General features: G+C 61.1%; 4 protein-coding genes across 8 annotated transcripts in view; all 4 read right to left on the bottom strand.

The window, feature by feature from the left end:
- The window catches only part of PAK1IP1 (PAK1 interacting protein 1), an 8749-nt gene extending 268 nt beyond the window's left edge, over positions 1-8481 (bottom strand). The window contains exons 1-10 of one of the 2 annotated variants that reach the window (XM_037518855.2): positions 8364-8481; positions 6379-6544; positions 4235-4355; positions 4092-4166; positions 3608-3660; positions 3166-3311; positions 2994-3091; positions 1513-1612; positions 521-644; positions 1-385 (exon numbers count right to left, since the gene is read on the bottom strand). The exon at positions 1-385 is cut by the window's left edge and continues 268 nt beyond it. In XM_037518855.2, the coding sequence (XP_037374752.1) occupies positions 174-385; positions 521-644; positions 1513-1612; positions 2994-3091; positions 3166-3311; positions 3608-3660; positions 4092-4166; positions 4235-4355; positions 6379-6544; positions 8364-8447 (1179 nt within the window). In that variant the 5' untranslated portion in view covers positions 8448-8481 and the 3' untranslated portion in view covers positions 1-173. The remainder of the gene's footprint in view (positions 386-520; positions 645-1512; positions 1613-2993; positions 3092-3165; positions 3312-3607; positions 3661-4091; positions 4167-4234; positions 4356-6378; positions 6545-8363) is intronic. The other variant, XM_037518856.2, reaches the window with a different exon arrangement.
- A 5936-nt stretch (positions 8482-14417) lies between these two features.
- On the bottom strand, positions 14418-38098 carry LOC119251601 (N-acetyllactosaminide beta-1,6-N-acetylglucosaminyl-transferase-like). The gene is made up of 3 exons (XM_037518854.2): positions 35494-38098; positions 19011-19103; positions 14418-15780 (listed from the first exon to the last, which is right to left on the bottom strand). Exons 1-3 carry the CDS (start codon positions 36416-36418, stop codon positions 15590-15592), a joined length of 1209 nt encoding a protein of 402 aa, XP_037374751.1. The 5' UTR covers positions 36419-38098; the 3' UTR covers positions 14418-15589.
- Positions 38099-42562: 4464 nt separating this feature from the next.
- Positions 42563-48819, bottom strand: LOC119251600 (N-acetyllactosaminide beta-1,6-N-acetylglucosaminyl-transferase-like). Its single transcript, XM_037518853.2, has one exon. The coding sequence runs from the start codon at positions 45244-45246 to the stop codon at positions 43786-43788; it is 1461 nt and encodes a 486-aa protein (XP_037374750.2). The 5' UTR covers positions 45247-48819; the 3' UTR covers positions 42563-43785.
- A 7255-nt stretch (positions 48820-56074) lies between these two features.
- On the bottom strand, positions 56075-62395 carry LOC119253232 (N-acetyllactosaminide beta-1,6-N-acetylglucosaminyl-transferase-like). Of its 4 annotated transcripts, none has more exons than XM_037520830.2 (2): positions 61773-62395; positions 56075-57960 (listed from the first exon to the last, which is right to left on the bottom strand). In XM_037520830.2, the coding sequence occupies exon 2, from the start codon at positions 57798-57800 to the stop codon at positions 56850-56852; it is 951 nt and encodes a 316-aa protein (XP_037376727.2). In that variant the 5' UTR covers positions 57801-57960; positions 61773-62395; the 3' UTR covers positions 56075-56849. The 4 variants fall into 4 exon arrangements, with proteins under 4 accessions (XP_037376727.2, XP_054554218.1, XP_054554220.1 ...); XM_054698243.1 differs by lacking the exon at positions 61773-62395 and adding an exon at positions 60384-61751; XM_054698245.1 differs by lacking the exon at positions 61773-62395 and adding an exon at positions 60545-61751.
- Positions 62396-66945: the final 4550 nt, after the last annotated feature.

The raw sequence follows: 66945 nt of genomic DNA, 5'->3' as shown, positions 1-66945 counted from the left end.
TTACCACTTTTTTAAAAAAAAAAAAACCACCTAAAAGTGATTTCGCCATTTTTTCTAAGTGGCACCTCGTCTCCAGAAGAAGCAATTCCGAGCTTCTACTCCGAAAGAAAAACCTGAAGCCATCTGCAAACACGCTTCCGGCGCTCAGGAGGAGCCCGGGAGCCGCCGCACGATCACACCACCACCTTCTTCTTCTTCTTCTTCTTCTTCTGTAAACCCGCCGCCTTCCTCTTCCCAGCCGGCGCCAGGCTGTCCCTGCGAGAGGCCTCAGCCCGGGCCCCTCGGGGGGCAGGTCTCCGCCTCTCCGGCTCCGGCGGCCTTTCTTCTTCCTGCACTGCATTCCCAGCCACCTTTTTGCTGATTCCGGATTGTTTTTCCTTATTTACTAAAACACAAGGGACAGGAACTCAAAGTCCACTCCTCCCCTTGGGGTGCGCAGCCTGGCAAGGAAGGGCGGGCTCCCGGTGCTGTCCGCCCGACCACGGAGGTGGTTCCCTCCCTCACCGCCCGCCGCACTTACCAGGGGGAAGCTCGGCCTCAGGAGGAAGGGCCTCCCTGGGGCCATCAGAGCTCTCCAGCCACACCCCGAGACACGTCAGCCTGGCGCTGGTGCTCACTTCACACAGTAACACCGGGGGGACTTTCTACAACAGAAGAAAGACAAATTGATGGTGAGAACCAAGTTACCTTAATTAAATTTAATTATCTGTGCACACAAGAACTGGGGTGCAGGCCGCTGCATCCTCCTGAGTATGAATATGCCACTCAGAAGAAAACCAGGGTCTTGATTTGGGACGGCTCTGAGGATGCCCTGGACTTGGGGCGGGGGAGGCGGTCTATTCTGCCAGGCCACAGGAGCCAGCCCCACTGGGCGCGCTCAGCTGCGTGAGTGAGCCTGGGTAAAGAATCACGGGCCTACGCGACTGTGCCAGGAATTCAATTTCCCAAGACTTTAGTTCAAAGGTAGATTCTTTTTTTTTTTTTAAAAAGATTTATTTATTTATGCACACAAGAACTGGGGTGCAGGCCAGGGGTGTGGCAGGTGAGAGGATCCACCAGAGACAGAGTGGGGAGCAGAACAGGCAGGTCTACTGAAATGCACTGCTGAGAGGAGCACCGGGGAGACAGGAGGGGTCTGCTGCGCCCTGTGGGTAGCTCCCTGGCCGGGGATGGAACTCGTGCTGCCGAGGCTGCGGACAGCTTCACAGTGCCGTGCGTAACCCACTGCGCCACCAGGGAGGCCCTAGAGCTATGTTATTTTCATAATCAATCGGGAATTTTTTCCATTTTAGCAACTGCGCTATTGTTACTAAGAAAATCTTGCCGAGAACAGCAGAGAGGAATTCAGTGCTTCGTGCGGGACTCTGGGCCCCACCAGCTCTGGCCCCAGCGCCCCCGGCAGCTCTGTGGAGCCCAACTCTAAAACCACCACTACGGACCTGCCTGGAGGGGAGCTGGGCCTTATGCCCACAGCCAGGCCTGCCTCAGCGTGACCGTGTGTGCAGAACCCACCTCGTCCTGATTAAGCGTCCACATTTTGATGAAGCCGTCGCTGGAGGCTGTGACAATAACTCGGTGCTCTGGAGTCTCAAAACTGCACATGTCTTTCACCCTAGGCAGAGACAGCAACGCGCTGAGGGGCCCTCCCCCGGCGCCCGGCACCGCCGCAAAGCTGCTCGCGGGGGCCCTTCGAGGCTCACACATGCGGGGGCTGCCTGACGGGGACCCTCGCGCCCCGCGTGACCCCGCCCCAGCGGCGCCCACTCCAGCAGCCGGCACGCCGGCGTTGGGGCCTGCGGTCCAAGACAAGGCGCACTGCAGTGTGGCTCAGAGCCGGGAAGGTGACGGAGCTCCCGCTCAGCAAAGCGCGATGGGCAGTGGTGGGCAGGGCGGCACCGTGCTCGGCTCCGGGTCCAGGCCCGTCCTCCGGGCACGGAGGAGCCCGCTGGCCTCTCTGCCCCGTGTCTGTCTGCACTGGTTTCCCAGCTGTGCACCCAAGCATGGCACTACCGGCGGGAGCCTGAAGACGCGGGACCACCCCAGGGAGGCGGCGGCTGCGGGTGCAGGCACAGCGACACGGCCCTGGACGGGGCTGCAGAAGCTGGTGCCGGGGCCAGGGGGCTGGTCCCGCACCCGGTCTGTCCGCCTTTGCCTTTTCCCATAAGAAACAAACACCAGGCCGTCCACCCGCCTCTCAGCACTCTCTGGACGCGTCCCTGTGACCTAGGCGGCCCCTCTGACACTGCCACACGGGCCTACGTCCTCCCAAACACGCTCAGCTCTCTCCTCCCTCCGGCCGCGGGCCTCTCCTCTCTTCACACCCTTCCCTGTCGCCCTGCATACACATCCTGCTACATGGGAGTCCCTGGGGCCGCCCCCCACCAGGGCGTGGGACCAGGAACCAGAGGGCCGCCTGAGGGCTGAGCATGGGCGTGGTCGTCCCGACTGCCCAACAGGGGCTCTTGGCGGGGTTGGACGCTGCCGCGGCCCTCGGGTATGGGAAGAGCCATGCAGTGCTGGAGAAGCAGGACGAGCAGGTGACCGCACATGGTGCCCTAGTGCACGCACGCTTCAGACGGCGGGGCTGGGCCCCAGCTCGCCTCCCGCCTGGGCCTTGCCGCCTCCCGGGGCTGCTGGCGCGCCCGAGCCTGGCACTAGCAGGCTAAGGGGCAGGACGAGGCGGCAGACGCGTCGCACATGTCTCCTCTCCTGTAGGACAGCGGGGGGAGGGGCGGGGCCGGAGCTCCCGACCGTGGCTGTGCGGCTGTCCACGCAGGGCTGACCTCACGCCCGCCGAGACCACCAGAGAAAGGACCCCGGGCAAGCGGCCAGCCCCATGACACCACCGTGTCACCTCTCATCCCCAAAACCAGGTGTTTCCCTGCCTCCGGCGCCAGACGTGCGGAGGCGTGTCTCTGCCTCCTGAACCAAGGGCGCGTTTGACGTTTACTGACCCGCCACACACACGTACACACGGAGACCGGTGAGAATACCTGTTTTCGTGGGCCTTAAACTCACAGAGGCACGTGTGCGAATCGCAGTCAAAAAGCCTAACCACCTCCTCGTCGCCGGCCACCGCGAGGACAGACTCCTGGGAGAGAGACGAGCACCCAAAGGTCACCCCAGTCCCCCCCAGCCCCCCCCACCCCCGCTCCCGGCACTCACGGAGAGAAAGCAGACGGCGGACACCCTCCGCTTACTCGTGATGGTGCCACTGATGGACGCCGTGCCCAGCTGGTAGACGTCTATCTGGTTCAGTGTGACCACCACGTACTTCTCCCCTCTGGGGGACCACTCCACAATGTGAGCATCTGAGAGCCGAACACACGCGTGTCACATTTCACACATACGACAAACACCGAGGAAGAGCAAACAGCAGACGTTTACACAGCGCGCGTCTAGCCCATTCCTCCAGTGGACCTTCTCAGCAAACTTCCCACACGGGTTTTCCAAGCTGACCTAACCACAAACCAGCTTCCAATGACCAGAGGGCCACATGCTGGCTGTGGGGAGCCACGACAGGACTCCGACCCTGTGGGCCAAGAACACGGTCTGGACACCCGAGCCCACTGGGTCTCCGTGGAGAGCCCCACGCACCGGTACTCACTTTGCCTTATGTTTTTTATGAAGGCCGATCTTCCCTCCACAAGATTCCAAGTCCTACAAGACAGGAGGCTCCCTCAGGGCGGAGGGCAGGACGGGGCTGTGCTCACGGGACCCGACGAAGGCCGGCCACCCAGCCCGAAGCACTCCCCCTCGGCAAGAGCTGCGCCGCTCGGCCCCGGCTCCCGCCTCTCCCGGGCATCTGTTTACATTTCCGAGCACGCTCCCCTCCTAAAGCCGGTCACGTCAGCCCCCAGTGACACAACGGCTGGCATGGAAGGCGCACCGCTCAAGAGTCTGCCTGTCCCCAGGGTCACCAAGAGGACCACCCTCGCCTGCCCCTCACAGGGAAATGCTCCGACGGCTGCCAGCCTGCAGCAGCACAGAAACAGCGCCTGGTCACAGGGCAGCACCGCCCGCTGGCCGGCTCTTGTCTTCGCAGAGCAAACACCAGGACTGGTGAGACGCCCCAGGCGTTGACGACTTACCTCAGTGTCTTATCTGTACCCACGGACAGCGCCAACTTGCCAGACGGGTGAACAGAAAGGTGGGTCACGTGGCCCCTGAAAGGAAACCTGGAGTGAGCACCCCAGCCTGGAGCTGGAGCCCCCCGGGCAGGGGCTGCACCCACCTGTGCGCGCGGATGGACTTCAGGCACTCCCACTTCTTGGCGTCCCACACGCAGATGAGCCCGTCTTCCGCCCCGCTGATCAGGTGCCTGTTGCCGTGGAACTTCAGGCAAGTTATTGTGCCTGGGGAGAAACCAAGACAGGCAAGATTTACATGGAGAGCGAACTCGACTTCCGAGCCGGGGCCTGCTCCACAGTCACTACCGCTGTCTCTGCGGAACCGAGGGGCCCAATCTCGAGCTGCACGCACCTCCGGAGAAGCGCGCCCGGTGTTGGGTCTGACCTAGTCCCTTCACCTTTGTGCTGCGCCCGTGACATCACAGTGCCGGGAGGTGTTGGCTGCTCTGCCCAAGCAGAAACCTGAGCATTGGCCATCCTGCTTTTCCGGGTCAGAGTGAGCCCCCTTCATCTGGCCCTGCACACCCCCACCCTGGGGACCCCGACTCTGCACATTACTGAAGAGCCAGGGACCTCTGATGATAACTGCAGCCAAAACAGCTCGAGTGACACGTGGTTCGCCCCCTCCCTGGAAGCGAGGACCCCTGCCCAAGCCTCCCCTCTCGCCCCTCCCCCAGCCCAGCTCTCAGGGTGGAGCCGCTCCCCCTGCCTCCTGCCCCTGTGAGGGCTTCACCACCAAACGCTAGCGCCTGTCCAGGGGAGGAATTTGGGGCCCCCACATTCCGCCCCCCACACACCCCTCTAGGCAGCCCGTCCCTCACCGAGTGCAACAGCCAACACGGGGGCGGCCCAGCCCTGAGGTGGGGGGCTGAGGGGTGTCTTGCTGGGATGAACAGGGATCAGGAGAAAGAGAGGAGAGGATGCAAGTTGAAATCAGGGATAGCTTTGCTTCTGGGGACAGAACACCCCGCTCGAGGTGGCTCAGGCCATGTGCTGAAAGAGCCGCCACTCCAGGGCCCTGGCGGAAGCCAGAGGGCAGCGCAGGGCCCCTGGAGCACCGGGGGCCCCTGTCCTTTGCGGCTGCCGCTGCAGGACACAGACTGCACAGCTGCGCTGCCCTGAGCTCCTCCTCGCCTGCTCCCCAGACACGCCAAGCTCCGCATTCTTGGTCCCCCAAGAAAACGGAGACACAGCACCTGACAGTCAACACCGAGGAAATAAACGACCACTTTCTCCCTTGGCCCTGCCGCGATCCGACAGCAGCAGGGCTGCAGACCCACTCTGGGGACCCTGTCTCTCTGGACTCGAGGGCCTCACTGTAACCCCGGAGCTGCTCCCCTGAACTGAGGCTGCCCCCCAACCCCAGCAGCGAGTCTCCCAGCGCACACTCCTGCTTCCATGCTTACGGGGATCTGGGCCCCCCCCCACCCTGTTTCTAGCAGGCCCACCACTGACTCTCCCATTACCATCCTCAACCCCGTGAGCCCTCCCTCTACAGCACACACCACGCCCACTCCCTCCTCTCTAGAAAGGTCCGCAGCTCGCTGCAAACTGCTGTCCCTTAATCCCCAGTCTCCCCTTCCATCCGGCAGGCTCTCCATGGCCCGTGTGTGTCTATACTCGGCCCCTCTCGATTGGCAAGCCAGCACTTGCTCAAGCCGCACCAGCCCCTGCCTCCTGATGAGGCCCCGCCCCCGCCTCTCCCGCACCAGCAGGATGTGCCCCCATCTGTTTCTCAGCTGCCCCCCCCCTTACTTTAACCTCTCCTAAGACCGGCACAGTGGACCAACGCAGGCTGCAACCAGGGTTGAGTGCCAGTACCAGGGGTTGTGCCCCTGGGTAACAGCTCCAACCCAATGCTTTCTTGCCTATGTACTGAGGGCACAACTGCACCTTCCTGGCATACTGTTGCTCCCTGGTGCCCCTGAAAAGTTCATTCTTGACGGGCACTGTTCCCTGTGCACCTCACACTGCTGTGCCGGGATGTCTGTCCCCTGCTCGCCTGGCCACCTGGCGGACAACTGACGCTTCTCTTCCAAGACAGGAAGCTGCCCGTGAGAAAGGGCCTCCCCCAACTCCCTCCAGGCCGAGTTTGTGCCTCCTGCCTGAGGCCCATACAGAGCACAAAGCGCCACCAGGACAAGACCCCTGTCCTGCATGTGTGTGTGTGCCAGTGCCAGCCTGCTCTGTCACCCTGACCTGTGGTCAGGCAGCACAGTTGGGCCTCCACTTAAGAGAAGCTTCTTACCATTGTGATGCACAAGCGCCCCATGGTCCACCTTCTTCCGCATGTCATAAATGTGAATCGTCTCATCTTTGCTTCCGGTGACGACGAAACGACTGTTGACAGCCACCGCCGACAGGGAGGCAGTATGGGCGTGGTGAGTGAAGTCAGCCGCCGCCGTCCACTTCTGCTAAAGCGTGAGAGTAAGACAGTCACTGCCACAGCAGACAGGAGGGTCCCACCCACGAAAACTACCCGTGGCTCCTACAAGTGAGGCCTGCACCAGAAGGCAAAGAAGGAGACGACAGGATGGCAATGCCAACCCCGTGGGCCTTCGGGACTGCCCAGTCCCGCCCTGACCTTCATCCCAAACACCGTCGCCATGCGCGACTCCCACACGTTCGTATCTGAACCCATTCACTCAAACACTGAGTCCTGTGGTGAGCTTGCTGAACACGGGAGTAAACACAGGCGACAACAGTCAGCAGTGCCCACTCTGAGGAGCTGCCATTCCTGCGGGAGAGCCGGACAGCAAACTAACAGGTGCCTCTGCGAGACACGTCTGACCACAGGTGTGGAAAGGAAACATAAACAGGCAAAGAGTATGTTCCTACTAGTTCCACTGCGACTGACCAACAAGAGGGCTCTGGAAAGCTCGCTTACCGACGTGGGGCTTCTGGACTCGATAAATGCAGAGAATGTCAGCTAAATACAAACACAGAGCAAAACTGAACGAGAGACGGCAAGTAGTATTAGCAGAAACAAGGACCTCCACCACCACCATCAGGGAAGAAAAAGCCCACCAAACTTCTGTGAACACAAAGACGTGTTATTGCAAGTTAACTCCTAAATAAGGACAGCAGTAGTCCTTCTACCGCTAGGCACCAAGGGGCTCTCCTCTGAGTGAGCCAACCCTGTGGGGCTGCTGTGACCAGAAATCAAAGAATAACCGCTGCTGTGCACAGGAGAAGCAGGTTAATCTGGGCTGAGAAGCGGTACTGGGCAGCAGGAAGTGCCATCACCAGCACGGGTAAGAGCTTCAAGCGTCAGACACGGTGGCCTGAGGACCCAGGTCTGCCAACATTAGGTCACTTTCTTATTTCAACTTCTGGTTTCTCCTTTGTAAAATGTGACTAAAGGTACCTGCCACAGCGGGTTGCTGTGGGAACTACCGCGTGTCTGGAACAGCTCTAGCAGCGTCATTACAAACAGACACGATGGGTAATGTCACCTTTGTATATTCACAACCTCCATCACCTTTCAGCCAATGACAGATGAGGAAACAAAAGCGTTTAGGCACATCAGTCCATCAATTTCAAGGCTGGCGGCTTGACTTCTTCCTACAGAAGTGCTCGATGACACTGCTGCCTAGAAGGTACCTACCACTGCTCAGAAGAAACAGTCCCCAGTGAAGAGCTAGCTCTGATTCCTAGTCGTGTGACTACTGGCAATTTCTAACCCAGGCATCTCATGCAGCACGTGGAACTGTCTGCTGTTTTTTGTTTGTTTGTTTGTTTTTTGTGGGACCCTCGCAAGAGGCCGGGGAACGAACCGGCGCTGCAGAGGCTGCGGGCAGCCTCGCAGCCCAGCGCTCAACCGCTGCGCCACCAGGGGAGGCCCTGTCTGCTCTAAGTTCTCTGCACGCACGTGTGACTCAGTCACCCCCATTTCTCCGGCCCGGGATCCAGACCCGTCCTCTCTTGCACCCCCACTGCTAGTGGCCCACGTGAGGACCCCGTCACCCCGAATGGAGCCATTTCCTTTACCAGCGAGCAACTAGCCTGACCCAGCTCTGCCTGTTTGCAAATTCCCGGAGAGAAATCAAGAGAGAGCTGTTTCCGCGCTAAATGCTGAACCCCGAAACTGACTCCGACTCCCGGAGCGAGCCCGGGCCGCCTCGCGGGCGCGTAGGCCGAAGGCGCCGGGCCCACCGGGGTCTCCGGGCCTGGTCACCGAGGGGCCAAGGGAGCGCCACACCGCCGTCCCCCGGCCCTACGCGCGGCTCTCACCGCAGGGCCGCCGTCCGCCGCCGGCTCCGCGCGCACAGAGAAGCCGAAAAGGACCTGCTCGTAGCACCCGGCCAGCAGCTCCATCCCGCCGGGGCGCCGCACTCCGCGGCGGTGCGGGACGTTCGGGCGCGCGACTCTGCGGCGGCGCGCGGGGTGACGCTCGGGCGGCGCGCTAGTGACACGGGGCGGCGGGTCCTGCCGCGGGCGCGCGACTTCTGCGTCACGGAGCAGGGCGGCTGCCCAGGCGCCTGCAGCCGCGGACGAGATGCAGCGCGCGAGAGCCACGCGGGATTCCCGAGAGAGAGACGGACGCCACACCGGACGCCATGCCGGACGGAGAAAAAGTGGGGGGCGCGCCGGCGCGTCCTAGGAAGCCGCGAGCCAGGCGGGTCCGCGGGCTAGGCCGGGACGGGCCCTCCCTGAGGGCCTCGTTGCTGTGACGTCAGGCAGGGGCCCGGCTTCCGGCCGGGGCGGGGACGAATGACGACTTCCGGTGTGGGCGTGCGCGGGCCCGGGGCGCGGGCCCGGGGCGCGGGCCCGGGGCGCGGGCCCGGGGCGCGGGCCCGGGGCGCGGGCCGGGGCGCGGGCCCGGGGCGCGGGCCCGGGGCGCGGGCCCGGGGCGCGGGCCCGGGGCGCGGGCCCGGGGCGCGGGCCCGGGGGAGCTCCCGGAGGTCCTCCGGGAGGGCGCAGTGGGGATCTACCCTCACTGTCACCCCCGCCTTGCAAGTGCAGGCTCAATAACCTGTAGGGCCACTGCGCGCGCTGCGGGGACGTGCAGGTGGCACAGTCCCCCTCCCGCCCCCCTCCCCGTCGCACGTGGTGCTGACCCGTAGGGCCCAGGGGTTCCTTGGGGAACCGCGCAGCCCGCCCCAGTGGACGCGGGGTGCGGTGGGGCCGGTGGAAACGGGCGTCCTGGGACTTGGGGGCCCCTGAGACCCAGAGGGGCCTGCTGCCTGTACACCGGGGTGAGCAGCCGGAGACCCTGCACTGACAAGGCCTGTGGCCACGATCCTCCTGCTGTCACTGCTCTGTAGTAATTCCTTCTCTTCTGCCCACTTTTCATTAATATGTTGACAAGAGTCACACGTGGTGTTGCTTTTTATCTTCTATTTATTGCTTAGCTGCTTGCACTTTGGTGGCAGGAGTGTCCTGGGGTGAGATGAAGGGTGCATTAGCAGGACACTTCTGTCAAGTCTCCTATTTTATCTTTAAAAATATGGCTTAGGGGCCTCCCCGGTGGCACAAGGGGTTAAATCTCAGCACTATGAAGCTGTCCGCAGCTTCTGCAGCACGAGTTCGATCCCCGGCCAGGGAGCTACCCACATGGCGCTGCAGACCTCTCCTGTCTTGCCCTCTGCTCCCCTCAGCAGTGTGTTTCAATGGATCCACCTGTTCTGCTCCCCACTCTGTCTCTGGTGAGTCCTCTCACATGCGCGCGCACACACACACACACACACACACACCCCGCACCTCTGGCCTGCATGCCAGTTCTTGTATGCAACAATAAGTAAATCTTTAAAAAAAACAAAAATATGACTTAGGACAGCGTGCATTTTGCTCTATGACACATGTTTGGTGTCAGGAATATTTTGTCATCTCCCCCCAAAAATTTTGAATAAAACTGTCAAGGCCCAGGGTCAGGGATTCTGTTGCTTCTGCAATGCCCTGTGCTCTGCCTCATTTGGAAAAATGAGCAATAGTTTCATTTGTTTGCGGAAATTAATTTCGACTTGTCACTCTAACGGGGTAATCACACCAGCATCTATTAATGGTCACTGAAGCAGCTGGGACTTGGGGAAGTGCTCCAACTGCACTATCTTACACTAGAACAGGCTCAAGGATGAAAACCACAGTGCGAGCAACAGAAACTTCCCTGAGAAGTGGCTTGAGAAATGACGGCAACTGGTCCAAGCTCCAGACCTGAGAGCAGATCTGGTTCCTAAGGGAGGGGGGCAGTTCTGGAATAAACTGCGGGCTTGAGTGCTTTGAAGTTACAGGCAGAGCTGTGGAAGTTCACTTCTGGACGAGAGCACTGATAAAATTTCATAACCTTTTCAAATGGGTTAGTGTCTGCCTGGGGTTATAAAAGCTGAACTAGGCGAGAGAGGGACTCCTCCCAAACACAGGCTGGGTGGCCTCAACATCTTCTAACAGGAGAAAGAAGTGGTTTTCTTTTGTCTGGATCTAGAGAAAAGCGCAGGATAAGATGATCTATACCTGTTCAACTGGATCCAAACTGAGTCTACTTCCTGCAAAACCTCTTTTCTCTGTCCCCACACAGGATGTGACAAGGCATTTAATCCCACTCTTAAGGAAGCTGCAGCTGCCGGGACAGCTGCTCCGAGCCTGCAGACGCTGAGGCCCAATGCAGCCTTTTTTTTTGCTTTTAAATTATCGATTGAAAGGCTTTTTCACTTGAGCCAGGCATTGATTTATTCCCTCACTCAGCACACATTTATTGAATGCCTGGCTTTGTTTGGCTTGCTAAAGAAAAACCAGCCAGTTTTTCTTGGGGTGCCATGAAAAGAAGGATACACTCAGCTTAACACAGGACGTGCTGGGGAGGCCCAGCACCCTAGGAATCTCCCCAGTCTCCAGCTCCAGACCTGCCTGTCCCTGGCCGGTCCCTGGCCTGCTCCGTGTGGCTTAGGGGCCCTTGCTGGGCTGTCGTCTGGAGAGCTGTGGTCTCCTTTGCATGCAGGGAGAGGGGGGCTGCTTCCCAAAACCTCACTTTGATTTTCTAATAAATTCTTTAACGATCACTGAGATTTGTATTTCAGTTTATACCAGACTTTTGCTCTTTTTGCAAAACCAAGTCAGTCCTAAATAAAAGAGGGGAAAGGAAATGCTAGTAAGGCTTTCACGAAATGAAAACCTTGAACAGGTACGTCTTCTCCACGTCAGTGCTGCCGTGGGCCACGGGACTGTGTGGAACACCACAGCGGGCTCCGAGAAGGCAGCTGTGTCCTGAGCAGGGCCAGTGAGTGCCCACCCGGCACGTCTCCTCCGCCTGCAGGCACAGTGGCCCAAAGCCCTCCCTCCAGCCAAGCCAGCTCCCTGTGCCGCTCCCGGCCTGTCCCTGCAGTCCCCGGCCAGCTGCACCCTTCAGCCAGACCCCGCCGCACCCACCTGCAGGGGCTGGGACGCCAAGGCAGGCCTGTCTCCGCCCTGGTAAACCCTGGTTGGTTATTAAGGCAGAAAGGGTGCCTGGGTGCTGGGGGCACTAGAATGTGGGCTCAAACACCCACAAAACTCATTGCTTCAAAACAACACAAAGGCAAGCGTGACCCCCAGCCCCCAGGGGACCCCCATCTGGGTGGGTTCCCCAACATACCCACGTGATTCAGTGCGCTCCTTTCTCCTGCTCGTCTGTCAGGTCACCTCGACTACCCGGGCAGGAGAACCAGGGGTTCCTTTCCACCCAGAGGGGCAAAGTGCCACAGGCGCGCTGCTTGTTTCCACGTGCTCCGTGAGCTGGATGTAATGTCCCGTCTGCTCACTGCTCCGCCCGCGCTTCGGCTCTCCCCCTTCCCGTCTTTCAGGCGTGCCTCGTAGGTAATCGTCCTGGGAGGGTTCTTGCCTTTCCTCTTTTTTTTTTTTTTAAGATTCATTTATTTATGCACACAAGAACTGGGGTGCAGGCCAGAGATGTGGGGGGTGAGAGGACTCCCCAGAGACAGAGTGGGGAGCAGAACAGGCAGCCTGACTGAAATCCACTGCTGAGGGGAGCAGCAGGGAGACAGGAGAGGTCTGCTGTGCCATGGGGTATCTCCCTGGCTGGGGATCGAACTTGTGCTACAGAGGATTGCAGATAGCTTCATAGTGCTGAGACTTAACCCCTTGGGCCACCAGGAAGGCCCCACCATTTCTTCTTTAGCCTCAACCCATCCTCCCAAAGAACCTCGGGACCATCCTCCCGCAGAGCCATCAACAGGAAGGGGTTCATCAAACGCTAGAAAGGTTAGCATCAAACGCTCCACCTCAGGCGGTGGGGCAAGAGAGCAAAGCTGTATCATCACGAGACTTCTTTTGCCCCATTGCCTGAGATTTAGCGTTTGATGCAGATGAGCCCCTTCCTGTGGAGTGCTCTTGGGGGGGATGGTCCAGCTGTCTGCTCGTGGTGACCTTTGTGTCTTTAAAAGGGGAAGTGTGGGCCTCAGCGTGTATTTTCAGTACATCTGCCTGTTCTGCTTCCCACTCTGTCTCTGGGGAATCCTCTCACCCCCACATCTCTGCCTGCACCCCAGTTCTTGTATGCATAAGTAAATAAATCTGAAAAAAAAAAAAAGAAAAGAAAATCCCAAGTACTAGTTGTTGAGATAAATACTCAGGTATTTTGGATGTCTTATGCTGCCGGAAAATTGGCAAAAAGAGAGGTCCTGGCTGGGTCGAGGAGCTGATGACCAGGGTGGGGAGGCATCTGCTGCCATCGGTGGTGGAGCTGGTCCGGACACAACCGAGTCAGGTGCAAGTTCACAGGCACCGTCAGGAAGGGCGAGGCTCCCAGGACAGCAGAGACCTGAGCCAGCAGGTCAACCTTGCAGAGGTGTGTGTGTGTGTGTGTGTGTGTGTGTGTGTGTGTGTTGGTTGGGTGGACGGTTTGGGGGTAACTTTTCTTTTCTTTTTTTTTTTTTTTTTGTGGGACTCTTGACTGGGGCCGGGGAACGAACTGGTGCTGCAGAGGATGCCGGCAGCCTTGCAGCCCAGCGCTCAAGCGCTGCGCCACCAGGGGAGGCCCTGGGGGTAACTTTTCATGATGTTTCCGGAAAACGGAAACAGCCATAGGAGGAGCAACTCCTGGCACTCTCGCTCCCTCCCGGTGTGGGCGCCTGCTCTGGCCCCTGGGGCGCGTGGCTCCTGCAGGCTCAGCTCTATGCCCCTCACTTCTCAGGGCACAGACCGCTTGGGCAGGTTCAGGCCTCCCCCCACCCCGACTCGGCGCAGGCTAGGACTCACCGCCCGGCTGCCCTCTGACCCTTGCAGACTCCGTCCGGCACGATGCTCCTTTAATCTGGAATCCTCTTCCAGTCATTCCTGATTTTCAGAACTTTGAAGAGTACAGACTAGTTATTTTGCGAGATGTTGATCGATTTGGGGTTGTTGCTTTCCCACCACCACCATCCAGGGTGTGCCTTTGGGTGGGCGTGCACGGAAGGGAGTCTGGCCCCTCTTCTCCCCGGGGCTGCCCTTCAGGACGTGGAAGCTGCTTCGCCCCATGTCAGTTTGCAACTGTCAAGCTCACCCCTAAGGTGGAGCGGCCGCGGCGTTCCCGAGGGCCCCGCTCGCCTCAGTTCAGGGTTGGAGCTTTCCTGTCCGAGTGTGCCTGTGTCTACGCGCCCGTGTGTCTAGCAGCTAGGCCTGCGCGTGCCTCCGCACGTGGGTCTACGCAGGTATTTGTGACTGTGTGTACCCACGCGCTTACCTGTGTTTGTGTTGGTGCATGTGCACACGCGTGTCCCCGCTCTCGCTACAGTGGGTGGCAGCGAGGGCCACACCTCCCGTTTCCGGCCTCATCTCAGTCTGGCAGCTCAGATTGGGAAGGAAGGGGTGAGTCACCCCGTAGGCAAAGCTCTCCCCTAAGCCGTGTGCCCGAGCAAAGGCGAGGGTGGGTGGCTGCAGGCGGGACACGGACGTATGGAAACATCTCCATGAAACAGGTCTGCGCGCAGGCACTGGCTCCTGGGCTCTTAGTTAACAAACTGCCACCTGTCGTGTTTGTTTCGATGCTGAGGGGCCCTGGATTCGCCTTGGAGCCCCTCCTTTCTCTCACTCAGGCAGCTCCTAGTATTTTTTATTTTATTTTATTTTTTAAAGATGTATTTATTTATGCATGCAAGAGCTGGGGTGCAGGCCAGAGGTGTGGGGGGTCAGAGGATTCAACAGAGACGAGTGGGGAGCAGAACAGGCAGATGGACTGTAATCCACTGCCGAGGGGAGCAGCGGGGAGACAGGAGAGGTCTGCTGCTGTGGGTCACCTCCCTGGCCGGGGATCGAACGCAATGTGCAGTGGCTGGCGATAGCTTCACAGTGCTGTGTCTTAGCCCCTTGCGCCACCAGGGAGGCCCCGGAGCATTTTTCAAATGCTAGGAGAGTCACCTCGCGCCACGTGCCCTGCAGCGGGTGCTGATCAACCATCAACTGAAAACACACAATCGCTCCAAGGTGGAAAACAATATATTAATTTATTTCCGAGAAAAAACAAACCCACTGCGGAACAGCAGAGCGCACAGAGCACAGAGTCAGTAGTTTCAGTGCCTCCCGCTCCCCCGACCCCGCAGGGCGCCTCCGAGTTAGAGCGTTGCAGACGAGGCGGGCAGGCAGCGGCGTGTAAACATCCCTGGCCCGGAGGAGTCTTCATCCCACCCGAGGAAGAGCAGGCCTGAAACACCCCTCTGCGGGGAGGGGCCTCTGGAAAAACAGTTGTCAGACCTGCCGAAGCTCAGGGGGTGTGTCTCACCCCTCCAGCCTCTGCCCTTTGCAACATCAGGGAAACGGGTTTGACATCAATTCCCTTGGAATAGGATGAACGGCACAATTACACAAAAATAAAATAGAATTGTGCTATTGAAAGGTGTCACGAGTTGGAGCAGCGGTCCTCACCTGAATAAATAAATACTAAGGGAGTCAGCGGATTAGAGGGTCACTAGGGGCTTCATGTTGGGTCACACGGAGGGTCCCCGGCTGCCCCCCCGGGCCGCCCTCCCCGAGGCATCAGATGCGGCTGCAGCTTTCACGCTAAGATCCCGCCTCCGCAAGTGAACTGAGACCAGCAGGACCCCAGTTCCAGAGGGAGAACTGGCCCCTGATACACACGACCCTCCAGCCTCCTGCCTTGTCTGTAAATGGGGGTGCCTGCGTGAGCCCCGGGGGGTGTGAGGCTGGGATCAGCCCGGGAGGAGCGGCGGGATGTGCTGGCGCTCCCGCCACGGCCCTGGCCTCGGGGAATGCTGCACGTGGCCCGGGGTGCCGTCCTCAGTGTTGCCATCTGCACCCGCTCTGGAGTGTGTCCCCCCAGGGACAACCTAGGGTGCCCTCCAGCTTCCACACGGTTCCCAAGGTGCTCAGTGCAGGAGGGGAGAGCTGGGCTGGGGTCCCGGACACGGCCCCCACAGCCACAGCCCCGAAGACCCCGCACGAGACACCGCCAGCGGGTGCGGCCATTCCACGACGCCTCCTCACTCTGCAGAGGGCGCCGGGGGCCGCTGGACGCGGGGCCGTCGCGGAGCTCAGAAGCGCCAGCTGGGCTGCACGGCCACCTCGCTCTGGTTGAGGGCGCGCTCGCGCAGCCGCAGCTCCAGGCACTCCACCGTCAGCGGGTAGGTGGACAGCTCGAACTTGTTAGCAAAGAGGCTCTCGGAGTCCATCAGCCACTTCAAGTCTCCGTTCCCGTAGATGCAGATGCCGTGGACGTAGTGGCCTGCAGCGGGGGACGGCACGGTCAGACCGGCTCCCTGGCCCGCCGGGCTCGCGGCCCGCAGCTGTGCTCCCCGCTGACCGCGGAGCAGCCGAGGAGGAGCGAGCCCTGGCGCGGACAGGCCGGGCGCAAGCGGGGCTCGGGGAATGAGTGTCCGGTCGTCGGAGGCCCCGGGACGGCAGCCTGCACGGGCCAGCCCCGCCGTCCGTGCGAAGCCCTCCCAGAGCACCCTGGCGGCGCGAGCCCAGCCTCGTCTGACACCCCCAGAGGAGGAGAGCTCCCCGGGGGGGCACCTTCGGGGAGGTCCTCTTTGGGGTGAGTCTGCGCCCCCATAGTACACGACCCTGTCCCCGCAGCCGCACCCCTGTCCCCACAGCGCAGCCTCTGCATGGAAGGATTTGGCCTCTTCTTAACCTCCCGCGCAGCCAGCCTGGCCAAGCCGCCCTGTCTGCACCCTGGACGAGGGCGTCCGGTCCGAAGGCCCCAGCCCTGCCACAGCCAGGGGTCCCCTGTGCCCTCGGCCGCGCCCTCTAAAGGATTCTCTGGAGGGGAGCCAGGCTGTGGCCACGCACCCCGGGCTCCCCAGAACGCAGCCTGGACACGCGCTCGACTCACGAAGCCACCCCAAAACCCGCTGGCTCTCTCCTGACCACCCTCCGCCTCACCCTGAAGCCCTGCTTTCCCCGCTGGCACACTGGTCACCCCCCCTGGAATATCTCTGGGTTCCCTCCAGCCCCACATCCTGCTCCCAGATCACCCCGACTTAGCTGCTTTGGCACATCTCACAGGTGACAGGACGCCGCTGGGGAGGGAGGGCAGGGTCTGCACCTTCCCCACTGGGCTGACCAGAGGGCCGGGCAGGCGACACCTCTGGCCCAGGTGCCCCCGTGGGGGTCAGCCGCGTGGGGGATGGGAAAGGGGTGGAGGGGGAGGGCGGGTGGAGCAGCAAGGGGGTGGGCGGTGGAGCAGCGTCGCGGGCACAGGCTGAGGTGGGCCGGATCCCATGGCCATGGAGTCCTGGTCGGCCTTGAGGGCAAGACTCGCGCTGACGTTGAAGCCGGCCAGGTGAGCATGGAGGGCTCAGCCGGGCACTGGAACCAGGTGGCAGCCGCGCGGTCCTGGAGCCTTGTCTGCGGGAGGGCACGGAGGCCCTGCCCAAGAGGGGGCCACGCATCGCAAACCCCAAGGGAGGGAGTGGCTGGGGGGACAGGGCGTGGATGGGGTGTTTCAGCTTCCGACACCGGGGTGGCGGGAGGGGAGACCCCCGGACGGGCACCAGGAGAAGAACGAGAGTGAGAGCATGCAGGCAAGTTCTGGAACATTCCCCAGTGGCGTTTGGCCAAGGGGAATACAGACGGGGGAAGTCGGGGGTGGTGGTGATTGAGCACAGGCACCAGGGTGCCCCCTCCTCTGGGCTAGTGTCCAGGTCTTCTCCTTTGCACTTTTGGGGGGCAAACCCTCATTTTGTATGGCCAGATGACCCAAAATGGTAGTGAGAACAGCAGACCCCAGGGTCCTCTCTTGAGGGTCCTAGAAGGAGTGAGCAGGAGTGAGCAGGAGCAGGGGGAGCAGGGGGAGGGAGCGCGGAGGAGGGAGGCGCGAGAGAAAGCCAGAAAGCCGGACTTCAGGAAACGCCCACTTGCAAGAGGAAACACAGAAAATAGCAGCAGCACGTCGGGTGCAGGGACACAGCACTGACACCCGGTCACACCCGTCCTCTGGGGCTCCTCTGAGGGGGACAGGGAAGACGCCGCCCGCAGGGGGAGCAGAGGTGAGCGGCCGCTGTGACCAGCGGCAGGAGCTCCTGGCTCTAAGTGTCCTCCTGACCTGCTGGCCCAGCCCGCACGCCCGCCTCCTCCGGGCCACCTCACGCCTTCTCTTTATTTTACGGGACAAACGCTTTTGAAGCTCGGACGGACGTTTATCGGCGCCCAAGAAGAAAATGAGAGACTGGGGTGCGGGTTCCTGGCTGGCACGCAGCCCCGACGCCATGGCCTGAACCACCTCTGCCAGGTGGGCCTGGCCACAGATGACGGGAGGGGACTGCAGGCCAGGACTCGGGAGCTGCGGTTGGTGGGACAGGGCTGGGGATGCAGGCCAGGATGCCACAAGGCCCAAGCGCCATGTTGGCAAGGCGGCCGAGCAGCAGATTAGTGACCGGGGCCCCCAGGGGGAGGCGACAGGGCTGTGCAGGGCCCAGAGAATGCGACAGAGCCACAGCCCGGTGGGCACGTCTTCCCGGGAGACCCCAGAGGTGGGTGGTAAGAGCAAGTTCCATCTGAGGGCCGAGCCCAGGACCTCAGAAAGGGGCTTTCCAGGCTGAGCAAGTGCAACCCACTCACATGCCAGCTCTGTCCTCACGTGGAGAGATGGCACAGGCGCAGAGGGGCTGCCGGCCCCAGGAGGAGCCCGTTCTGCACGCCCAGGAGGGTGGCCTCGGGGACCCCCACCACACCTTGATCTGGGACTCGGGCTCCAGAACAGCAGGACGTGGCCTCTGTTGGCTGCGCCCCATCCTGACTCCAGTCGCACCCACGCCCACCTCACCAGGCCCACCCCAGGGCACATCCGGGAGCTAAAGGACAGCCCCTCACGGGCTCTGCAGGAGCAGGAACCATGTGGCATCCCCAGTCCTCGCACGTGGGGGACGGCTACGTTAGGGTCCGTCAGGTGACTTGGGGTGTTGTTTGGGAAACAGCCCGAGCCTGGAGGGAGCCAGGCTGACTGGGCGGTCCAGCTTGCCCAAGGGGAGAAAACCACGTACAGGCTGACCCCCAGGCCAGCCCCCAGGACCAGAGAGAGGAGTCAGCAGCGGGAGAGCAGAGGCAGCAGGAAGGCACACAGGTAGGCGTGTCTGCATGCCCCTCACACGCGTGTCGACCACACCTTGCGCCCGCTTCAGGGGAAGGTTTGAACGAGCGTCTCCCTGTGCGTGGCCGGAGAGTGAGGCGCTCACCTTTACTTCCCAAGGACCTTGTCTGGAAGGCCCTGCCTTCGGGGGTTTAACAGCCCAGCAGTTGCATCCACGAGAGCCCCCGAGCCCCCTCCCCAGCATCCCTTGCAACGGGCCACCCGTGAACCCCCCCGCACCCCTCCCAGCACCCCAGAGCCCCCTGTTGCAGGCCACCGGTGAGCCCCCCTGCAGCCTCCACGGCAGCTGGAGCCTCACTGTGGCAGCCCCCCGCACCCCTGCCGGCACCCCACAGCCCCCCCAACCGCGGCCGGAGCCTCACCGTGGCAGCCCCCGTGCTGGTCCTCCATGTCATTCCACTTGACGGCTCTGAGGTTGCCGGCCCAGGACGCGTTGGGCATGGCTCCGGGGACACCTGCGGGCGGGGAGCAGCAGAGGTCAGAAGGGCAGAGCGGGGCTTCCGGCGTGTGCCTGCCAGCACTGGGTCTGCGGAGACCGGGGGGGGGGGGGGGGGGGGGGCTGCGGGGGGCCGGGCGCTGCTGGGGGGCCCGCTGCGAAGTCGGGCGCAGGGACGACCCCGCGCGAGTCCACGATGCGCCAGGAAGGGGGCTGCGGTCGCCAGAGCGCGGGTCTGGCCGCTCGTGAGCCAAAGCCCAGAGACCAGCGCCGGTGGGAGGGACCCGGGGGCCCAGGAGCCGCGTCCCAGGACCAGGGACTCTGTGGGGGCCTCTGCCCGGCCGGGGGGCGCCAGGGCGCACACGGGGCACAGAGTGGGTGCAGGGCTGCTTCAGCAGGACGGCAGAGCAACGGGCAGGGCTCCCCGGGAACCGCCGGCACCCCCTTCCCTTCCCAGTGTGGTCTCCAGCCAACCTGTCCCGGGCTGGGGGTGGGAGGCCCCGGGGCCCGAGCTTACAGCTCCCCCCCTCTCACATCTCCCCCATCTGGGCTTGTGCCAGGGCTGGCTGCAGGGCAAGGACGAGGCCCCGGCGCCTCTGCGCACACTTGCTTTCGGCCTCAGGGCTGAGCATGGCCGCTCTCCAGGGCGGTTCACGCGCAGTGAGAGCTGCCGGGCCAGCGACTCCGTGTCCGGGGGGAGGGCGCCGAGAGGACCCAGCCAGAGTGGATCCCCCCCCCAGGCTGTCCTGTCACCACGCACCACAAGGCCACGGGGACAGAGGGGAGCAGGCCCTCCCCCTGCGGGGACCAGCGCCGTTTCTAGCGGGAAGAGCGTGCTGCATGCTGGCCCCGGGGTTTCGTGCCGTCCAGCTCGCCCTGGAAGCTCAAAGACCGATGGACAGAAGCCCGCTGCTCCACCCTGGCGCTGTGGACGCTTCGGGCCCACGGCGCTCTTTGAGGAGTGTCCTGGGTGGTCACCACGGGCTGGATACCAGTGCCCCCGGGGGCAACACAGTCTGCAGACGGCCCCCAAACGGCCCCCCACCGACAGCGAGCACAGACCCCCTCCGCTGGATGGGCTGGACGGGTCAGAGATGGGGCCCCCACCTCACACCGGGAGAGCCCCAGATGCCATTACAGGAGCGGGAGCTTGTGGGAGTCGACAGGACGCGGGCGACACTTGCTCCGGAGCTTCCACGATGGAGGCGCCATGCCGACGGGCCTCTCTTAGACCTTCAACATGGGGTCTCTGCACCCCGACCCCTGTGGCCTGCAGCCAACCGCCCACAGCAGAGGACGCCCCTGAATCCCCGGGTCAGGGCCTCACAGCAGAGGGAGCAGGAGGCAGGTCACAGGTGAGACCCGAGGCCTCACCTGACTGCAGCCAGGGAGATGGACGTGACTGTGGGCGGCCTGTGCAGGCGGGACGGGGTCGGGACCCACCAGACCCTGTAGAGGGACGCGGCCACGCCCGGACTCTGCCGAGACCCTGACGTCAGGCCTGGCGTGACACTGGGGCTGTCGACTTGGGCAAAGAGGAAACTGAGTCACAGATGTGAAAGGAGGCAGTGACCGGACAAGGTCCACAAGTGAAGGCTTTCCTCTTTGCAAACATTCCTAAAAGCCGGCATTTTGGGAGAAAAGACTCTGCTCTTTACTCCACGTCTCGTGACAATCACGTGGTGACCAGCAGCACTGTGGCAAGAGCTCCCGGCCCCCCGAAACAGCTCTCCAGACTCTGCCTCGCCTCCTGGCCCCCAACCTCAGAATGTGGCTGATGAATGTGGCGTTTGCCCGTGGCGTGGGTGTGCGTTTCAGGACTTTAGCAATTATTTCAGGGCTGCCTCGCCAGAAAGAGGCTCCTTTGTCTGTTCTCGGCACGTGTTTTAAAGAATTTAGACTCAGTCTTGCCGGGTGAGCAGGGGTGGGCGGGGAGACGCCTGTCTGGAAAGGAGGGTGAGGTGGGGTGTTTATTCTCCTAACAAGAGTAGCTGACATACCGTGCCTTTTATGAGTCCATGTTGATGAAGCAACATCAGTGTGAATAAAACTTCACCATGACGCAAAGCCACCCCACTCCGCCAATGACTGCATTTCCAGGGCCTCCCCGGTGGTGCAGGGGTTAAGTCTCAGCACTATGAAGCTGTCTGCAGCCTCTGCAGCTCGAGTTCCATCCCCGGGCAGTCAGAGAGCTACCCACATGGCGCAGCAGACCTCTCCTGTCTCCCCGCTGCTCCCCTCAGCAGTGGATTTTGGTCAGTCTGCCTATTCTGGTCCCCACTCTGTCTCTGGTGAATCCTCTCACCCCCTGCACCTCTGGGCTGTACCCCAGCTCTTGTGTGCATAAATAAATAAATCTTCAAAAAATTTATGTATGCATACAAGAGCTGGGGTGCAGGCCACAGGTGTGAGGGTGAGAGGACTCACCAGAGACAGAGTGGGGAGCAGAACAGGTAGATCTACTGAAACACACTGCTGAGGGGAGCAGTGGGGAGTCAGGAGAGGTCTGCTGCGCCATGTGGGTTGCTCCCTAGCTGGGGATCTAACTCGTGCTGCAGCGGCTGCCCATAGTAGTGCTGAGACTTAACCCCTGCGCCCCCAGGGAGGCACTGAATTCTACTGTCTTTTTTTGCCCAGGGTCCTGACCACCACGCATCAGGATCTTGGCTTTTCTGGGGGTGCTCTCACTTCCCCCAGGGGCCCAAGGGGACGCAGACCCGGGCGGAGGGTCCTATGTGCCCTGAGTCCAGGGGCTGTGGGATGCTGGGGAGGAAGCTTTCCTTGCGCCCCACCAGGCCAGCGCCCTCCAGTTCCCTGCTCCTCCAGGGCCTCCCCTTGGGCCCCTCACTCTGCTCTCTGAAGGAACCAGGACTGGGCACCAGTGGACAGGGGCTGAGTCTCTGGACTTGTCCTTGCAGCTAGGAGCGAGCCCTTCACTGGCCTGGCACAGCGTGGGGACAGTGTGGGGTCAGCTCCCCACCCCATGTCACTCCTCGCAGGCCCACAGGTGACAACCTGGGGTGACAGAAGGCAGGTGGGGGCCCATTGTCACGGTGATGTCAGGGTGACCTGTTCTTCCGGTCACCACAGGAAGCAGCCCCTCCACCCTGCTGCAGCACGGCCCGGCCGCCCTGGAGTACCGCCTGGGTGCCCACGGCCCCACCCCTCCCTGTTTCTATGCCCAGGCAATCTCCCCCCACCCCAGAGAAGCCCCCACTGAGCCCTTCTCCTCCAGAGTGGGCCCGGGACCCTCGACGGAGCAGACTGGACCTCGTGGGGCTCCGTAGCACCAGCTGGGAGGTCACAACCACTCACAAACCCTAGCTGTCCATCTGTCTGTCATCTTATCTTTGGATTTGGGTTTTATTTACTTTTTCATTTAGGTTTTAAATGTGAACAGTCAATGCTGACGTCAGTGTATTCAGAGGGGCTTCACGGCGAGGTGTGCTGGGCACCCTGGAAAGTCTGTTTGGAATCATGCAGGAAAGGTGCCCCGAGGCCGCCTCCCCATGGTCCTGGAAACCAGGAGCTCGAACAAGCAAAGGTGGGGACGGGAGAGGTCTCGGGAGGCCCATCTGCCTGTTCTGCCCTGTGAACTTCCACAGCGGGACACCCACTTGGGGTCCAGCATCTTCAAAGCCACGAGATAACGTCACACCTCACCTGGCACACGCACCCCACAATGGTGGCCGCAGCCTGATGTCCCCAACCTGATCACCCTAGGAGGGTACGGGCCCGGGCTGAGATGCTGCCTGTTCCCAGGCCCAAACAAGTTCCTCGGGGAGCTCTGACTCCTGACGGGTCCATCTGGGGGCTGCCTGCAGAGGGGGCTAAGCCACACCCCTCCCTGTCCCTGCCACAGACAATAAAAATGTTTCCAGATAATGCCGAATCGCCCCGAGTTGAGAACACAAAGCGGTATGTTGTTAATAAATCCTTGCACAGATATTTACACATATAAGGAGATTCTTTCAGCTTAGAAAATTTTACTGTTGGGCCCCCCTGGTGGCACAAGGGGTTAAGTCTCAGCACTATGAAGCTGTCCACAGCTTCTGCAGCACGAGTTCGATCCCCGGCCAGGGAGCTACCCACATGGCGCAGCAGACCTCTTCTGAGTCTACCGCTGCTCCCCTCAGCAGTGGATTTCAGTGGATCCACCTGTTCTGCTCCCCACTCTGTCTCTGGTGAGTCCTCTCACCCCCAACACCTCTGGCCTGCACCCCAGCTCTTATATCTTGTATGCATAAATAAATAATCTTGTATGCATAAATAAATAAATCTTTAAAAAAAAAGAAGAAAATTTTACTGTTTTCATATAGTGTTAGTAGAGTATTTGCACATGTCTGAGTCTTGCTCCCCAAGTTACTAACGGTGCTTGAAGATGCTCTAAGGATCAACAAGAAAGAAAAAAGTGTCCACTGCTGACCGGCTTCAACAGACCAAAGTGAGGCTTCTCACGCCTCGCCAGCCTTAGTTAAGGGCCACCCACCTGCACCTTCTCTCGACAGCGGGACATCGGGGGCAATCCTGACACCACCTCGCCCCGGGAGACCGGCCATCACTAGGGCCACAGCTGGGGTGTCGGCGAGGGTCCAGGAGACAAGCCAGCCAACAGTTCCTTCCTGGGTTTTATCCGAGGAAAGGAAAGCAGGGCCCAGGTCCCTCCAGGCACAGTCCACAGCAGCCCCGGTGCCCAGAGGAAACACAGAGGAGCCCTGGGCCACACATGGACACCGTCAGGCGTGACCACAGGCCCGGAGCACGCTCTGCAGAGACGCAGAGGGGTCTGGGCGAAATCACGCCCAGGAGGGAGAAAGGCCGCCAGGGCCCGAGAGCAGAGGCCGCTGCCAGGGCTGTGAGGGGACAGAAGAAGGGTAGTGGACGCCCCGGAGGGCCAAGGCAAGGGCGGCGGACACCTGCTGGGCCTGGCCGGGACAGCAGTCACGTCCCCGGGCCCACCCCGGGAAGGCATCTTCCCCCAAGTGCTCAGCGCTCTGTCGGTCACTGTGGCTGTCCTTTTGCTCAGCAACTGGTCCTTCCTAGGTACTGTCCAGCGAGAAGGGGCAGGCTGGCCACGTGGCCGCGCTGCATCCCCAGCTCTCACTCCTGGCTGGGATCTCTGACCCATGGGGGCCTCGGTTGCCTTGGATAGTGGCAGCTTCCTGGGACACTGGACATGTTCTCCCACCGCCCCTGACTCTCGACTGCCCTCCTGCCCCCAGCCCCAGTCACCCTTCCTATTGGGGTGGGGTTGTGTGCCCTGTGGGCTCCCGAGTCGGCCGGTGTCCTGCCCCTCAGCTGCAGCCTCCCCGGCTCCTGCTTTCAAGGTGACCCCGTGGGCACCAGTGGGCCCTTCTAGAATAGTCAGCCCCGCTGCCTCCTGGGGGAGGGGCATCACCTGTCACCTGTGGCTGCTTCTGCCTCCACAGACCAACTCCCCCGCATCCCGCAGACCCCGTGCCCACCCTCGGCCCAGAGTCCCACCCCTCCCGCCCCCGTTTACACGCCTCTAGCTCTCCATCTCCCCCCACAGCTCACTCTGGACTGCCCTGGGAGCTGTTGTTTGTCCCTGCTTGTCCTGACTCAAGCAGGGTGCATGCCGGCCAGCACCGCAGAGCCACAGCCAGGCTGGGCCCCTGCCGCAGTCCGCGCTGGACGCTGCCCAGGCACAGGAGTTTTGTGATCTTGGACGAAGGATCTCCCGAGGAGATGGACAGCGGGTCCTTGACACACTCCCGGGGGCTCCTGCCCCAGGGCCCCTCGCCTGGTGGGGCTGGGGCTCGCCCCCTCCACCCCTGCCCCGCCCCCCAGCTGCCCTGCAGCCTCAGGGCAGCCCGCCCATGTCTTCCTTGTTCTCGTGTCTTCCTTGTTCTCCTGTTCTCGGAATCCGGCCTTCTGCAGGTGTCTGATAAAAGAGGACACGTTCAAAGGAAGCGCAGGAACATACTTGGCCGCCCAGGCGCCGTGGTTAAGTTGCTAAGGGCGGACCGGAAAGGCCCTCACCACAAACAGTGCGGTGAGCGGGCGTGTGGCCACTTCACAATCGCGCTGACTCACCCCGCGCACCTGGCGGGCACCGGCTCCTCGGGCCGGCGTGCCGCGGTCAGCGGAGAGAGAAGCAGCGCCCCCTGGACAGGAGCGAACGTTTCCATCCCGGCGCTGCCTCTCGTCGCACAAAAAAGTCATGCTTCTAACAGACTGGATTTCTCGGAGTAGTTCTAAGTTTCCAGCAGAACTGGGAGGGGGGCTCGGAGGCCCCCCACGCACCCGCCCGCCCTCCGTCTCTCTGAGGGAGGACAAGAACAGAAAAACTGGAAAGGAGGTGCCACGAGACCAGAAACCTGGCTCCGCAATGCCAAGAGCTGGAGGTGGGGTAGAGGGATCAGCACAGCCATTGCCGCAGCTGTGGAAACCAAGGTCCCCAGGCGCCAACGCCCAGATTACAAAGCCTAAGACCCCAGCAGGGGTCAGCGGCTGTAGGGCGAGTCTAGCGCACAGGCCAAGGCTAAAGATATGGGGATTGAGCCCACCAGACCCCACAGGTAAAGATATGGAGACGGAGACGGAGCCCATTGTGGACTCTCCGGTCCCTTTCAGATTCTGCAGTTACCCAAATCAGCAGCAAACAGAAGGCTCACCAGGAGTGACCCTCCCGAGCAGAAGCCGACTGCATCAGGGCAGTCTGCACAGGCTGGGGGCCGCACTCCCGCTGCCCACCTGAGACTCTGCAGGTGCCTCTATTCACCGACTCTCTCCTCTGCGGGGCAGCAGCCTCTTGCCTGCCGTGACCGCTACCTGCCAGGCTTCTCCTCACTGACCTCCCTCAGCGGAGGCCGCTCTCCTCAAGGCCCCCACCTGCAGCCATGCAGGCCTCTCTCAGCAAACCTGCCCCTTTGGGGCAGCTCTTCCTGCCCGCTGGTGTCTCCACAAGTGTCCTTTATTTTTCTCTCCCTTTCCCTAATAAACCTGTTCCTTAACTATAACGACCGTCTCTGTCTCGGGGAGAAACTCGCCTGGGGAACTCGCCACGTGTCGCTGAAAGAGGAGCTCTGGGGACACCTTTCCCAGAGTGACCCCACAGACCCCAACAAACACATCATCTCCACACCTGTAGGTTGCCAAGGGGTAGAAACGACAACACCCAGGGGTGCGAGGACACGGGAGCTCGGCAGGGGAGGCTGGCCCGGGTCAAGCAACTTTGTTCAAGACCCTGAAAAGCGTGCGGGCGGGCGCGCTGCGGAGCGGAACGCGGGCCTGAGCCGGGAGCTGGTGTCGGGTTACGTGGCAGGTGAGACTCCGCTGAGAAACTCTGGCGTGTCCAGGACACCTGCCTGGTCTTACCAGTTGTGTGCGAATTCTCCCTGACGGGGGAGAAGCCAGTGAGAGCTGACAATGCAACCAGCCGAGGCCCGTGGAAATACACGCTTTCATGTCTGGGGACTTCCAAACACTGGAAGAAAAATGCCAGAGTATCTCTACTGACTTTATCGATGAGTTTCAGTTTAGTAATAATTTTCTGTAATTTCTCCATCTCCTAACAGTCACTTTTACGGGTCCTCCCTGGTGGTGCAAGGGGTTAAGTCTCAGCACTATGAAGCTACCCACAGCCACTGTGGCCTGAGTTTGATCCCCGGCCAGGGAGCTACACATGGTGCCGCAGACCTCTCCTGTCTCCCCGCTGCTCCCCTCAGCAGTGGATTTCAGTGGATCCGCCTGTTCTGCTCCCCACTCTGTCTCAGGTGAGTTCTCTCACCCCCTGCACCTCTGGCCTGCACCCCAGGTCTTGTAGGTATACATACATAAATCTTAAAAAAAAAAAGTTACTTTTACGACCTGGGGGCAGGTAGTAGCTATTCAAAAAATTCCTTAGCGACTGTTCCATGTCTTCTGTAATGACAGTGAAACATACACTCGCCCTGTGAGTGTTAGCTGGCTGCATGCAGTGAAAACGACGATTTTGATGTGCTGTGGGAGAATGCAAAAGACGGTCCCTTCTTGCGTGTGGCCTGGCCATCCAGAGGCTGGGAATTCTCTCTAGTCCAACACAGGCCATGGTCAATGGACTCTGGCTCCAGACATCAGCCCCTGAGACCAACGGTGCCTCAAAGGCCTCTGCCCTGGAGGTGGCCCGGGGAGCAGCCCCAGAGAACTCCCCAGGGGAGCTGGTCGGGACTGGGAAGGATCCAGGCAGGAGCAGCCCAGCCCAGCCCTGGGGGAGAGTTCCCAGCTTGGGGAAAACCTTTCTTCAGCAGTTAAGTCTTGGAAGTTGTTTTCCTCTGGGCTCAATCTTAGCTCCCTTTTTTTTGTTTGTTTGTTTTAAAGAAGAAAGTGGGTATAAATGACAGGGGTGAATGAGGCCAAGTCAAGGAGATAATTCTACTCCTAGTTTTTATCTCTGCCAGGACCTTCTCCTTGACCAGTCCCTTTTGGCTGCCCGCACAACCTCTGTGGGCCCTGGCTGCCGTGTCCCAGTGTTGCTCTGAGCAACGGCCAGGGATGACGACCCCCTTTGGGGTTCTTGTCTAAACACCCCAAGACAGGGTGCGGGGTGGGTTGGGGGGCATGAGTGCCAGCCTCCAAGGAACATTTCGGTGACTCCTTCCCAGGAGGATGCTTTCCAGCCTCTGAGAGGCCAAGCAGCGGGCCTTGGGAGTAGGGAGCTTATTTTTCTCCAAAGTAAACAACCTTATTTTCAACTTCTGGTGCTCTTAAAAGGACAGAAAGTTCACAGAAGAAACCCAACATCTGTTTGCCAACTCCCCCGAACGGCCGAGGGGCACATCTGGCCACTTGTGCCTTGGGATCCGGCTCCATTGTCCTCTTAACAATCCTGTGGAAACTCGAGCTCTGGGATCAGAATGGATTCCGACACCGTATCAGAGAGCAGAGAGCAGGAACAAAAGTCTAAACAAGCCAAACACTGTGAGGTCTTACACGTACAAGGCACACTCACTGAGAACCTGATTCACAAAGCAACTCTCTGCACAAGAAGCCCTCACGTCACCGAAGCTCCAACCTCCCCGTCACCTGTGACTGAGACACCTGAGCGCAGACAGAGCGTGACCCCGCGTTCCCGGCCGATTTCCTGGCCCTCCGTGCTTGGCTGCGTTTCCCAGCCCCAGAGGCTCCTCACTGCAAACCGTGCGGCTCAGACTTGTTTATCAGATTCAGAGAGGCAGAGGCCCTGTCCGGTGCCTGCAGGGGTCACGTTTCTCCAGACGTGCTTGTTTACACGCCTGCCCCAGGCCACCCGGACCACCCCCAACCCCACGTGGGCTCCGACGCCCCTTCCTTCTGGGAATCCGGGGAGCCCCCAGCCCTGCATGCTGCCTCGCTGCCCTCGGTGCCCTTTAGTGACCCCAGGAGGCGAATTCCTTGCCACCCTGTGCACAGCGGCGCCTCTCCACCCTGAACCTGGCACCCGGCCACGTGTGGCTGGCCCCGAGTCAAGAATTCATTCGCAGGTTGTAAAACATCCCCGCCTAGTCCACGTAGAAGTGGCCAAAGGAACATGTGCCGGCTCAGGGCTGCTGTCTGGTTTCAGGCCTATTTGCAGCTGAGACGGCGTCTGTGGACACTCGCGGCCAGTGCGGGGCGGCGTGTGGCCGGCGAGCCTGGTCTCCGCAGTCGCCGAGGTGGTTCTGTTCTGCTTCCTCTCGAAGGACAGGAAACCTGGGACAAAGAGCCTCCAGGCTCGCCAGGCCTGTCCTACCCGGCTCGGGGAGTCTGCCCCAGTTCCAGCAACACAGAAAGCCACAGGCCACCTCCTTCCTGGAACTCCTGGGCGCCCCGACATGGGGCTGAGGAGCCTGGGCATGGCCAGAAATGATGCAATAGCACGAAGTGGGAAAACTGACAGTGACGGGGGTTGGGGGGGTCCCTGAGGCTGGGGTCCCCGGGCCCGGCTGAGGGGCTGTGCCGTGAGCTCTGTGTGCATTTCCAGTTCAGCACAGAGGTCGAGGCGGCCGAGGCGTGCGCGTGGGCAGAACCGCCACATTCACACAAGCTGCCGGGAACATGGGCGGGGCCCGCCCGGCCGGCCTCAGGGTGTCAGGACCAGCTCCGAGCTCTCCCGAGTGGGAACCAGCAGTTTCGCTTGTGAAATAGTGGTTTCGGTCCTCCAGAAACCGAAGGGCGCTCATCATGGCGACGGCCACACGCCCCCTTCACAGCAGGACACACAGCCGGGGCACCGCCGGCGCCGGGGGAGGCTTCTCCCTGGGGTGGGGTGAGCGGGAGGACCACAGGGCTGCGCGCGTGTGGCCGTGGGATGAACATGTGACACTGTTCGGCGGTTCTTCCTCTTTGGCTACGTGCACGGCGTCCCCGCCGCGAGCAGTGCATTTCGGGGGCCGTCCTACCAGAGGCGAGACACCCCCACTCAAGCTCGAGGAGGGCAGCAGGTCGTGGCCGCGCTCGGTGGATGGCACAGAGGACGGGGCGCTCAAAGGACCCCACCTCTCTCTCTCCTAATAAGAGATCCGACGGGTTCCACAATTTATGGCAAATAAAAGATGCCACAGGGGAAGGATAGTGTCCAACAGGACCAGCTCAGCAGATACTTGAGTGACCAGACCCCCCCAGAAAGCATGACATGTGCCACGGGCTGGGGGACACCCCCTTTGTGGCACTGTGGGAAGGGCACAGCCCTGAGCGGAGACCAGGTCAGGGGTGAAGGAGCAACGGGGGGATCCTGGTCCGAAGACACGGCCCCCCAGTGAGATGCGCCTGCAGCAGACTGAGGGAGTCTGACGGTGAACACCCTGGGCTCGAGTGAGGGAGCAGCTCCGGGCCAGAGACAGGCGCCCCGGGGCCTCCTCCGCGTACGTCCGGCTCCATAGCTCTGGGTAGAGCCTTTGCTGGGAAACAGGAACTTTCCACAGCGTGTCAGAACACTGCTCAGACTCCTGTCCCAGAAGCTCAGGGTCGGACGGCCCTCCCCACACCTGTGGTGGCCTTGGCGCGGGCTCCCCGGAGAGGCAGCCACGGACAAGCAGGGCGGACGGAGGCCAGCGCCGCCCCCTCTGCACCCACCCGGGTCTCCAGCTCCAGCACCAGCCGCCACCCCTCCTGCCCAGGGGCCATTCCCATTCTAGAAGCTTCCCCTTTTTAAAGCACCGTCAGCACCTCCCCTGAGGTTACCGGCCAGTCGTGGGTCACTAGATGCAGAGCTGGGAGGCCCCAGTCTCACATCCTGTGACCCCAAGGACTCTCTGTGGCTCCACACTGTTCCCATGGGCAGGAGCCCCGGGGAGAGTGGGCAGGACCGGCAAGGGGTGTCTGACTTCTAGGTGCCCCCGACCATCGTGGTGTGGCTCGAGCCTCTACCCTGGGGACCGTGCAGGTATCAAGGGGCCATCAGAGCCACGGGCATCTGGTGACCGGGTGCCCAGGAGGCAGCCCCCTGTCCTTGGTGCATGTCCATGCCCATGACTCTTGTGCACCCGCCACTGCCACCGCCCCAAACACAGACATGGACCCCAGGCACATCTTCCGGGGGGTGCAGAGCTGGGTGAACCCGGGCCCAGCTCCAGCTCAGTCACCAAGACTCCAGGCTGGGGCTGAGAGGCCAGCAGGTAGCAGGCAGCTGGCCCTGGGCTCTCCGGGCACACGACCCCCAAGGGCGTGGGCTGGGCCTGAAGCAGGTGTCTGAATGTCAGCACTGAAGGGGCCCCTGTACCCGCCAGCTGGGGCTCCCTGAAGCGGAGGAAGTGGAACTGTGTGGAGGAGGAAGCGGCGTGGTCTAGGCCAGCCCGCGTGGTGATCATGTGCTCATCCCCCTCAGCCTCGCAGGCCTCGTCCAGAGAAGCTGTTCCTTTTCTGAGAAACTGTGTGGTTCTCGGCAGACATCTGAGGTCTGCTTCTGAGCCGTGGCCAGGTTGCAGGAAAAAAACAAGGCACAACCCCGAGGCCTCCCCTCTCCCGGGCCACCTCACACACGCCCCGCCCCTCCGCTTCCAGGGACTGTCCTGTGTGGTCGTGGTTCCCAAACCCGTCCAAGACAGCGAGGAGGTGCGGGCACACGTGAGGGGCTCAGGTGCATGTCACTCAGCACTGGGCCACATTTGGGATTTCTCAATAATAGAGGTTCGCACCGGTCATAATTGATGAACACGCTAATATTAATCATTGATGTTCAGGGCCTCCCTCGGGGCGCAGGGGTTAAGCATCAGCACAGTGAAGCTACGAGCAGCCTCTGCAGCACGAGTTCGATCCCCGGCCAGGGAGCTACCCACATGGCACAGCAGACCTCTCCTGTCTCGCCCGCTGCTCCCCTCAGCAGTGGATTTCAGTCAGTCTGCCTGTTCTGCTCCCCACTCTGTCTCTGGTGAAACCCCTTACTCCCACCCCCGCGCCTCTGGCCTGTACCCCAGCTCTGTATGAATAAATAAATCTTTAAAACAAGTAATAATTGATGTTCACATGAAAATCCACGGGAAGTAGATAAACACTTTACCTCCCACTCCACACCAAGTTGGTCCACCGAAGTCTCAAACGACCTGACCATGTGGCCACCGTGTCCGTGAGGGCCTGGATAGGACACTGGGGCCCGGGGACAGTCTTAGGAGGGCGAGTCCCGCCTCCCCCTCCACCTTGCCCCCATCCGGCACCCTGCAGGGTGGGGTCTCTCCTCAGTCTGGGGTCCCAAGACATAAGCAACATGACCCAAATCTGCCAAGTCCACTGAGTCCACCTGGTGCCCAGCAGCTGTGCAGCGCCCATGTGTCACCTGGGGACCCAGGACACAGCGGATCCTGGGGATCCAGCAGCAGGTCTGGCAGGCAGGGGTGGGGGACCTACAGTCCGGCGACCCTGGCTGAGGCCAAGCTGGGTGCCCAGGCCTCTACCTGCCGGCCAGAGGTGCAATCGCACGCCCCAATGTGCCCTTTGTGGCTGCAGACACTGGCCGCAGGGCCAGCTGCTGCACACAGCACAATGCATACTTTGGAAATGCCAGGGGGCCCTGCCCGGCTCCAGCCTGCTCCTGAGATGCCGCAGCTCAGCAGCCGGGGTTACCTGCCAGTCACACCTGGACAGAGGACTCACATTTCCCCTTTTGCGCTCTTCTCGCAACCTTAAGCCAGGAGCTGAGGGTCCCTCTGGTCACAGAGGTGGAGGGTCCCTCTTGGCAGGGGTGGTACTAAACCTGCCTGGCAGTCCCGGCTTCAGAGACGCACAGGGTGACTCTGGGGGGCACAGGGAGGCTCAGGGGAGCCCAGGGGTGCCTGCGCCCGTCGGCGTCTGGGTTGGCAGCTGCTGGAGGCAGCTTTTCTGGGGACAGGATCTAGCCTTTGACGCACCTGCCGGCCTGAGCTGCCTCGTCCTGACCTGAACTTTGTCTCCAGGTGGGCTTCACTGGCCCGGCCACCTCGAATTATACCTCCGAGCCCTCTCCTGCCATGCTTTCTCTGTCTGTGCTCCCCAAGACACCCCAGCCTGTTCTGGCACTGCCCTCCTGGGACTTGGTCCTCTGCTCACTTGACCTGACTTGACCCTTGACCCGCAGAGAAGATGCAGTGAGATGTGGGGGTGTGGGGAGTGGTGGGGACACGGCCCCTGAAGGGAGACCATCGATCTCTGCCCAATGCTGGAGGCAGCAGCTTGGGAGAGCCAGACGTCTGGGAGGTGGCTATCAGGGAGGACTCCTGGAGGAGGTGACTTCCCAGGAGGGTTGTAAGGGAGGAAGAGGAGTGAGTCACATGGAGGTGGTAGGAGGAAACCCCAGCGTGGCAGGGCGAAAAGTCACTCACACACACACACACACACACACACACACACACACACTCTGGACAGGACGCACCCTCAGATGCCGAGAAGCCCGGGAGCCTTGGCTGGGGGACAGCAGGCTGAGAGCCAGGTCAACCCCTCGTGGGAGTAAAGTTCTCCCAAATGTCTTGGACCTAGATTTAAAAATGCCTCCACAGAAGAAAAAGGCAAGCTTTTCAATTAAAATGAGCTCCCTGAGGCCGCGTGGGATCTGTTTAAATAAAGAACACTTCCCGGAGTGCTACGTTTCTGGCAGACAAAGGACACCCAGAATGAGGGCCCTTATTCTCTTTCTGTCTTTTTGGGGGGAGCTTTATTTCCCCCGTGCAGCCTATTTTTTTAAGAAAAGTCTTATTGAGGTACATCTGGCTGATAATGGGGTGAATTTAAACTGCACAGGTACTGGGCCTCCCTGGTGGCGCAAGGGGTTAAGCACCGCACTATGAAGCAATCCACAGCTCTGCAGCACGAGTTCGATCCCCGGCTGGCCAGGGAGCAACTCACATGGCACAGCAGACCTCTCCTAACGTGCCCGCTGCTCCCCTCAGCAGTGGATTTCGTCAGTCTGCCTGTTCTGTTCCTTGCTCTGTCTCTGGTGAATCCTCTCACCCCCCGCATCTCTGGCCTGTACCCCGGCTCTTGTATGCATAAAAATAAACAAATCTTTAAAAATAAAATAAACTGTATAGGTGCTGTTCTCGGCACTTGGCGAATCTGGTGTCTGTGAAAACCGGAGGAGGAATAAGGTCGCGATGGTATTGGCAGCTGATGTTAGCAAGGCTTGGGAATATTTTAAGTGTTTTTCTATAAGCTAGCTCTTAAAAACAATTTTAAAAATAGGACCAGGGCCTCCCCGGTGGTGCAGCAGTTGAGCACTGGGCTGCCAAGCTGTCCGCAGCCTCTGCAGCGCTGGTTCGATCCCCGGCTGCCGGTGAGGGTCCCACCTGGCGCGCAGACCTCTCCTGCCGCCCGCTGCTCCCCTCAGCAGTGGACTTCGGTCCTTCTGCCTGCTCTGCTCCCTGCTCTGGCTCTGGTGAATTCTCTAACCCACCCACGCTTCTGACTGTACCCAGTGCATGTATAAACAAACAAACAAACAAACAAACAAACAAATAAATAAATAAATCTTTAAAAAAAAAATAGAATAAAAATAGGACCAGATAGAGAGTAGGGAAAAGCACCGCAGTGTTTGAGGGGTTGGGGCAGGGAAAATGAATCCTACATGCTCCCTGCACTCAGCCCAACGGCTGCTCCGAAAATACAGACATCAAAACCATCTCTGCCCAGACTTCTTTCTACCTTGTGCGAAGCTGAAGCTCGGTCCTCCCAATAGGGTGTGGCTCTGAGCCTCAGCTTATTGCCCCCCTAGCCTCTGGGAGATGCTGAGGGAGGGGCCAGACCCCACTCCTGGCAGGAGCTGCAGGCTGAGAGGGCCGGCCAAGCCCCAGGTGGGTGCTCCATGTCTCTGACACACGCACACATGCATACACACACACAAGCCCCACATCTCTGCAGCTAACACTTGTGCTGAACATGCTCAAAGGCTCTCACCCAGCCCTGCTCCGTCACCCCCTACCCTCAGCCTTCCTCCTTCCTGGGATTCTGCAGGAAATTGGCTTTAGAAATACAGGGTTGAGAAAGGAGTGTTCCTTTCTTTTTTCTGATGCAAGAGAAGCAGCTCCAGGGGTCCTCTCTGCAGGCACAGGGGTTAAGTCTCAGCACTGTGAAGCTGTCCGCAGCCTCTGCAGCACGAGTTCGATCCCAGCCAGGGAGATACCCACATGGCACAGCAGCTCCCTCCTGTCTCCCCACTGCTCCCCTCAGCGGTGGATTTCATCAGTCTGCTTGTTCTGCTCCCTGCTGTCTCTGGTGAATCCTCTCCCCCACCCCCGCCACCCCTCTGGCCCGTACCCCAGTTCTTGGATGCATAAATAAATAAATTACTTTAAAAAAAGAGAGAAGCAGTGACTAGCGGAGACAAGCTCTCAGCACACCGGCCCAGCCTCCCCACACCCTGTGCCTGCGCCTGACCATCAGCTCTCCAAAGACCAGCCACTGCTGGGGGCCTGCAGCGCCCCTTTCACCCTGCAACCTGTGCGGACACTGGCAAGAGAGACCGCGATTCCCAGACGACCCAGAACTGACCAATAACCCCGGACACCTGGATGCTCCATGTGGAGAACCAAGAGGCCTTCTCAGAAGAGCATGGCTGCTGACAGACCCCTGATGGAGGCTGTGCTTGCCAGCGAGGGCGCGCTGGCCGAGTCCAGCCCGAGTCTCTGTACATGTGACCATGCGCACCCTCGTTTCAGGCTCGGAGAGACCAGGCGAGGTTTCCTGGTTGCTGGAGACCCAGCCTCGGGGTCCCCCAGATCTAAGCTGAGTGAATACTGGTGGACGTGCGGAGAGGACTTGATCTGTGCCAGCAGACTCGAACGTTCTAGAACAGTCATGGAAATCGGCTGTGCTGTGGCTGTGCGGTGCAGACTGGACCCCCTAATGGGCATCAGACCAAGCACTGGTCCGAGCTGTGGCTAAGAAGCACCCACACGGAGCGCTGTGTAAACACTTCACACGTTCCTTTCAGCTCATCCCTGCATCTGTCCTGCAGAGTGGCCACAGGGCCAGCAACGGGCACCTACCTGGGATGCGGTTGAGGGTCACCCAGAAGTGCTCGTCGGGGCTGTAGGTGTCCCGGGACCACTGCAGCAGGTCCACCGCCCTCTGGTCGTGCAGGACGAAGTCCACGAAGGCCCTGGTCAGCGCCACGTAGGCCGAGCCAAAGTAGATGGTCAGGTTGTGGGGCGGAGGTGCCTTCAGCGCCGAGGTCCTGATCACGTAGGAGGCCTCCGGGCCCAGGTGCTCCCGGTGCACATAGCGGGTCCTGGGCACTGCGTGCGCGGGGGGCAGCACCCCCGGGGTGATGTTCTGCCCTCGGAGGCCCTTCAGGTACCGCACGATCTCCCGGTTGGTCCGCAGGGGGAAGTCCTGCCCGCAGGTGTTGAGCACGTACCTCCAGGGTACCCGCAAGCCCGCCAGGTCCGCCAGGCAGTGCAGGTCGGCCTGCAGCCGCGAGATGCCCCCGTACACCACGGACTCCCGCCTGGAGGCCAGGAAGGCGTTGGGGAAGCAGCTCAGAAGATGCTCCACGGCCAGCTGGAAGTCGGCGCCGGCCTTCTGGTCCACGTGCACGCAGTACACGTTCTGGGGCGCGTACACGGCCCGGAAGAGCCGCTCGAAGGTGCCGAAGTCCTTGTGCACCACCATGGCGTAGGCCAGCGGGAAGGCGGCCTCCTCCCGCGACAGCGGGGCCGAGATGTAGTGGCTCTGGGCGAGGTAGTCCCGGCAAGGGATGCTGGCCCGCGGCGACAGGGAGGTGTCCCCCCAAATAAAGGCGGGCTTGCCTTCCAGGACCAAGTCACAGGCCTGCGCCCTGACGTCCCGCTCTCTGGAGCCCGTCTGCGCCCAGGAGCTCTTGCGCTGGCTCCCTTCCTTGTTGTAAAATGTCACAAATATCACCAGGCTGAGCAAGGTGAAGGCAAAGAAATAGAAGCGCCAGAAGCTCATTCTTTGCACTTCCCGGGGAAGGCGTCTCTCTCCAGGGGTTGAGAAACACTCCTGCCTGAAAGCCCAGCGCAAGCAGGAAGGATCCCTTCTGCCCGCCGTGGATTTCGACAGCTTCTGGCAAGGCTTTAATGCTCGCACAGTCCCTGCCTCCGGGTCTCATCCATCCTCCCGAGCTTCTGGGGGTGCGGGCCAGGCGGTGCCGATCCATAAGCAAAGCCCGCCCAGCCCGCCCATATTTGCGTCTCAGCTCCCCACCTGCCGCGTTTGCATATGAGCCTCCCCGGGCGGGAGGTGGGCGGTGGCCGGCGAGGTCTGGCAGGAATACCTCCCCCTTCCCGGTCTCTCTCCTTCACCCCGGCACCAGGCACCCTCCAATCCCCACTGGATGGCCCCCGTCTGCCTGGCTCCTGCCGCCCCTTTGTTAGCCCCACCCCAGGCGCACCGCCCCCGCCACACCTCGGAGTCAGGATTCTCGCAGCCAAAGAGCAAACAGGGAGGTGGGGAGGACGGGCTGGGTCAGAGTCTGCGGCCCGGTCGGTGCCGAGCACCCAGGTGGAGGGGCAGGGGCGGGCGCTGGCGTGGGGACGACAGTCCTGGGGGCGCTGAGGACAAAGCCCCCGCTGTGGCTTCCCTGAGGGCAGATACAAAGGCGAGCGCTGGAGAGAAAGGGGCTGTGCTTCCTTTTCCCAGAACTGAGCGGTGGGGGTGGTGCCAGGGTCTCTCCCCAGCCCCCTCACCCCTGCTCTGCACCTAGAACAAAGGCTCCAGGAGCTGCAGAGTTCCTGGAAGGCGCCAGCGGGAGAGGCAGGTCACGCCAGGTGCTGCTTACCTGTGGCAGGTGCCTCCAGGGCGTGCGGCCAGTGGGGTGTGTGGGTCTCTGGCAGCGGCGGTACCCCCTCCCCAGGCCTAGCCCCTACCTGTCTGGGCCGGAGGGACAGCCCCCAGCCCCCCACTCCGAGGGTCCGGCTCACAGAGGCACAATCTGATTGGGAGACACCCACGGGGGGCTCTCTACAGGTGAGGAAACTGAGGCCAACAAATATTGTTTTCCCAGCAGACGCTCGGCTGGAAGGAGGCCAGAACCCCAACTCCACGGATGCCAGGCCCAGTCTGACCGGGTTCAGCCCCGCCGGGCCGCCAGGCAGCCCAGCCTACCAGCCCTGAGGCCGCCTGCGGAATGGAAAATACCGGCCATGGCTGAAGGCGGCTCCAGGGCTTCGAGGCCCAGACTCCACAGAAGCACTCGCTGCTGCTTCTCTCTGGAAAACAACCTGCCGCTGGACAGTGTATTGATCTGCCCTGGTAGATGGAGAGACAGAGGGAACCAGGCGCCTGGCGGGGGCTGCGTCCTCTCCTTCCCACTGTTCCAGGGCAGGGAGGGGGCAGCCCAGACCCCGCAAACCTGCCTGCTCTAAACAGGTTCTGCCATCCGCCGCGTCAACACAAAACATGTGAGAATTTAGTGGGAAGGAACTTGAATACAATTAGGAAACAACACAGGTAAGGCAAAGAATCTAGTTTCTAAATGAAGCACCCAAAGTGACCCGTCCCCTCGTGGGTAAAAGACCATCCATATGGGAATGGCCCAGAGCAAGGCCCCAAAGCCTGCCACAAGTCTAAAGCCTCTTCCAGTGGGGACCCACAGAAAAGGAGCAGAAACCACCAGACAAGTTTGGGAGGAAAAGAGCAAAATCAAAATCAAGACAAAAACCGCCATGGTCCCCTCCCCACGGGTCTCACCCACATCTGTGTCACCCCGTCCATGACCACAAGGCAAGCGCAGTTTCTCCACGTGTCTCTCGGTTCCACGTGCCTCCTCCAGGTCTCCTGGCTCCATCCTGCTTCCTTCCTTCTTTAGTCTTCAGTTTTTTCTTTTAGGTTTTTTGTCCCACCCAAGGGAGGGTGGAGCTGAGCAGGGAGAGAAGAAGCTGCAGAGGAGACTGAGGCAGGAAGGAGCAGGATGGAGCCAGAAGGAGCCCTGGAGGAGGCACAAGGAGCCAAGAGACACGTGGAGAAACTGCGCTTGCCTTTTGGTTGTGGACGGGGTGACACAGATGTGGGTGAGACCCGTGGGGAGGGGCCATGGCGGTTTTTATCTTGATTTTGATTTTGCTCTTTTCCTTCTGGGCTTGTCTGGTGGTTTCTGACCCTTTTCTGTGGGTCCCCACTGGAAGGTGCTTTAGACTGTGCCAGGCTTTGGGGCCTTGCTCTGGGCCAGTCCCATTTGGATGGACTTTTACCCCCGAGGGGACGGGTCACTTTGGGTGCTTGATTTAGAAACTAGATTCTTTGCCTTTTTTTGTACTGTTTCCTAATTGTATTAAAGTTCCTTCCCATTAAAGTCTCATATGTTTTTGTGTTAATGTGACAAATGGCAGAACCTATTTAAAACAGACAGGTTTGCGGGGTCTGGGCTGCCGCTCTCCCTGCCCTGTAACAAATTTGGTGCCCAACGTGGGGCAGGAAACCTAAAACCTCCCCCTTTTTTGGGAACCACCCTGTTGCACCACCACCAGGCTTCACGCCCACCCAGGAGGCAGGAGGGAGACGGGTGTGTCCTCCCCCCACCTCCTCACTGTAGCAGTGTCTGGAAGCCCCCCTCAGACAGCACCCCCTGGGTCCCAGGCAGCAGGACCCCTGCACATAAGCTGCGTGTCCCTGCTGAGTGCCCAGGAGAGCCAGCCTGAGAGAGAACTGCTCCCTCAGGGACCTCGCGGGCTTGTTTGCCTGGTATCCCTGGCAACAGAACAGGCATTTTCTTTCAGCAAATAATTGGGTGGCTGAGCTATTACCTTCCTCCAGGACATTATTTCTGCTCTGTTCCCTGGCACCAGCTCAGCAAATTAAGGCTGATGTTCCTGGCACTCCCTGCCTCCCTGTTCTGGGGTGACCCCAGGTCATGGGCAGAGGGATGACCCTCACCACCCCCAGAATGACCCCCCCACCACGCTGGGGGGCACAAGGCCAGCCCTAACAACACAAGACCAGCCAGACTCAAACTGAGATGAAGTTCAGACTCTCTGGGGTCCTCCCAGGAACAGGTGGAGTCTTGTCCCTCCCCGTCCCTCCCTTCACGTCCACCTCCTCTGAGCCAAGTGACCACCCAGTGGGGCTCACAGTCCCCCACCCTAGGACTGCCCCCTGCTCAGTGTCAGCCTGGCACCTGCAGCTCGGCCACAAATGAGACCACGAGAAACCAGCCAGGCCCTCCCGACACCCCCTTCCTCCTGGCCGCAGGCAGCAGGCAGGTGAGGCAGGAGGGAGCAATGACACCGGCAGCTGAGACCTCAGGCCGCCGGCTGCACCCTGCACCTCAGGCTGTCCCAGTGAGACAAGCCATCGTGTGCATCACCAAGAAGCTGCACGAAATGATTTTTTAATACAGACTAAAGAAAAAACAAAGGAAACAAAGTGAACGCTGGTGTGATGGGGGTGATGGGGAGGGGCCGGGGGCCTGTACCCCAGCGTAAGCACCAGGGTGGTCAGGACCTGGTATATTTTAAGAAATACAAAAAAATCTAGATTTTAGGGGGCCTCCCCGGTGGCGCAGCGGTTGAGCGCTGGGTTGCGAAGCTGCGCGCGGCCTCTGCGGCGCCGGTTCGATCCCCGGCTGCTCCCCGGCCACCGGAGGAGGGTCCCACATGGCGCGCAGACCTCTCCTGCCGCCCGCTGCTCCCCTCAGCAGTGTACTTCGGTCCTTCTGCCTGCTCTGCTCCCCGCTCTGGCTCTGGTGAATTCTCTCGCCCTCCCGCGCTTCTGACTGTACCCAGTGCATGTATAAACAAAACAAACAAAGAAACCAGCAAACAAATAAATAAAGCATGCCTCTATAAAAAAAAAAAAAAAAAAATCTAGATTTTAGGGACTCCCTTGGTGGCGCAGGCGGTTGAGCTCTGGGTTGCGAAGCTGCCCGCAGCCTCTGCAGCGCCGGTTCGATCCCCGGCCGCCGGTGAGGGTCCCACATGGCGCGCAGACCTCTCCTGCCACCCGCTGCTCCCTTCAGCAGTGTACTTCGGTCCTTCTGCCTGCTCTGCTCCCCGCTCTGGCTCTGGTGAATCCTCTCACCCTCCCACACTTCCGACTGTACCCAGTGTTTGTATAAATAAATAAATAAATCTTTAAAAAAAAAAAGGAATTTATCTCCCTCTTTTAACCCCAGCGTTGTACATTTCCTCATTTCCCCTTCCCTTGTAAATAAACCTTTTGTTAACCTCTTGTGTGTGCCTGCAGTGTAAGTCCCTTTTAAGCGCGTGGGTGAGGACCCACAGTCAGGCACCCCATTTTATATCAGGGTTGCCCTGTAACACCCTCACCCCCTGCACCTCTGGCCTACACCCCAGCTACCCCAGCTCTTCTACACAAAAATAAATATACAAACCCTAGAAATCTGACTGGAGAATTGCAGCTACCAGAGGGAGGGGGGAGCAAACTGGGGACGGTGGTGGGGACTGTGGGTGATGGGTGTGGGTGCGTGCATCTGAGGAGGGGTGAAATTGCACCCCTAACTCATACAGTGTTGTCAAGCAACGTTACTTTGTTAAGAATAATACAAGCTTTTAAAAGCCATGAACACTTTTTGTTCATTACAAAAGCATTTTTTATTTTATTTACTTTTTAAAGATTTGTTTATTTATGCATGCAAGAACTGGAGTGTAGGGGGTGCGAGGATTCACCAGAGAGAGTGGGGAGCAGAGCAGATGGATTAACTGAAATCCACTGCTGAGGGGAGCAGCAGGAGACAGGAGAGGTCTGCTGCGCCCTGTGGGTAGCTCCCTGGCCGGGGATGGAACTCGTGCTGCAGAGGCCACGGATAGCTTGACAGTGCTGTCTTTAACCCCTTGCACCACCAGGGAGACTCCACAAAAAGGCTGTTTACACGAACTATTTTGTGCATGCGAGGAGGCTAATAACAACGGGCAGTTGAGGTGGCTATGCCTGGGGTCAGTCAACCTCCTGGCTGTGGCTGCAGCAGCCGGCCAGGGCTCACACTCCCCCCAGCACACAGACACAGCTCCCTCTCATGCCCACCTCAGGAAAGCGTCTTCTTCTGAACTCTTGCTACCATTTGAAAACTGTGGCTCCTCCTGCTGGCGGCCGTGACTTGGCCCTAGGGCACCTGGTTCCTGGCCCGTTCACCTTGTCAGGCAGTCATGGACTTGCTCTAGGGGTCACTCAGCGTCCTCAGGACCCCAGGCCAGCCTCCAGGCCCCTGTGGGCATTTCTCGGCCAGAGCGCCTCCCCACCGGCGCCTCTCAGGCTGTCCTTTAAATGCACCCAACTCAGTGCCCTTGTGCAGGGGCAGCACTGGCACGCCCAACCTGATGGTGCTGGCAATGGGCAACCCCAGGGAACTGGGGCAGTTGTAGGGCATCAGCCTGGCCTAAAGGCACCATCAGGCCCCCGTGCCCCTGCAGCACAGCTCCCCGTCCCTGGGTCCACTGCTCTCTGTGTCCCTGCAGCCCCCTTGGGGAGCAGATGTGACGTGCCCAGGTGTGATGATGCTGGTGCCCAAGCCAAGCACACTCAGAACACACCAACCCAAATTTATCTTTGGCCATGTCCGCTCAGGAGCAGACGCGGCGCCTCTCTTTGCCTGCGACTTTTTCGCTTCCAGACGGCTCCCCAAGAAAAGAGACTGCAGGTTCCCGAGGACGAGGCCTCAGCTGCCTGGCTCACACCAACACAGACGCCGTAACACCAACAGACGGGACGGAGGCCGTGATCCCCCAGGAGGGGGGTCTGGGCGTTGGGGACGTGACCCCCCAGGAGAAGGGTCTGGGGGTTTGTGTGGGCCGTGGCCCATCAGCACAGAAGCGGGGGGAGGGGAGTTGTCCAGTCTGGGATGAGGGCGCAGGAAGCCCCACTAGGGACAGAGGGAGCACTTTCACGAGGAGTGAGTGTCCCTGACTCTGAGTGGCACCAGGACACAGCTCTCAACCCACTGGCACCCCGGGCTGCGGTCAGTGTCCACCACCGGCCATGAGAGCAGAGCTGTCCTCTCAGGCGTGAGCCTCCGGCGGGTGATGGCCCCAGAGACGGGTGACAGGGACGGCGGGGGGCGGGGATGGCAGGTGATGTGGACGGCGGGTGACCAGGACGGCGGGGGGGGGCCTGGAGGGTGCGGGCCGGGTGGGCCTGGGTCTGCAGCCCTGCACCCCGCCCAGCTGTCTGTGATGGGGACGGGGCTCCTGGCGTCGCACCGAGTCGGGATCCGCTCCCGCCCTACCTGGCTCCCTGCTCATGTGCGGGAGACAGCAGTCCTGGGGAGAGGTGGACGGCAGAAGGTGGGGGGACTCTCTCCAGGGCCCCAGACCCGAGAGACCCCCGCCGGCTGCTGCGGTGACCCTCCCAGCCCTGTGAGGGCGGGCGTCGGGCACCCACGTTCCGCCTCTGCTTCCCCAGGTGACAGTTTTCACTCTTTTTCTTGGCAGTGGCCGGCGACCTTTGTCTTTGGCCAAATCACTTGTTTTCATCCTAGATGGCCTCATCTTCAGAACGGGGGCAGCTGTCCTGCTGCGGGTTCTGAGCAGAGCTCAGGAGCCAGCGTACGAGGAAGCCCTTGGCACACTCAGTGCCACGTGTCCCCACGGTGCTTTCATGAGGCAAAGGCGCTGCCTGTGTGCAGAGGCCACTCCGTGCCTGCCCTCCTGGGCAGGGAGCCCTAGGGGTGAGTGTGGCCTGCCGCTTCCTCCAGGAAGCCCTCACTGCCTTCAGCTGCAGGCGAGTCAGTGACTGGGGCCTGGTCTGGTCTCCCCATGCCCTGGCTGGTCGAGACCCAGGTTGGAGGCCACTTCATGTGTCACCTGTGTGGCGACAGGGAGGAAGGGGGTGCAGGAGAGGGCGGAACCTCCTCCCCTTGACTTCCCGATTCCCGGACACTGAGCCTGGCCCAGGGAGACCCAGCCCTGACTAGTTCCCCACTTTTACGAACCTCCCGGCAATAATAAAAATGGAAAGGGAATACATATTTAAGTATGAAGTCTAAGTGCCGGGTAAGCCCAGATGCTATGCAGGAAATGGCAGGTAAGTTAAGGCCCGCAGTTGCGACGGGGGAGGGGGACCGGGCAGCGGTGCCCACCCACCGGGCCAGCCAGCCAGGGTCCAGGAAACTCAGTGTGCACACGGCCTGCACCCCAGCGCAGCAGCCCTGTGCCCAGTTGGCAATCCCCCAGAAGAGAACAATGCTGCCTCCCCTGCTGAGCCGCGCAGCCACACCCACCAGGCCCATTTTGTTTCTCCTTCAGGCAGGCGGGCAGGGAGGGGAAGAGATCAAACCCCAGGGTTTGGTCTCATTTCAAAACCCTGGGACGGTCCCTCGGGAGAGGTAGAAAAGTTCTGCTGGGCAAGAAAGGAGCTTCCTCAGGATCTCACTTTATCTGATGTGTTTTAGAGGTGAGGGAGCTGCAGAGTGAGGTGGCACAGGTAAGAGTGTGCGGTCTGGGGGTGCCAGGAGCCACAGCAGCACCTCGGGGGCTCATTTGCTGGCCTAATGTCCAGCGACTGACCACTTCCCGAGCCTGGAGGACACAGCGGGAACAAGAGGAATGAATGACCCTGCTTCTCTGGGCTCGGGGCCATGGACGAGATGAAGCCCCCTCATGTGGCACGCTGTGAACACGCCGGCTCTGGGGTGCAGGCCTCCGAGGAAGCAGGCAGGGGGTACACAGCTCCTGCGGGCAGGAGGCTGGGAGTAGGTGGCTGGGAGGGCTGCAGGGGGCTGAGGCCTGGGACTGGCAGGCCCGACCGCAGTGGAGACATGGTGACAGGTTCGGCGCACCCCACTGGACACCTGCTCCACCGCAGTCACAGGGGGCTGGGGGCGAGCAATTCCATGGGCTCACGTTTCCGACGCACAGGGCCAGGCTGGGGGTGGCCAAGCGCGGGCACAGGCCCTGCCCGACGGGTCGCCTACCTGGGATGCGGTTGAGGGTCACCCAGAAGTGCTCATCGGGGCTAAAGGTGTCCCGGGACCACTGCAGCAGGTCCACCGCCCTCTGGTCGTACAGGATGAAGTCCACGAAGGCCCTGGTCAGCGCCACGTAGGCCGAGCCAAAGTAGACGGTCAGGTTGTGGGGCGGAGGCGCCTTCAGCGCCGAGGTCCTGATCACGTAGGAGGCCTCCGGGCCCAGGTGCTCCCGGTGCACATAGCGGGTCCTGGGCACTGCGTGCGCGGGGGGCAGCACCCCCGGGGTGATGTTCTGCCCTCGGAGGCCCTTCAGGTACCGCACGATCTCCCGGTTGGTCCGCAGGGGGAAGTCCTGCCCGCAGGTGTTGAGCACGTACCTCCAGGGCACCCGCGAGCCCGCCAGGTCCGCCAGGCAGTGCAGGTCGGCCTGCAGCCGCGAGATGCCCCCGTACACCACCGGCTCTGTCTTGGAGGCCAGGAAGGCGTTGGGGAAGCAGCTCAGTAGATGTTCCACGGCCTGCTGGAAGTCGGCGCCGGCCTTCTGGTCCACGTGCACGCAGTACACGTTCTGGGGCGCGTACACGGCCCGGAAGAGCCGCTCGAAGGTGCCGAAGTCCTTGTGCACCACCATGGCGTAGGCCAGCGGGAAGGCGGCCTCCTCCCGCGACAGCGGGGCCGAGATGTAGTGGCTCTGGGTGAGGTAGTCCCGGCAGGAGGCCTGCTCTTGGATCCTGAGCTTGCGTCTCCACAGGAACGGGGTTTTGCCTTCGATGAAGGACGTGCAGGCTTGGGTGAGGAGCAAAGACTCCGAGTTGTTGAGCTGGAAGCTCTGCTCCCTCCCGAAGCTGAACACGTAGAAGGCGATGAGCAGGATCATGCAGGAGACAGGGACCGCGAAGAGGTAGCGCGTGGGGGCCGGCATGCCTCCGGGACGGGCACGCTCCAGCTGGTCCACGGGTCCCGCCCTGCGCCCAGGGCCCGCTGGGGCTCAGCTCCCCGAACTCCGCCTGCTGCAGGGGTGCACCTGGGGGCTGGCCTCATCTTGCGCCTGGAGCCTTCTCCCCATGCTGACAGCCTCCGTCAGCTGGCTCGGCAGGGCTCTGTGTGGCCCAGGCAGGTGCTCCGGGAGGCTCGTCTCAGCTCCCTCCCAGCAGATCGGGTTTCTCTGCCCCTTCTCTTCCGCCTCCCATGTTTTGCTGCTCCCTCTTGTTATTGCCACACGGGATCAGGCAGGGAGAGCGGCCCCTCGGGACTTCCTGGCTCAGGCATAGGCTGCCCGGAGCCACGCCCTCTGGGGTGCTGGGCCAGCTCTGCTCCCAGTCGGACTAGAGAGCCCCCAGCAGCCGCTGCTGCACCCGCTGCCAGCAGGCTCTAAGCTGCCTGCTGCTCTAAGGCGGGTGGCGGCTGAGCCGGGCCCCTCCCACCCGGAGCCAGGCTGCTCAGTACACCATCCCAGTGTCAGGATGAACCCGTCCTGGCAGCAGCTTCCCGTGGAAATACCTGCAGAGGCTCAGGATCTTGGGGGCTGGGGAGGGGGCAGCCCCAGGGGCTTCGCTGTCCTGGCGGAGCCCCCACTCTGGGAAGCCAGCCCGGGCCATCGGTCACAGTTGTGTCTGCAGATTCCTTTCACATCCAAAGCTCAAGCTCAGCCCCTCGACTCCCACTTGCCCACTGGCCATTTTTAACTAGACCCACCCAGGCTCGCGGCCGCACCGAGTTCTGGCTCCATGGCCCGGCTCTGGCCACCATGGCCTGTTTCTCAGTCCCTTGCGAGACGCCCCTTCTGCCCCAGGGCCACGTGGACAGACTCTGCAGGACACACTGGGGTCTGTGGGCTGAATGGATGAACAGAAGCATGGCCTCCTTCGTGGAGACGCCACCAGATCCAGTCCCAGAGCTGCTGGGGCCACAGCAAGCTCCCGGCGGGGCAGGCCAGCCCCGAGCAGCCCTCTCCCTAAACGACTTTAGAAGCCAGGCCCCTGAATATGCCCCCCCAAGACCGCGACTCCAGCTCCCCGTGGGCAAGGCCTTCGCGGCGCCGGTGGACTCAGAAGCAGGGCAGCCGGGCGCGGCACGCAGTCGGGAGAAGTGTCAGCCCACGACGGGGTCCAGGCTTACACAGACACCGGTGACATCACCGCCCGGGGTGATGACATCATCACGCAGGGTGATGACATCACCATGCAGAGTGAGGACCGTCGCCATGCAGAACAACGGCATCATCGCCATGCAAGGTTATGACGTCATTACACAGAGCAACAACGTCACTGTGTAGATTGATGACATCAACATACAGAGCAATGAGGTCAGCATACCCAGGGATGATGTCGCCACATATGAAGACATGGCCTGGCCCAAGCCTTCCAGTGCTTGCGTCCACGGCGCTTCACAGCCTTGTGTGTGCTGCCGGGACTCTGCCTCTGCCCCGGGGCCTCCTGGGGCCAGCTCCACCCTCAGGCCGCGGCGCCCAATCACTTCTAAGGAGACTGCAAACACCTGCTCGCGGCACCAGAGGGTCACTCGCAGGTCCAGAGACCGCACCTGGCCGCTCACCCGGGCAGTGTCACGCCCAGGGGACACACGTCCACCCGCCCCGGTCACCCTCCCCTTCATTCCATTTTCTGTCCTCATGTAGGAGTGTCCCGGTTGCGAAACTGCCAATATGAGGAGGAAATCCCTTACTGGACACGGCGGACTCACATCAAATGGAAACGCGGGCCCGGGGCGGGGGACGTGGGCTCAGCCACACCCACCCTCCTGGGGGAGCGGGCGGCACCGGCCAGGCCCGCAGCCCGGGAATGAGCCCCAGGGGTCCTGAGAGTCCCCTCGGTTCTGACCTGCCCACCGGTGTCCGCACACAAGGCACGTCCCCCAAGGCCACCCTGTACCTCGGTCCTGCTCTGGGGGTCACCTGGGCCCATCAGAGGACCCCACGCCCCTCCTCCCTTCCAGGCGCCACCTGAGCTTCTGCGGGACGGGCAGGCTGTGGAACAGGACAGCTGCGTCCTCATGGGCCCACGGACCCTTGCTGGCCCCTGGTGCACACGGAGGGCTTCGCTCAGCAGCAGCGGGCGGGAGAGGTGTGCAGGGCCAGGCCTGGGGCAGGGCAGGGGCACCCGCGCCCTCCAGGGCCATCTCTCCAGACCTCCGTGTGTGCCCCTGGCCGGAGCTCTGAACCCCTCCTGGGGATGTTGTGGGGCTTCCTACATGGACACAGCCTGGACTCACTGACCCCCGACGGTGAACTCTGCCTCCAGCCGCACTTCCCCAGGATGGGGCGTGACTGCAGTTCCCACTCTCTGTTCTGTGTTCTGTGGTTTCCCTGGCCACCGTACATGGTGGAGTGTTCTGTGGTTTCCCTGGCCCCTCCGTACATGTTTGCCCAAGTCACACACGCACACAAGAGACACCTCTTTAGTCCCAACAGGGAGGGAATTCCGGGGCCTGGGGCGGGGGGCTGTGAGCTAGGAACTGGGGGCCAGGCCAGGCATGATGAACGTATCCTGGTGACCCCACAATCCACACTCTGTATCTCCCGTCATCACAGCCTTGCAGGCTCGGGGTAGAAACGGGGGGCTGTGGTCTCCCTTCACTGACAGCAATCGTGGGTCCCAGGACAAGGGACACAGCCCCAGACCCCCCAGGAATATCGCCTTGGCCTCGGCCTGGGGTTTCCAGCAGCTCCCGGCACAGTGAGACTTTCCACAGTCGTGATTGTAGGTCGCTGTGCTGACAGACCCGCTCGCCCCCAAGGAGGAGACCCACCCGCAGCGGCCACAGCCCCGATCACCGCCCGTCGCCGCAGGCCCGTGTGTCCAGGCCCTCATCCTGGCAGGATGCGGTTTCACGAACCCCGTGACACCATCAGCCACGCGGGTCTTCATGGGGGGGCCCTGGTGCTGCTTTTGTAAGAGGCATTTCCAGCCCACACTCAGCAAATGACCCCGGGGTCACAGAGGAGGGGCCGGGAGGGGCGCACAGCCCCGTCCCGAGGCCACAGCCTCCCCAGGATTCACAATGCTCACGGGGTGTGGGAGGGAGGGGACAGCGGTGCCGGACGGCTTGGCCGGCAGGGAGTGGCCAGGAAGGACAGGAAAGCCCCAACAGCAGAGCTTCCTGAGCCAGGAATCAAGAACCGGGCCTCAGAGCTCGGGGCCGTGTCTCGGCGGGGCCTGCGCTCAGCGCGTGCGGGCGGCTCAGACCGCTGGGCCTCGGACAGCCTGGCACCACTGCTGAGCTTGCACTGACCTCGAGGGTGCCAGCAGCAGGAGGGGTCTCCCACCTCGCCGAGACCTGGCAGCACCGCGCCCCGTCCTGCCTCACCCACCGCCTGCCTGCTGCAGCCGCCCGCCTGCGTCCACACACCCCAACAAACTGCTCTCCCCTGGGGGCGGCTGCGGGCTCAGGGCCCTGGGGTTAGGACGAGCTTGGGGGGGGGCAGCGTTCAGCACCTGCACCGGAGGGAGGGGGCGGGCACTCTGGGCGGACAGCCTCACGGGCTTGCAGCGGCCTGCCCCCCGCGGCGGGTCCGTGGGGATGGGGGGAGCTGCCCGCTGAGAAGCTACGACCCGAGTGCCCGGCTGGGTGGCAAGGGGGCTTTCTTGGAAATGATGGCCATGATGATGCTCAGGACGGGAAGCCCGGGGGAAGCGCCTCCTTCACCAAAACAACATCCTCCGGATCCGAGGCTCTGCAGTGGGCTCAGGGGACCCCTGCCCCCCGGGACCCAAGCAGCTGGCTTGCACACCCGGCGCCTCATTAGCAACAGAGCCTCTGGCTGCATCCCGGCTGCAGAGTCCTTTTCAGCTCTCACCTCAGAGGGGAAGACGCTGAAAACAGAACTGCCGGGCCTGGGGGCCGGCGGGGGGCGGCAGGGAGGGAGGCCTGAGGACCGCGGCAGCCGCCACGGGGACTTGAACTGCACGTGTCCGGGCGTGGGGGTTGTGCGGGCAGGTTCCGGCAGCCTGAAGTGGCCGTTAGAGACCCGAGGAAATGACCAGGAACGACCCAAAATAAGCGGCAGCCCGTGGCCGTTTCAAGAAGCAACACTGAACATGCTCTGGAAGTTGACCCTGAGGCCCGACTGGCTTTTCACTGTTGGCACAAAACATTGGCTTCCAAAACTCTCGGGAGACAGGCAGGTCTGGGGCTGGGGGGCAGGGGGCAGGCCAGGGGGGTGCTGTCCCCGGAGGGGTTGTTAAAAGGCAGGACCCCACCCAGGAGGTCAGGAGGCTCCTGGGGCGCCTGGCAAGTTCTCTTTCTCGAGAGGCTGGAGAGCCGGCGCCCCGGCCCCCGAGCTGGTGGCAACACCCAGTGTTTCGGGATAAACACCGCAGTGCGACTTGGAAACGGCTGGCGAACGCGCGCTCAGGTGGCGGAAAACCCTCCCTGGGGAGAGCTGACCCGGGAAAGCGCCCGGGCCTTCCGGGAAGATGGGAGAAAGGGAGGGTCTCGGAGAGGGGGTGAGGCTGCACCCTTGGGGGCCCCGCTGCGGCTGCCCCAGGGCTGGTCTCCTGAAGGCCCCCAGGATGGTTTGCCCACGGTGTGTGCAGGAGGGAGGTAGTGCCCGCCCCGCGCTGCGCTGCAGAGGCCGCGGGAGGAGGGCAAAGCAAGCGGACAGAGGGGCAGGCGGTGCCCAGCACCACGGAGCTGGTGTCCAGGCCCCTCGGACAGTGCCCGTCCTCGCTGGCGGCCAGCGCACGACCCAGCGTCCTGGCCAGGGGGGCCAACGTGCGTCTGGGCAGCTGTCCTCTCTGCAAGGGGCAAGGTACAGAGCACGCGGCCCCCACCTGGGAGGGCGCCGGCCGCCAGGCGTGCCGTCTGTGTTCTGTGTCGTGCAAACGTCAGCAGAAGGACAGGGGTCAGGAGATCCTCCCGGCCCCATGCCGGAGGCCGCAGCAGGAGGGGTGACGGGAAAGGGGTGCTTCACTAAGCCAGAGGGCTGAGCGGCGAGGGCCTGGGGGCCTGGACACGCGGGGCATCCGGGAACACGCTTTAAGCATGTGCTTGAGGGCTACGCCATGGCGGGCGCGTGTGCAGGCCTGTGAGCCGGGTACCGCGGGGCTTCTCCAGCCGGTGCTTGCGGGGGGCGGGAGGGATGGGAGCAGCGCCCTGCACCCGGTTCTGCAGCATTCTGGGGGACCCCCCACACTGCGGCCAGCGGCCCCAGCAAGGACTCAGGCCAGCCCCAAGGACTGTCTGCCCACATGGGGGGACTTCCAGCAGGAAGGAAGGAGGAACAGCGAGGGACTGTGCGCCAAGGAGCAGCAAGGGGGGCGTCGAGCCTGGAGGGAGCACACCATGGGGAGGAGCGGCTCTGGCCCAGGAAGGAGGGCGGACCCCGGAGGAGGGCCGAGCAGGCAAAGTCCCCATCTGCAGGCTCAGCAGCCAGAGTCCCTGCAGTGGGGGTTCAGGGGCGCCGGGAGAGTCCCAGAGACTCCCAGAGGGGAGTGAGGTGACGCACCCACGCAGAGAAGCCGGGCGGTGCTCCCCAGGCTGGGCGGTGCTCCCCAGGCTGGGCGGTGCTCCCCGACTGGGCACGCTTCCTGAGCCTGCGCCCGCCTGCTCCAGCCCCCCGCAGAGGGTGGTCCCCGCCCCCCACCACCCCCGTCCCCTGTGGCCTGTCCTGCCTCATCAGGAGGAGATGTCTGAACCGCACCTTCCAAAACAGGGAGACCCGGAAGTCGCAGGCAGGCCGTGAATCACTCCAAATTGGGGGTGCAGGAGGAAATGCACTTCGAAATCCCAAGGGGCGAGGCCCAGCGGTGCAGGAGAAGCGACAGCTGTCTGGAGGGGAGGAAGGGACCCCAGCCGGGCGCGGGAGGAGGACACAGGCTGGACGAGGTGAGGCGCTGGCGCCGGGGTGTGCAGCAGTTTGACATTCATTTAAAATGAAAGACTGAAAACTCCTCCGGGTCCTTAAACATTTTCCAGGCCTTCCGGGCAGTCTCTGCCTTAAACTAAGCGCCACGCCCCGGGGGTGGGGTGGGGCACACCCAGAGTCCCCCTAGCTCCGGAGCCCCAGGGACCCCGCTCTGCAAACTGGGGCGCCTGGCCCCTCCCAGAGGGTCAGACGAAAGCAGCCTGGGGAGGGGTCCTGCTCCTCCTTGGCTCTGGCTGCGGCCCCCGGGGAACCCCACCTGTGTACGCCGGGGAAGCTTGGGGAGCCCCTCCAGAAGGCAGCGCGCCCCCAGGAGGGCCATGAGTTCCTGTGAGATCTGCTGCTCAGAGGGGATCAGTGCTGAAATCTGGGTCTGAGTGGGCGGGGTGTTGGGGGCCTTTTAGGCTCACCCCAGGCCACACTGAATAGACTCCCTCGCCCTGGGACGGGGCGGGGCAAGGTCTCAGCCTATGGGTCTGGCCAGAGCCCCTGGCCCAGGTGGGTGTCACAGGTGCTGCTTGTGAACATGCAGCCTGGAAACCCCCCATAGTGCAACAGGGTGGTCCCCAGGAAAGGGGGAGGTTCCCTGCCCCACCCAAGGGAGGGTGGAGCTGAGCAGCAAGAGAAGAAGCTGCAAGAAGAGTCTGAGGAAGGAAGCAGGATGGAGCAAGGAGACCTGGAGGAGGCACATGGAGCCTAGAGACACGTGAAGAAACTGCGCTTGTCTTTTGGTCGTGGACGGGGTGACACAGATGTGGGTGAGACCCGTGGGGAGGTGACAATGGCAGCTTTTATCTTGATGTTGATTTTGCTCTTTTCCTTCCGGGCTTGTCCAGTTGTTTGTGACCCTTTTCTGTGGGTCCCCACTGGAAGATGTTTTAGACTTGTGGTAGACTTTGGGGCCTTGTTCTGGGCCAATCCCATATGGATGGACTTTTACCCACGAGGGGATGGGTAACTTTGGGTGCTTCATTTAGAAACTAGACTTTTTGCCTTACCTGTGTTGTTTCCTAGTTTAATTATAGTTCCTTCCCATTAAAGTCTCCTATGTTTTGTGTTGATGCGGCGGATGGCAGAACCCATTTAGAATAGGCAGGTTTGCGGGGCTTGGGCTGCCCCTCTCCCTGTCCTATAACAATAGCAGCCTGGAGACCCCCCATAGCAGCCTGGAGACCCCCGCAAAGTAACCTGGAGACCCTGACCCCACAGCAGCCTGGAGACCCACTCACAGCAACCTGGAGACTCCGCCCCCCATGCAGCCTGGAGACCCCCCATAGCACCTGGGGGGCCCCCTGCACATCCACCGGGCTCCAGAAGTATCACAGGGAGGGAGGAGCCATCACAGGGAGCAGCCTGGGGACAGGCTAGACCCTCCACGCCCTGGGGGCATGTCTCCGCAGCGCTGCCTGGGCTCAGCACTGTGGCCTCTGGACCAGACCACCCCAGGGTCTATGCTCAGACTCCAGGGCCCCCAGGCTGTCGTGATCCTGCCCGTCCCTCCCGAGGCTCCGCAGCGGCCAGCGGGCAGGTCCTCCCGGCCGCGCAGGCCACGGCAGCCCTGGCCCCGTGCAGCCGAGAACAGCTAAAAACAGCTCAGAGCGGAGTGGAAAATTCTACAAGGACAAATGCTTCCCTCCCATGAGAGCGCTCCCCGCACGGCCTGGGGCTGTGACGGAGCTTCCTGCCTAATAAGGAGAAGGCAGGAGCCGGTGACCCCAACGCACAGGCCGCCCACAGGGCGCTCCCGCCCAGGCAGCCGTGGGAGGAGTCAGGCAGGTCCGTGAGGCCTTGGGGGGATGAGGACGCACAGACCCCACACCGGGGGTCCGCAGCCTTGGACAGGGGGAGGAGGAGCTCGGGTTGCACAGAACCACAGAAAGGTGCCACGTCACGGGGGGTCGGAGCAGGGACCCCTGTGCTCCAGGGGCCCCTCACTTGTCTGTGAGGGCTGAGCCCAGCCTTGTGTCCTTGACCTGATGCGTGCGTTGGTGTCTTCCCACCTCCGGCCCGGGCCCTGAGGGGTGCGTCTGCATGTGGGGGGCAGCATCCCTGCCTTCAGGGGGCGGCATCCCCTCCTGGGGACGGCCCCAAGGCCACGGCTCACAGTAGGTGCCCTCCCCCAGCAGAAGTGGGCTGGAGACCGACAGCCCGGGCGGGGGTGGGCAGTGCGTGCACCCTGGGGTGGGCACGGAGCCCCACAGCCAGTGCACCCTATGGTGTCTGCCAAAGAAACACGAGGTGGTGCAGGGAGGGGGGATCTGGGCTCCCAGGTCTCCCAGCCAGGGTCCCTCACACCACAGGACCACGGGCGTCTGTGTGGAGACGCGGTGCTGACCCCCGTATGAGCCCCACAAACATCACGCCGCCTCTGGAACACCAGCAGTGGCGTGGGGTGGACAGGAGCACCCAGGACGGCTGGCCGCAAGGACGGACAGATAGACGGACAGCAAGAGTTGAGATGGGCCAGCAGCACGAGGCTCCTTCTGAGCTGATCAGGACACCCCAAATTAGACGAAGTCACGGTCGCATCGCCTTGCAAACAGGCCAAAACTCATGGAACTGGACCCTCGAAACAGGCGGGCTTTATGGCTAGGGTTTGGCACGTGTAGATGGTGCGTCAGTGAGGCTGTCAACTGGCGTGGGGAGGGGGTGCCCTGGAACCGGGGTGCTGCACCCCAAGTGCCCATTCCTCGCCCGGGGCTGGGAGCCGTGGCCCCAATGACTCCCGGAGGCTAGCTGAACCGGGCGACCTGTGACAGGCAGTGGCCGGCGGTGGCTCGCCCCGGCAACGGTCACAGATGTGTTGCCTGGCCTGGTCAGTCCGGCCGCAGGCACCGCCCCGGAGGGTCTCAGAGCAGCCGAGCCCCAGAGATAGGAGCGGCGGGAGGGGAGGGTCCGGGCAGAGGACCAGGAGCCAGGCCCGGCAAGGCACGTCCACTCCTCTAGTAGACATTTGACTCCAAGTGTCTCAGGCCTGAAGGACACTGGCAGCCCCCTGAACTGTTGACTTCACTTTTCTAGCCTGATCACCCCTCAGGATCCAGAACGCAGAGGACCAGTTGTCCTCTATGCTCGGGGGGCTGGAGGCCCTCCCAGCCACCCCCAGGGCTGACTTCATGGGGGCGCTGGCCCTGGGGGCACCGGTCCTAAGGGACACTGGTGCTGGGGGCAACCAACCCTGGGGGGCACCGGCCATGGGGGGCACAGGGTCTGGGTAGATGCCTGCCCTTGGGGGTTCAGGATCCTGCCCTGCAGACCGCCTAGAGGCTGAACCAAAAGCGAAAGCGATGCGAAAGGAACATTCTGCGCAGCCGGCAACTTCCTCTGACTGCACGCTGGCCGGCCTCTGCTTGTGGAAACGTCATCTTTTTAAAGTCAAGACAGTGGCCCTCGCGGCCCTGGGTTCTGAGTGGTCCTGTACCTGAGCGCTGTGCCCCAGGGTCACCCCGAGACGCCAGGATGGCCGCCCTCTGGAAGGGCAGGAAGGCAGGCCGAGGCGGGGCTGGGCAGCACGTGGGTGGAGACAGCTGCTGCCCACAGCTGGCCCCCTCGCCGACTCCCACCCTCATCTGTGCACGAGCCAGCCCTTTGTCGCCAGCCCAAGGGAGGGTCCTTGGACAGTCTTCTGGGTGCCGAGAGACCCACCCATTTCCTTGCCTGTGGGGTGACAAGCTGGGCCTTTCCAGCAGACACATTAGCAGACACTGTCCAGGCCGAGTCCCCTTCCAGCCGCCCGGGGCCCCAGAGCTGTGTGGGTCCTGGCCCAGCTGCTCTCCTGTGTGCTGGGGGCAGGCACCGCAGTACCCGTGTCCACACCCACGGGGCCAACATGAGCGGCCAGCCTCAAGCATGGCAGTGCCCAGCAGCTGGGGCTCCCCTCCCTCGGGGGCAGGGCACCCCCAGACTGCAGCACGCCAGTCCTGGCCACAGCGAGTGCAGTCTGCCCCCCAGTTTCCCGGCCTTCTCGTCCGTGCCCTGCAGACGCTGGACTGGCCCTGCCCTGTCTCCCACAAAGCCTGCCTTAAGGAGTCAGTTCTAAGCCACTGGGGATCTGGGCAGAGAGTCAAGCGAGCTCCCAAGTCATGTAGCAGGTGAGGGGGACAGTTGCGGTCGGTCCCCAGGGAGCAGGCGACAGCCACGGCGTGCCACTCAGGACGGGCACCGCCCCTCACCCCCGGACGCTGTCCAGCTCTCAGGTGACCAGCTAAACCGTCAAACTTCTCGCAGAGATGCACCAGGGGAGAGACTGGGCCTGGGGGACAGGCCCGATCGCACCAGTTGACCCAGTGTGGACGGGCCCTGCGGCCTGCAGCCGGCCACAGGTGTGGGGTCAGCCGCAGACATGGGCGTGCTGGCAGCAGAGGCCACAGGGTCACGAAGGAACCACAGGCCGGGGGCCCCAGCTGCGGGGTCCTGGCTCTGGCCTCCTCCATGGAGAATCTCCAATCACGCTGGCCCCTGGCTTTCCGTTTAGTCCAATTTGATTGTAAATGTTCAAATTAATCTTCAAATGTCCAGACAACCGGCCAGCCCAGACAGCAACTGGAAGGGTCCCCAAACTGGAGGAACCCAGAACCCGCCAGCCGTGCTCCCCACAGCCCTGCTGAGCCAGGAGGCCCTGGGCCCTGGGCCTGCTTTCCCTGGCCAGCCCACAGCTCGGCAGGCCCCAGCCGGCCAGGTGAGGAAGCCGGGCCACAGGGGCGAGGGGTGGGGATGGCGGCGTTCCCTGAGCTCAGGTCGGTAGAGAGAACTGGCACCTGGACCCCCAACAGGCAGCTCCCAGGGGGCGCCCTGGGCAATCAGGTCTCCGGGGAACAGACAGGCTCTCGGACACTGTCGCTCCCCCTGGGGCTGAACCCCGCCCACCCGGCCCGGGCCTGGGTCTTTCTCCGTGTGTCTGAAGTTGAGTTTTAAATGGAACAAGAAGAATTGCCTTACTCCCCTGAAAACAACCAGAGATTATAAGCCCATTGGGAACTTGGACCCCGAAACCTCACTGCACATCGGCAGAGGGAGAGCAGGGCAGGGAGACCAGCTGGCAAGCGGCCTGCTCGGGCCCAGCCGAGGGCCTCCCCACTGCAGAATGAAGGCGCCAGAACCTCTAAGTGCTCCAGGTGTTCTGCTCTGTCTCGGGGGGCTGGCAAAGGAAAGCAGGGTGAGCTGCGCCCTGCTCCCTTTTGGGATAGACGTGGCTTCCCACACGGGTCCCCAGCAGGACAAGCGCTCTTAGATCAAGTCACCCCTCGGATGTGACTATGGCACCTGCTGCGGGCTCCCGAGGGGCACAGTCAGCCTGGGACACCTCGAGGGGCTGCACGCTCACGGCTGGGGCCCGGGAGGCACAAAACGCATCTGTTACCGGCCGGCATTTCCTCTCCACAAGGTGGGAGCTGACTTCTCTCGGCCCCCTGCAGCGCCAGGTGCTGTGGCTTTTTCACAGGGAAGAGGTTAAGAGCTCTGAGACGGGGTTTCGTTTTGATTACTTTCTTTTTTTTTTTTGTGGGACTCTCGCTGGCAGCCGGGGATTGAACCGGCGCTGCAGAGGCTGCGGGCAGCCTCGCAACCCAGCGCTCAACTGCTGCGCCACCAGGGGAGGCGTCATCTTGGTTTCTAAGATCCTGTTGGTGGCCGAGCATGTCTGCTCGTCAGCACCAAAGCGAGGGGAGGCGCCTACCTGGGATGCGGTTGAGGGTCACCCAGAAGTGCTCGTCGGGGCTAAAGGTGTCCCGGGACCACCGCAGCAGGTCCACCGCCCTCTGGTCGTGCAGGACGAAGTCCACGAAGGCCCTGGTCAGCGCCACGTAGGCCGAGCCAAAGTAGACGGTCAGGTTGTGGGGCGGAGGCGCCTTCAGCGCCGAGGTCCTGATCACGTAGGAGGCCTCCGGGCCCAGGTGCTCCCGGTGCACATAGCGGGTCCTGGGCACCGCGTGCGCGGGGGGCAGCACCCCCGGGGTGATGTTCTGCCCCCGGAAACCCTTCAGGTGCCGCACGATCTCCCGGTTGGTCCGCAGGGGGAAGTCCTGCCCGCAGGTGTTGAGCACGTACCTCCAGGGCACCCGCGAGCCCGCCAGGTCCGCCAGGCAGTGCAGGTCGGCCTGCAGCCGCGAGATGCCCCCGTACACCACCGGCTCCGTCCTGGAGGCCAGGAAGGCGTTGGGGAAGCAGCTCAGAAGATGCTCCACGGCCAGCTGGAAGTCGGCGCCGGCCTTCTGGTCCACGTGCACGCAGTACACGTTCTGGGGCGCGTACACGGCCCGGAAGAGCCGCTCGAAGGTGCCGAAGTCCTTGTGCACCACCATGGCGTAGGCCAGCGGGAAGGCGGCCTCCTCCCGCGACAGCGGGGCCGAGATGTAGTGGCTCTGGGCGAGGTAGTCCCGGCAGGAGGGGGTGCTGAGCACCGTCTTCAGGGCGTTGTCATCAGGGTGGAAAACCCTGCCCTGGTATATCTGGCGACAGACGCCAGCCAGCAGGGATGCGTTGGCCAGAGAGGCCCACAGGGCGCGCTTCTCGCTCCACAAGCCGTTATTGTAAACAAGCACAAAGAGCAGGGTGGACAGCAGGGTCAGGCTGAAGACGCTGTACTTGCAGGAGCCCATGGCTCAGCTGCCGCGGCAGAGACGCCCCGAGGCCCGCACACATGCCCCACGCGGGGGCGGGGGCTCCGGTGCCGGCTCTTCCTTCCTCCCGCCTCACCACGCCCTGCTCTCCATGCCGGATCCTTGTGCTCCGCCGTCTCCGCTGGCCGGCAGCCCACTCCTAGGAAACAAGGTGCCTCAGGGGGGGGTCCCCGCGCGCTCACCTGCCCCCCAGCAGCGTCTCCCGGGGCCGGCTGGCCGTTCTGCAAGTCACGGCTCCCGCCATCAACCTGACCCGGCTGGCAGGGCATCCGCCCAGCTTCCTGTTAATCATTGCACTGCTGGTGTGTGGTTGCAGGGGAGGCTGCCAAGTCACAGCCCACGCTGAGCAGGGATAGGCACCGGGACCCAGGGCAGGACAGGCTCAGGATCCTTTGGGCAGGGAGAGGCTGCAGGGTCCCTGGGCAGGGAGAGGCTCAGGGACCCCTGGACAGGGACAGGCTCAGGGACCCCTGGACAGGGACAGGCTCAGGGACCCCTGGACAGGGACAGGCTCAGGGTCAGTGAGTGCTCAGGGCTGTGTCCTCCTCACACCAACCGACGGGAGCCTGTGATAGTCCCAGGACATCCCTGCTGTGGGGGGCTCGGACAGCACGCTGTGGTCTGTCCCCTCATACTCCTGCACGTACACTCACCCCCCCTTATTCTCAGAACCAGCTGTCCTCCTGGGAGCTGGCCCCCACTGGCGGGGAAGCGCGGCGCCCGCCGCATGGGTCAGCTGTGGGCTCAGCTTGGCCCACCGTGCTCACCTCCTTGGTCAATCCTGACGGCCAGTGACCCACATCTGTGCCGTGGACACACCAGCCTCGACACAGCAACAGTGTCCATGCGCCCCCCGCCCCCGGGGCCCTCCGGCCACAGACTGCTCTGATTCTCCCAGAACCTGGGGACACAAATCCGCACATGGTCACAGAGCGTCTGATCTCCCGTGCACCCCCGGAAGCCCTGGGGTCCAGCAGGGTCCCCATGGCAAGTCCTCATAGGGCCAGCATCAGACCCCCGCCTCGGGCTCAGAAACCCTGCCTGGGTGACTGTGCCACCCAGGGCGGGGCTGGGCCGGGCTGGACTGCACCGGTGGTCACTCCCGGCAGGAGCCTGGCTGTGGTCTTTCCTGAAGTGCTGGCCGAGGGGCTGCTCACGTCACCCGACTTTGCCGTCACCCAGGGCAGCCACTGTCCGCGGAGAATGCCAGGCCCCTACGCAGGCCTCGTGCCCCACGACACTTGTCTGGACTAGTCAGATAATTTTACAGCCTTTGCTCCCAATAGACCCAGGTAATTACATCCGCTCTGCCTTTGTTTGGGCTCAAGCCTCGGCCTCCAGATGTTTCCACGGAAGCAACAATAACAACAGCCAGAGGGAGAGCCCTGAGTCGAGACGCCTCCCTGACCTCCTCCCCCGACAGTCCACTCCGAGGTCCAGACCCCCCGAGCCTGCAAAGGGTGCCTGAGTGGAGCCTGGGCAGCCCCACTGCAGTCTCTGCAGGGATCAGCTGCCTGGAGGCGAATCTGGCTTTTCGCCCACCGCCCCGGGAGCCTGGTAGAGACTGGACAGTGGGCACCGGCCCTCTGCAGGGAGGGAGAGGGCAGCCCCTGGCCCTCCGGCTCAGCCTGTCTTTGGGTCGGGACAGTTCAGAGCCAGAGCCCCCCGACACCCCTCCCGCCCCAATCACCCCATTCTAGTGCCAGGGACTTGCTCCCTCCCGCAGAACTGAACTCCGGCCCGGTGGTGGGAACACAGCCCTGTGGGGTGCTTCTGGGGTGAAGCCTCACTGGGGTGACCTCATCGAATGAGCTCACTCTTTCCTCATCGAGCCGACCACGTGGCCAGGTGGGAAACCCGGCCTGAGCGCCAGCCTCCCGCCTGCCAGTCTCCGCACCCCCCAAGCCCAGCTCTGCACACCTGCTGCTGCGCCACATAACCACATAGCGGGAGCCGGAGCCGGCGGAGCGTCAGTTCACAGCAGCACCCAGGGCCGGCGGGAGGCTGGGCCAGGCGGGAGAGGCGGGGCAGGGGCCAGAGGGTGTGGCTTTCAGCCCCAGCCATAGGCAGTGAGTGTGGGGAGGGCGAGCCCCAAGGAAAGCAAAGGACCCCAGGAAACACTTGCTGGAGCGGACAGTGTCCAGGGGCAGAAAGGCCGCCTCGCCCCAGCCTGCCGGGGGGTGGTGAAGCTGCCCCTGGGCCCTCGGCAGAAGGGGGTGACTTCGCCCTGAGCACCTGTGCTGTACACCCCAGGCAGGGGGGCGTGAGCCACCCCTGTACCCCGTTTCAGTTGGGAGTCCCGCCTTCACTGGTGGGCATTCCTCCCTACCCCTGCCCAGGCCATTTGGCTCTAAATAGCCCAGCTCTGCCCAAACGTGGCTTGGGATTCTTTCATGACCACGGCAAGGACACAGGAACCCCCAAACCTGCTGACATCTAGGTACCCCAAGACGCCACTAAGATGACATCTAAGGTCCTCTGGAAGTGCAGCCTGGGGCCTGGGCTGAGGCCAGTGCCCCCATCACCTGCACCCTGGGCTGAGGCCAGAGGCCCCTCACTCACCCACATCCGGGGCGCTGGAGCAGGTCAGTTTGAAATGAGGCTAAATGGCTGAGCTGGCCTCGTCCCAAAAGCACAAGAGAAAAAGAAAGAAAATGCTCTTCTAGACTTTTTTCTGAGCTTGCTTTACCGGCGGAGCAGAGGCTGGAGACTCAGCCACTAACCTTGAGCGAATGGAGGTCAGAGCTGGGGTGGGGGGCGCCCAGAGGCAGCCGCTGATCTGCACTGGCCCAGCTGCAGGTGTGAACTGCCCTTGAACTTCAGCAAGCGAGCTCTGCCCCCGCCCGCCCCCCAACACACACCTGCTTTTCTGACAACACTTAACCCCTTTGTTCTCAGCCCAGTTCCGGGAGCCTCTAGAAGCTCATTTCCTGTCTTAGCTGGGGATGTGGGGTTCAGTTCACCCCCAACTTCTTGACAACTGATTCGCAAATGAAGCCACTTCTCTAGAGAGTCACCCAAGGCTCAGGCTCAGGGACTGCCAGATCCTGCTCTCATGAGCAGGGGGTGCTGGGAGGAGACGGGGGAGCAGGAGGCAGCAGGCCAGGGTTCCTGGACCCCAGGGAAGCTGGGGGAGGCGGACAAGGCCAGAGAAAGCTGGTTCTCCTAAGCCCCCCAAGCCTGGGGGACTGGACAGCAGGGAGGTGAAACCTCTGGGCTCTAGTGCGGAGGGGTGGGCTCAGCCCCGAGCCTCAGGGGATTTAGCAGAGCCCTGAGGTTGGGTTTGGGGCTGGAGATGGGGAGAAGGGGCACCTCACTTTCACCTCAAGGCTCCTTTCCCAGAAAGCCCTGACTTGATGTTGGCGTGTGGAAACTGAGGCCCCCGCTGTAGGGACTCCCCACATTAGGGGGGCCCCTGAGCTGCTGACTGTAAGAACAAGCTGGAGGCAAGTGGGTCCTCCCTCCCACCACTGACCGGCCTCGGCCAGATCCCAGCCCAGGGGAGCCTCCCCAGGGTCCCAGTCTGGCCCCCACACCCCAGGAACCCCCGGGTGCCCAGCGCTCCCCTGCGGCTGGAGGACAGGCCAGCCAAGGCGGCTGCTGACAGCAGGGGGAGGGGAGGGGGGCTGGGCTTGGTGAGACCCACTGGCCCCAGGGCCCCCTCTGGACGTCTGCAACAGCCACTGCTCCCCCACCTTCAAGTGGGGCTCCTGCCTCAAGCAGGACTCACTGGCAGCCGCCTTGGCGTGTGCCTGTGTTACCGCTTTAGGACATCTGTTTCCCCCCTAACATCTGGACGGCCTGGGGACAGGAAGGGGAGCCCCCACCCACAGACTCAGGGCACACCCCCCACCTCCCCCTGCTCACACCAGGCACCCTGCAAGGTCCTGGGGCAGCCCAGGATGGGGTCAGGCAGAGGCGACGCAGGCCACCCCTCTCCCAGCGCCCTACCTGCCTCTGGGGGGTGGGATCACGAAAGGTAAGGCGGAAGAAGGGCTCGCGGCTGACTCCGCGGGGAAGGCTGCGCGCTCCCAGGTGGAACAACAGGCTGGAATGTGGCCGGGGTTGAAGTTGTTTGCGGTAGTCCCGCCCAGAGGCTGGGGCTCTCTTCTCGGCACAGCTTAGCAGGGTGAGGGCTGCCGGGACGCAGCCTCCCCGCCTCCCCCGCGGCAGCAGCCCGGGATGGAAACTGGAGGAGAAGTCACTGGGGAACGGAGCATCTCCCGGCCCTCGCCGTGACCTCTGGGGTCTCAGGCAGGGAGCCAGGTCTAACCAGCTCTCCCGGCCCTGCCAGCCCCGCGGGGAGGGGTCAGCGAGCAGCCCCCCCACCCCATGGCAGGGTCTCCCGGGGCCAGCAGGGAGGGCTGGGCGCTCCCACCCTTTGGGGAGCAGGCGAGGTGAGTCCACATGTCCAGCGTCTCTCCCTTAAATGGTCGCAAGCAACGGCCCAAATCCAACGGGGTTGGAAAAACAACGTGCCTGGGAGAGCTGGAAGCTCAAGCAGCAGCAAGGGCGCCTCTGCGGGGCCCTTCTCCCTGGAGGGAGCTGGCTCCCGGCTTCCTGGGCTGTCCGGGATTGTTTTCCTAGCTGGAGACAACAGCTGGGCTGGCTTCTGGGGCTGGCCAGCCGGGGCCACCAGGCGCCTTCCCCAGGGTGCTGCCCCCAGGCCTCCCTGCCCTGGCACAGCTCAGACAGCAGATCCTGCCCCCAGGCCTCCCTGCCCTGGCACAGCTCAGCTGAGAGCGGGGACAGCAGCAGGCTGCCCAGCAAGGCGCAGTGGGGTGGTGGGGAGGGAGTGGCCACCCCGGGGCCAGGGCAGTGCCCCTGTGCTCAGGCAGGCGCTGGGGGTGCTGGGGGGCAGCCAGCCAGGGCCATCTCAGCAGCGCTGGCTCCCCGCCTCTGGCTGGCGAGGCCTCTCCACCCTGCCCAAACCCCCACACCAATGCCAGCCTGTGCGCCCCTCTAAGTGTCCTGTCCTTCCTCAGCCCTCCCCCACACGCCTGGCCTCTGCAATCACATTCCTGGCTCCCCACACAGAAAACTCCAAGGCAGAAAAACGGCCGAGGGACGTTCATAAATGTCACCCGTCTCTAAATTGCAAATAACACAGTGAGACCTTTCCTTCAAGTCTAGGGGCTTTGAAGAAGCAAGGGCCAGAAGATCACGGTCAGGGGCCTCCCTGGGGGTGCAAGAGGGGTTGAGACGCAGCACTGTGGAGCTGACCACAGCCTCTGCAGCATGAGTTCAATCCCCGGCCAGGGAGCTACTCACACGGCGCAGCAGACCCCTCCTGTCTCCCCGCTGCTCCCCTCAGCAGTGTACTTCAGTCAGTCCACCTGTTCTGTGCCCCGCTCTGGCTCTGGTGAATCCTCTCACCCCCGCCCCGTGCCTCTGGCCTGCACCCCAGCTCTTGTGTGCACAAATAAATAAAGTAATCTTTAAAAAAAGAAAAGGCAGGAAATGATGCTCCACGGTAAGCGAGAGCTCAGAGGGGACAAAGTCATTTCCGTCACTAACACAGATGGATGAACAGCCACGACTTCTCCATTTGTATCATTTTTGTTTCTATATTTTTACAATTTCAACTTAGCCATTTTGGCCAGACATTTCTTTCTTTCCCAGATTTTCTACAACAGGCTGTATGTGATGAAAAGAAAAAATGGTTTTAAAACTTTCTGCCCTTCAGTAACTAGCATGTGGTTTTCATTTTTTTAAATTTATTCATTGTGCCTCCCCGGTGGCGCAGCGGTTGAGCGCTGGGTTGCGAAGCTGCGCGCGGCCTCTGCGGCGCCGGTTCGATCCCCAGATGCTCCCCGGCTACCGGAGGAGGGTCCCACATGGCGCACAGCCCTCTCCTGCCGCCCGCTGCTCCCCTCAGCAGTGTCCTTCGGTCCTTCTGCCTGCTCTGCTCCCCGCTCTGGCTCTGGTGAATCCTCTCACCCTCCCGCGCTTCTGACTGTACCCAGTGCTTGTATAAACAAATAAATAAATCTTTAAAAAAATAAAATTTATTTATTTTTAAAGATTTAATTTGTTTATTTTTGTGTAGAAGAACTGGGGTGATATTAAAGTTTGTTTTTAAACCCTTAAATTCATCTTACCCTGTTGGATCATAGACAAATTTCCCCCAGGCCCTTCCCCTGACCTTCTCTAAGTTGCCTTTTCACATCCACGTTGTGCTGATGCCTTTTCTTCTTTCCCAGTCTGAAATCACCAACATTCCTTCTTCTCAAGAAAATCCATTTCCTTTCCTGACACCTTGTGATATGGAAAATGCACTGTTTTTGTATACAGAGATATTTTTCTTATTATCTTTGTTACTTTTAGTTATAGATGAATTAGCCTTTAAAAACCTAACTCTTTAGTGGACATTAAATAGTACGTGATTGTGAACTGTCACGCCAGCAACTTTTTTAAAGATTGATTTATTTATGCATACAAAAACGGGGGTGCAGGCCAGAGGTGTGGGGGGTGAGAGGACTCCCCAGAGACAGAGTGGGGAGCAGAACAGGCAGACTGACTGAAATACACTGCTGAGGGGAGCAGTGGGGGAGACAGGAGAGGTCTGCTGCGCTGTGTGGGTAGCTCCCTGGCTGGGAATCGAACTCATGCTACAGAGGCTGCCGATGGCTTCACAGTGCTGATGCTTAACCCCTGTGCCACCAGGGAGGCCCCCTTGAGGGAAATTTTCAGCAACAATTTGGTTCATGGTCTTCAATGTAGTTTCCAAGGGTTTTTTTTTTTTTTTTTAATTTCAACCCTTAAAAGTTTTTGCTAAGTTAAATAATGGAAGTACATCTGCATCTAAATCTGTTTCAAAATTCACTCCTATGCTTCAAAAAGTCATAGATGAAGGTGGTAAAGGCTCATAGAGAATACACCAGCTTTTCATTTTAAACCTTTGACTTATTTGCCATGAGATTATCTCCATTAAGACCCAATTCCCTGTTCTGTCCCAAAATCCATATCCTAAGGTTATTATAAGCCATCAGTAAAAAGTTACCATGATATATTAATTTACAGTCTCGTTATGGAGTAATAATTTATTTTGGAATGCATTCAAGTCTTATCGAATGATCCTGTAGCTACTTAAATTCTAAAGAAAAACGAGGCTGTTGGGCGTAAGGTGTTTTATGAAGTGTAAACTGCTAGTCAAATGTAATAGAACATGGAGTAGCAGGTGGAAGATACTTAAAAATTATTAGGTGAATGAACTCACTATTATGCGAAGGGCAGACCAGAGACAGAGAACTCTAAACCATGAGTTGTGGGGCCTCCTTGGGGGTGCAGTGGATTAAGCACAGCACTGTGAGGCTGTCCACAGTTACTGCAGCACGAGTTCGATCCCTGGCCAGAGAGCTACCCACAGGGAGCAGCAGACCTCTTCTGCCTCGCCTGCTGCTCCCCTCAGCAGTGGATTTCTGTCAGTCTGCCTGTTCTGCTCCCCACTCTGTCTCTGGGGAATCCTCTCACCCCCCCATACCTCTGGCCTACACCGAAGTTCTTCTATGCATAAATAAATAAATCTTTAAAAAAAAGAATTTGGGACCAATATTTAAAAAAAAAAAAATAAACAAACCATGAGCCGAGAGAGCCTCCTGGCACAAGAGTGATGTGGGTATGAGGGTTCCCACTTGGTTGGGATAAACACCAAAACCTTGCAACTGACACTAAGGAGAATGACATGTTTCCTCAGTGTTGTGCTTGAGCATTATTTAACAAGCCCAGCTAAGGATTAATTACTTTTCAAGTCTAGGATAATGCAGTTTTGTTTGACTAAGTACTAGTGATGACGGCCAGTATCTATGAAGTTACATATTAATGTGCAGGTATTTGTCTCATGGAGGAGCAAGTGATTTCTGGTATGGATGCAAATGAATAGATAAGACCACCTGTTGCAGTTTTATTGCCCGGTAGAACATTAGCCTGTCTTTTCTCTAACTTAGCAAACCTGTGTCTGCATATCTTCTCTGGCAGGCTGTAGAGATCTGTTCCTCAAATACCACTTGAACTAACTTTGCCGTCCTGTTGGGTCTCTCACTTGTGCAATAAATAAATCTTTGACATGGATACTCTACATTTGTAGAATGCTTCTAACTCTGAAAGTGAAGTTGGACAATTTGAAAGAAAATTTATTACACTTGTGAGGTTCTGAGGGTAACTTAGGAAAAAGAAGGACGTACTTTAAGGCACAACTATTGCACTTTCTTTCCGTCATGACCCAGTAAATAAAGGCAGGAATCTTGCCTTGTTGTGAGACTCTTTTGGACTTTTCTATCTAGCAGAATGATGAAACAAAAATTTCTTATTAAAAGAAAAAAAAAATCAGGGGCCTCCCTGGTGGCGCAGGTGGTTGAGTGCCGCACTGTGAAGCTGCCCAAAGTCTCTGCAGCACCGGTTCGATCCCGGCCGCCGGGCGAGGGTCCCACATGGTGAGACAGACCTCTCCTGCCACACCTGCTGCTCCCCTCAGCAGTGTATTTCAGTCAGTCTGCCAGTTCTGTTCCCCACTCTGTCTCTGGTGAATCCTCTTACCCTCCCGCGCATCTGGCCAGGACCCTGGTTCTTGTATAAAATAAACAAATCTTTAAAAAAAAAAGAAAAAAATCAGTTTCTAATCAGATAAAATACTGAAACATGAGCTGCTAAGCACAAATTTGCCTGCTTCTGGCTTCCTAGCAGGAAACTTAAAGATGCAAATGTACTTGTAAACAGATCATATGCCACAGGAAAAAAAAGTCCTTTAAGAGAAGCAGGTATCGGGCCTCCTGGGGGCGAGGGGTGAAGTCTCAGCACTGGGGCCTGTGCTTGAACCAGGTCTCTGCAGTGGTCAGCGCAGAAACCTGAGGCCATGACCCAGACACACAGGGAGGGACGGGCCTGCGTCTGCCCGCCCTGGACTTTGGACACCAGCTCTTGAGTGAGCCACCGGGTGTGGTGTTTTCTTGAGGACACCCCAGTACCCCACGAGTGGTCCGTGCCCAGCAGTAGACATGGTAACAGCCCAGCGGGCTAGGGGTGGGAGGGACCGGCTCTGTTGGCGAGGGCCTTAGGAGTCGCCCCCCAAGATGTCTGACCAGGAAGGGCAAATGGCTGCAGGGCAGGGGGTAGTTTCAGACACTTG

This window comes from Talpa occidentalis, unplaced genomic scaffold (assembly GCF_014898055.3).
Source record: "Talpa occidentalis isolate TD23 unplaced genomic scaffold, MPIMG_talOcc4v2.1 talOcc4.2, whole genome shotgun sequence".
Classification (NCBI taxonomy): Eukaryota; Metazoa; Chordata; class Mammalia; order Eulipotyphla; family Talpidae; genus Talpa; species Talpa occidentalis.
This window is presented reverse-complemented; position numbering and strand designations above follow the sequence as displayed.

Bases quoted from the DNA above. Each gene is read 5' to 3' on its own strand.
- LOC119251600 (XM_037518853.2), bottom strand. From the start codon at position 45,246: ATGCCGGCCCCCACGCGCTACCTCTTCGCGGTCCCTGTCTCCTGCATG.
- LOC119251601 (XM_037518854.2), bottom strand. From the start codon at position 36,418: ATGAGCTTCTGGCGCTTCTATTTCTTTGCCTTCACCTTGCTCAGCCTG. The intron at 19,104-35,493 runs GTAGGTGCCCGT...CCCCGCCCGCAG, and splicing joins GACCCTCAACCGCATCCCAG to GTGTCCCCGGAGCCATGCCC. The intron at 15,781-19,010 runs GTGAGGCTCCGG...CCCCCGCTGCAG, and splicing joins CCAGCACGGGGGCTGCCACG to GCCACTACGTCCACGGCATC.
- LOC119253232 (XM_037520830.2), bottom strand. From the start codon at position 57,800: ATGGGCTCCTGCAAGTACAGCGTCTTCAGCCTGACCCTGCTGTCCACC.